The sequence below is a fragment of the Micromys minutus genome (genome assembly GCF_963924665.1).
Source record: "Micromys minutus genome assembly, chromosome: 8".
Classification (NCBI taxonomy): Eukaryota; Metazoa; Chordata; class Mammalia; order Rodentia; family Muridae; genus Micromys; species Micromys minutus.
Window position 1 is genome coordinate 23209633 of NC_137977.1, and position 71676 is coordinate 23281308.

At 43.1% G+C, this 71676-nt stretch overlaps 2 protein-coding genes across 5 annotated transcripts in view; one reads left to right on the forward strand and one right to left on the reverse strand.

The window, feature by feature from the left end:
* STING1 (stimulator of interferon response cGAMP interactor 1) overlaps positions 1 to 2216 on the reverse strand; it is a 6853-nt gene extending 4637 nt beyond the window's left edge. Inside the window, exons 1-5 of one of the 2 annotated variants that reach the window (XM_080920416.1) lie at positions 2122 to 2216; positions 1773 to 1798; positions 1196 to 1422; positions 883 to 1066; positions 522 to 630 (exon numbers count right to left, since the gene is read on the reverse strand). In XM_080920416.1, coding sequence (XP_080776542.1) covers positions 522 to 630; positions 883 to 1066; positions 1196 to 1422 — 520 coding nt within the window. In that variant the 5' untranslated portion in view covers positions 1773 to 1798; positions 2122 to 2216. Of the gene's footprint in view, positions 1 to 521; positions 631 to 882; positions 1067 to 1195; positions 1423 to 1772; positions 1850 to 2121 lie in introns of those variants that run through there. The other variant, XM_080920415.1, reaches the window with a different exon arrangement.
* A 28212-nt stretch (positions 2217 to 30428) lies between these two features.
* Positions 30429 to 59420, forward strand: UBE2D2 (ubiquitin conjugating enzyme E2 D2). 3 transcript variants are annotated; one of them, XM_080920135.1, is made up of 7 exons: positions 30429 to 30943; positions 47226 to 47289; positions 52462 to 52493; positions 52571 to 52648; positions 52728 to 52833; positions 54424 to 54475; positions 58501 to 59420. In XM_080920135.1, exons 1-7 carry the CDS (start codon positions 30920 to 30922, stop codon positions 58544 to 58546), a joined length of 402 nt encoding a protein of 133 aa, XP_080776261.1. In that variant the 5' UTR covers positions 30429 to 30919; the 3' UTR covers positions 58547 to 59420. The 3 variants fall into 3 exon arrangements, with proteins under 3 accessions (XP_080776261.1, XP_080776260.1, XP_080776262.1); XM_080920134.1 differs by having other exon boundaries at positions 30437 to 30943; positions 54382 to 54475; XM_080920136.1 differs by lacking the exon at positions 30429 to 30943 and adding an exon at positions 42799 to 42824 and having other exon boundaries at positions 54382 to 54475.
* Positions 59421 to 71676: the final 12256 nt, after the last annotated feature.

The following is a 71676-nucleotide window of genomic DNA, read 5'->3' on the forward strand; positions in this document are numbered from 1 at the left end:
ACAGTGTACTCATATACATAAAATAAATATAATTCTTTTTTTAAAACAAAACTGAAGGGAGAGGAGACAAAGGCAAGCATTCATAGATGAGTCTTGGGAAAAGATGACAAGCTCTTCACATGATGTTATATAATAGTGCTGTCTCTGAACTAATAAGGCAGCTCAGGTATCAGAGTGCTTATTGAGTCTGTGTAAGGTCCCAGAGTCAGTCCTCAAGACAGCAAATTAATTAACCACAAACCAACAATAATAAAAGACAAGCATAGTGGCTCACACCTGTAATCCTAGGACATAGGAGGTAGATGAAAGATGATCAGAAATTCAAGGTCATCCTCAAATAAATAGGGCCATTTAATGCACTCTGGGCTTAAGAGCTCCTGTCTCAAAGACAACACTAAAACCCCGTAACACCCTTCACACAGACAGGGATATTTTAGCAATTTAATTATATGGTGGACATGGAAATACTTTGCAGAGTATAGCAAGAAAAAAAAAAGTATAGCAAAAGCTGTGTGGCCTACCTGGCAAGATCAGCCGCAGGTACCCAATGTAGTATGACCAGGCCAGTCCGTGGGCAACATTGAAGTTCTTTTTTTCACAGACCGCAGAGATTTCTGCTGGGGCCAACCTCTGTAGAAAACAGAAGAAGGGTCAGGGACTTTCAAGGGGGGGACCTCCAAAGCCCTTCTCTTGCAGGAAACTTCCCCAACCTGCTGCCTGCTTGCTCACACCACTGCTATTAAATCCATCATTCCAAGTCTCCATAGCTCCATACCCAGATCTCCAACCTTTAAATTAGTCTCAGTCTTAGCACTGGGCTCAGACACATTAACACTAGCCATAGTCCCATCTACCATACCATCCACTTCTTCTGTGTCATACCTGAAGGCCCAGGAGTATGCTTAGAGACTTTGAGAGGCCCAGAAAGCCAAGTATCCGATTAAGGTGCAGGTCAGCAGTATCTTGGAGGCGGTAGTAAAAATAAGACGACAGTAGGAACAGGGTCATACAGTGGATGGGACAACCCAGGCAGGCGCGTGCAGCCTTCCAGTAGCTGCCCTGGTACCTGCAGGGGAAAGCCTAGCCTCAGATCCCAGGCCAGCTCATTGATCATGTTCAGGGAAGGCCAAGGTTAAGAGTCAAGTGTATGATACTTGCTGTGTATCCAATCTCCATAGAGACAGCAGAGGGTTACCTGGACTGCACATGGCCCAGCTCTTCAGCCAGACAACAGAGCTCTTTCAACAGTAGTCCAAGCTGCTGCGAGGCTAGGTGAAGTACTAGGTAATGCAGAGTGTGATCTGGCGAATCCCCTGTCATCCAAAGGATCATCAGGCTGACCACCAGCAAGACCAAGGCTGCCTGCTTGGAGCGGTGACCTCTGGGCCGTGGGATGGATGGATGCAGGTTGGAGTACGGCATCTGTGGGCATCGAGAAATCCAAGGCTAGGCTCCTGAGTCTCTCCTGTCCTTCAGGGACTGGGGTCCTGGGTTTCCCATCCCTTGTTGCACAGCTAGTCCCACGGGCTGCTCTTAGGTACACCTCTAGGAGATGTCCTGGGCACATAGCATCCTACAGCACCTGTCTAGGAGAGGTTTATAGTAAACAGAGAGCATACATGTGAGCCCCCACTGAGTTCACTGGTGTGATGAAGAGGGAAGAAACTGACAATCCAGGATCTAGATCTTAGAGTGTTCTATGCTGACCTCCCAGCCCAGGGTTTCTCCCACCATGGAGTACCAGGACAATACTGCCCCATTTCTAATCCTACCTTTTGCTTCCTAGACTGAGGTGTTGCTGGAACAGGAGAGACAATGAAAAGCCGTTCAGTAGCTACTGGCAAGTGTCCTCTCAACGGGCAGACTGAAAATAATGTTAAAAACAACTGCAGCTTCCTCAGTAAAACCACAGCACTGGCCCCCTTGCCAGACCACAGTTTTTTTTTTTCGGTGCTTTGGGAAGAAGCATGTTTCCTGCCAAAGCGCCCCCACTCCACCCTGCCAGCCTCGATACACTAGATCTGAGTATAGAAGTGGGAGCAAGCTTGAGATATCCGCCCCCCACCTCCCCATTGCCCTTTCCTGACCCCCCAAGCTCAGGGTGTTCAGAAAGTCACTCACCAGCAGCCACAGCCCAGCACTCCGAACTCCTCTAAAGGTCCCGAGATGTAACACACTTCAGTGGACACCCTTCAGGACTCCACCCAAGGCCCAAAAGCGACAGGTCCCCACAGGATTTCCGGATGCCTCCCTCTACTATCGATCTCCTGACATCAGGAGGGGAGGGTTGGACAGGAGAGACTAAGAATTAATAGCACACTCTACTTCCTGAAATCGCGGGCTCTGAGCAAAGAATTTCGTATAAGAGGAGGGGCGCTCTTTGGGGGAAATGACCACGCCTCTAATCTAGCAAGCTCAGAATGGCTGAGTGGGAGGATACTGGAACAGGTGCAGATGGCCAAAGGCGTCTAACACTGAATTCTGTTTCTCTCAGTTTAGTTCTCCCAGCGCTCCTAGGGAGGAGGCTCAAATTCTCTCCTGATTTTTTTGTGTTTGTTTTTACAAGTACAGTTGTTTATGTTTTGTTGGCGGAAGGCAGCGGACAACTGATTAGAGTCATTCTCCCCTTTCTCCCTGTGGGTACCAGGAATCCAATACGGATCCTTAGGCTTAGCCACAAGCATCTCTTCCCTGCTAGCCACCAGCCCAGCTTTTTCGTGCTTTTATGTGAGGGTGATCTGAGCCCAGAGAGATACAGTAACTTTACCCAGAATTGCTCAGAGGCCAGTTGGCTCCATGCCTTGTTTTAGCAGCAGATGGAACATGGGGGTGGGGGGACTGGGGGAGGGGGAGGGGCACGGTTCCTGTAGTTTCCCTGGCACTGGGAGGACAGAAGCAGTTCATCCCTTCCAGGCAAGAACCTGAACCCTCCCTATATCACAAGCAGAGACAGGAAAATATCAACATTCAGAGGCGCCCCTTAACTCCAAGGAATATTCTGGTTTCCTGGAAAATCTCTAGATTTTAAAAAACAATTTTCTTAAACTGCAGGGGAACTCCCTACACTTTCTCTTCCTCACAGTTGCCTCACATAAAGGACTAACTGGGTAGTTGACAGTATGAAAGAGGATGACTCCTTGCAGTAGGAATCTGGGTGACTTTTATAGTTTTCCCTTCCTTCACTACATGCAATGAAAATTATTTGTATGATGCATACAGTATACAGTCAAAGAGAAGGACAGGTGTGAGGGCACATACCCGTAATCCCAGCATTGGGGAGGCTGAGGTAGGAGGAGTGGGCTGAGTTTCAGGAAAGCCTGGTCTGTGTGGTGAGCAATAACCAGGTATTCAGAAAGGAGGGGATGGAAAGATGGATCAGAGGTTAAGAGCCTTTGCTACCCTTCCAGAACACTTAAGTTTGCTTCCCAGCACCTACGTAGCTGTTCACAACCATCTCTAACTCCATCTTCAGGGGCTCGGATGCTTCTGGTTCCTTCCAGTACCAGGCATGCAGGCGGTACAGGCACACACAGGGAACACATCATGGACTCTAAATAAGTAAGTTAACGAGTGACATATTTTAGTTGCTTTTTTTGTTTTTAATATCTAGTTAGAAGAAAACCTCTTGATACCTCTTTCATCTGGGCACTGCTTTTCGACTTGCTCGGTTCCATACACTCATCCACTGTTCTGGGCAATGCAGGGCAGGCATACTACAGAAGGGTCTAAGCCAGGTCCCTTAGGAGCAATAAGATGTACCTGGCAGTCGGATGTAGGGAACAGGGGAGACTGAGGAGAGAGAAGTCAGCAGGGCACAGTGAATGGATTGTGGTCTACAGGTTGACTTGCACTGATTGAAGCAGTGAATTGTGGTCTATAGGTTGACTTGTACTGATCCCAGCAGAAGTCCCTGTGCAATGAGCAAGAGAGATAAAGCTGCTGATGGGCAAGCTCCCACTGCCTGGTCCTTTAAACATCCTGCCAGGAGTTCCTGCACAGGTCTACTTTTGTTTTGTTTTGAGATAGGATCGAATATAGCCCAGGCTGTCTTCAAACTCAACATGTAGCCAAGGATGACCTTGAACACCTGTTCCTCCTGCCCCTAGCTCCCAGAGTCAGGATTACAGATGTGCGGCACTCTGCCAGGCTGCCCATCTTTTATCCATTCGTCGCATGCAGCGCATCATCCTAGAGACAATGCTATTCATGAGCAGGTCTGCTGGTGAATCTGTTATGCCAGGCCTCGAATAGGCATCACCAACCAAGCGGGACAAATAGGCATCACATAACTATCTAAGTAAGTATTCGACTACACACATGATGAGCGCTACCAAAGATGCATCTGATTTGTTGCTCTGGTAGGCAACCAGAAGGCCCAAGTCTAGACTTTACTGCAGATGTGTCATTAAAGCCAAATTTGGAAGACCTATGAGAGAGATGAAGACAGCAGGAATAAAACATTCTGAAAGGAGAGGTATAAACCCGGGGTTCGCTGGGTCTTGGCCAGTGGAGGGTGGAAAGGTTAAGAGAATATGCAGGCACCTATATACTCCCCAAGGCTATAACTAAATGTCATAAAACAACATAAATGTATTCTCTCAGCCAGGTGGCAGTGGCTCATTCCTTTGATCCCAGCACTCAGGAGGCAGAGGCAGGTAGATCTCTTAGTTTGAGGCCTGCCTGATCTACAAAAGGAGTTTCAGGACAGCCAGGGCTCCGCCAAGAAACCCTCTCTCAAACAAAACAAAAACAACCAAACAAACAATACAATTTTATTGTCTCTAAAGCTTGGTAGCCAGGGACCAAGGTGTCTAAGTGATCTAAAAGACCCTCCTTGCTTCCTTCACCTCTAGCAGGCCTTGGTTGGCAGGAACCAAATGTCTACCTCTGTCTTCACCTGGTGCGCAGCAGAACGTCTGTCTTTACCTAGCATTTCCTTTGCTATGGACCCAGTTAGATGGCATTAGCGCTCTACCCAATGAGCTTATCTCGCCTCAATTACAGTCAAAGATGTCCAAAAAGTGTCCCACAATAGGCTGATGATCTGAATGTGGTTAGTCCAAGCACTATTCACAAAGACAAGGCATTTGGGGGATTCTTGGAGGGTAGAGCGTCTGTTATTTAATTCTGGTGGATTTATATGAAGAACAGAGCAGTGGAGATCCACACTGATGTCTCTAGCCTCAGCCAGGCACAGTGGTCTGCTCCTGTAGTCGCAGCACTTGGAGAGTGGAAGCAGAAAGTTCAAAGTGACATTGGATAAATAGTGAGTTTTAGGACAGTCCAGACTGAATAAGGACCTGCCTCATGGGTGGGTGGGTGGGTGAACACCCTCATAGAAGCTGGGGGAGGGGTGATGGGATAGGGGATGTGGGGGAGAATCCAGGTAAGGAGATAACATTTGAAATGTAAATAAAATATATCCAATAAAATCAGTGAAAAAAGAAAAAGAAAGAACCTGACTCAAAAATCCTAAACAAACAATAAATGTCTCTTGTCTTTGGCCACATAATGCTCTCCTTTGCTATTTTGCCAGCAAGAAAGTTAATACTGAATGAGGTCATTTGGCCTCGAACCAGAACTACAAACTGAGATAGAGCTGTTTTCCGTGTAGCCTACCCAGTCTGCAATGTGCTTTTAGCAACGAAAGACAGACACAGACAATTCTGGAAGGCAGGGTTTCAGCACATTGGGGATGGAATCAAATCTCTGACCTGACCAGTGACACAAGAGGTTTGGGGAGCTGACTAGGACCCTGAGGCCAGGCCTGGGGAAAAATCATGTGACTGAGATTGCATGAGATTGTCCTCCACAGACAGGCAAGGAATCTGTATCTGTCTATGATCAACTCTCAGCAGCCGAAGAGAAGGCCAAAGGCCATGGATGCAAGTTAGCTTCAAGTTGCCGTCTGGCATACAGACTGTTACTGTCTTTCCCGTTTTTGTGGTTGCTTCTTCTGTCCAGGCACCCAGAAGTTTTAATCTGAACTTATTTTCTATTTTCAGGCCAGTTCTTCTGTCTTCTCCAACACTCATCACTGATGCTCTTGGACGATGGTTCTCATTGATCCGTTCAGAGGAAGCTTCACCCTGATAAAGCGTGATGTGTCTGGTAGCCTCTGGCCTCTCAGAGCCACTCTGGGTCACACAATCTCAGCATCACTTAACCGTGGTAGGAAATCAACACTGGGGAGGTTTTACTCTCATTGGCCTGAATGGACCCAAGACTCAGTCTGACTTCTGTCTCTCTAGCTGTGTGACCTTTGCCAGGTGTAATTATGTATTCCATGATTGTAACATTTAGAAGGACAAATCTGAAATACAGTGAGGCTACTTTACAAAGCATAATTAAGTAGCATAAATTATTCTTGATTTTAGCCTAAAGACCAAGACATGAGCCACAGAAATGACCTGTGGTTGACTGAGTTTTCAACACTCTTTATAAGTTGTTCCATCACCCCAGACAGAAACTCTGCACCCCCTGAGCAACCGTCTCTATTTCTTTCTCCTTACAGTTATCTTCTATCCTCTAACCTCTAACCTCTAACCTTTAACCTCTATCCTCTAACCTCTAACCTCTAACCTTTAACCTCTATCCTCTAACCTACATCCTTTATCCTCTAACCTCTATACTCTAACCTCTATCCTTTATCCTCTAACCTCTAACTTCTGCCTTTCCTAGATTTCCCTTTGAGACCATGTGAGGTTTTAATTTTTTTTTTTTTTTTTTTTTTTTTTGAGTTACCATTCAAGGTATTTCATCGTGTAACTAGGCCTCCAGACCTTAGTACAGCTGACTTCATGATGGAAGTACCATTTGGGTCATAAAACTGAAAGCGTAGACAGCACCACCTGCAAAATAAAAATGAAGAGCCAACCCATCAAAGTCCATATAGCTTTGGGAAAGTCTCTAAATGTACTAGCCTTGCTCTCAGGTTTCTGTAGCACCGATCCTGGCTAACTATTCTTGATAACTGAAGAACATCAGCTTAGGATATGGTTTTTGTGCTTAGAAGCTGTTGAGGGTTGGTCTGTTGCCATGTGTATAAATGCTAACCTATGTGTACAAATCCTCAACCCCAAGATCTGGTTGCCACCCAGACAAGTGCATCCCCTTGTATACCTAAGAGTTGTATAGCCTTCGCTGTATAACTCTTGCTCCCCAATCTGAAGCTACTGGATAATAAAAGGCTAGAGTCTGTGATTGGGCAGGTGAGAGAGGAAGGCAGGACCTCAAGAGAGAGAGACCACAGAGGAGAAGGAGCTAGAATAAATAATTCATTTACAAAACTCACCCTGGGGAAGGCTTGAGGCATCAACACTGGGATCCCAAACATCCAATGCAGTCGCCAGCCAGCTAATAGAGACTTTCTATTGACTTAAACTAGAGCTTGAGTGGATACCTCAGATCGGGTTTCACAAAGCAAACAAAGTGTGTTTAGTAGGTTTCCTGCCTCCCCACCTCCCACTCCCTCTCTCCTCCTACCCTTTCCTGTAACTGCCATACAGGCTGGGCTACTTTCACTTCATGCTTCACAAGACTCTTTTTGCCCTTCCCCCACTTCCTTAGCACGTTTACCCCCTCTTTGTCTCCTGTCTGATAGTTTATTTTTTATAACGGTTTCACTCACGTTTACATGAATTTATTTAATGCGTGTATACATTACGAGCCAGAACTAGAAGTTTAGGGCCATCCTTGAACCTCTTGGCTACACGGCAACTTTGAGAAAAGCCATGGACTACAAGAGGAGGCTCATGCAGGAGGAGAATGCAGAAAGAAGGATCAGTAGACACAGGTGCTCATAATAAGCCTGGTAATCTGAGTCCTGAGTTTGATCCCAGATCCTACAAGTTGGAAGGCAAGCACTGACCTACGAAAATTGTCCTTTGACCTCCACACCTGCGCGCCTGTGCGCACATGCACACACACACACACACACACACACACACACACGCACACACACACACACACCTTTAATCCCAGCACAAGGGAAGCAGAAGCAGGCAGATCTCTGAGTTCAAAGGAAGCCTGGCCCGTAGAGCAAGTTTCAAGAGGGCCAGGGTCACACAGAAGAAACCTTGTCTAAATAAATAAGTAAATAAATCTCCAAGAGGTAGAAAAAAGCTATGCTTATATTCTAGGCACAAACCTATAATTCCAGCTACTTGGAAGGCTAAACCAGAAGTTCAGGATCCAGGTCAGTCAGAACTACAGAGTGAGTTCAGCTTGGGCAACCTAGGGAGACTATCACAAAATCCAAACTAAAAGCGGGGCTGGGTATGCAGCTCAGTGGTAGGGTTGATTATGCCTAAGGTTATGAGAAACTGAGTCAGGGTATACAGGGCAATAGCTCCTAGCCATAAATCAGAGACTAGCCCCAGCCTGACAAACATATGCCCCAGTACCAAAAACAACCTACTCTGATGCCAGTCAAGCCACAGAAAATAGCTGTAACTTCCTGGTAGCTGCTCAAGTATGTGTGCATGTGTTTACACAGTTCCTCAGCCTTCATCTCTCGGAAATGTTGAGGCCCCTCGCTGTTCCAATAAAGCAGATTTAGCCTAGTGAGATGGAGTCTGTCTGCCTCATTTTCTCTACGACGACAACAAACTCTCCATGATCTATTTAGAGAGACCTTCCCAAGAAGCCACCTCAGACCTCCTCTTCTACATCCTAAGTGGTGGGATAACCAGCTTGCACCACCACAACCAGCATGAATGGTCTCTCTCTCTCTCTGTGTGTGTGTGTGTGTGTGTGTGTGTGTGTGTGTGTGAGAGAGAGAGAGAGAGAGAGAGAGAGAGAGAGAGAGAGAGAGAGAGAGACGCACATGTGAACAGGCCTGTGTGCAAAGTCCAAACAAGGGCATCTGGTGTCCTCTATTACTCTTTGACTTATTCCTCAAAAAACAGGTCTCTTCCTGGGGGGAGGGGGGCAAAAAAAGAAAAGAAAAGAAAAGAAAGGTCTCTTCCTGAACTCACAGCTTGCAGCTTCAGCTAATCTGGCAGACAGAGAACCCCACAGACCCTCCTGTCTCTATCCCCCAAGCGTTGGTATTACAGGCATGTAAGAGACTATGACTAACTTGTTACAGAAATGCTAATGTCTGATCCGGGTTCTTGTGGGTATACAGTAGCACTCTTAGCAACTGGGCACCTCTCCAACTTCCCTTTGGGGTTTTGTTCTGTTTTGTTTTGAGATCCTACTGTTTAGTTCCGGCTGTCATTGAACTCCCCCTGTGTCTGCTGCTTCGGTGCTGGAATTGTTGGGGTATACCAGAATTCTAGCCTATTTTGCTATTTTTAGACAATTTTCATTTAGCCCAGGCTGGACTCAAATTCTGTATATAACCCAGTCTGGTCTTGAATTCCCTATTCTGCTGCCCCGGCCTCCTGTGTTCTTGTATTACAGGTGCGACCCAGCAGACCAGGCTTTGTTTGTTTCTTGTATGTGTTTTTCAAACAGGGTTTCTCTGTGTAGGCTTGGCTGTCCTGGATCTTGCTCTGTAAACAAGGCTGGCTTGGAACTCAGAATTTCTTAACTCTCCCTCCTGAGTGCTGGGGTTAAAGATGTGCACCATCAGGGCCAGATAAATGGACTTTATCTTTTTAGATTTATTTTTATTTTTAATTATGTGTGGATGTGTGTGGGTATGTGCACTTAAGTGTGGGTGTCTGAGGAGGCCACAACACTGAACCATCTCTCTCTAGCCCCTGTTTGTTTGGTTTTAGGCAGGGTCTCACTATGTAGCCCAAGATGGCCTCAAATTTATGTTTCCAGCTTTAACCTCCCAAATGCTGTCATTGGCTTTTTGGATACACTATAAGCCATAGGACAGAACTCTCTGGTGTGGCCCCAATGCCAACACACAGTCACTCTTTAGTCTCTAGGAACAAGTAAACCCAAAGGACTCAGCACTCTCTCCTGATGTTGGAAGAGTAGACAAGCTTCTGCTTTTGACTATAGACAGCAAATAAAAGAGAAGCTAAAGTAAATGTCAAAATTTGGAAATTAGGAAGTGCTTTCTAATAACCTGTGCTGCTTTGGGGAGAGAAAAGGGCAGTTACCAGTGGGTTTTTGCAAGATGCCCAGTGAGCTCTGTGAGGCACAAGCTGTAGAAAAATTCCAAACTGACCTGAGGTTTGGCATCCCCAAGGCCCCACGATAGCTAGGCTGTTAAGAAAGTGGGAGGAGGGGGAGGGAGGTTGGGTTTTTTGTTGTTGTTGTTTGGTTTTGTTTTTGTTTTCACTGGAGGAACGTGCTTCTGATTCAGACTGGTGAAAGAGAAGGGAACAAATTCAGATCACACTTCCCACCCCATCAGCCTGCCTCTTCTCGGGTCTAGGAGATGCCATGTGGCTGCCTCTAGTGACACCTGGTGGCCAGTTAAACTAAAAGTCTATTGGGTTCAGGTTTGTACCTCAGGGCCTAGTATGTCTGAATTGGAAACGATCCTCTCTTTTGAGGGGTAAAAGAATGACTAAACAGACTGTGGAGATGAAAAGGGGGTGCTGTGTCCCTGGACAACCCTCCTGCTCAGGCATGTGCACATAAGTAAGCCTCTGGTGGTTCTTCAGTCCCTCTTCTGTGCCTGTCCTGTGATCCAGGCAAAGAGCTATTTGAAGAAAGGACAAGTTAATTAAAGCTGCGCCTGCACCTGGGCTCCATCGTGCTTGGGAGCTATGAATAGAGTCCAGCGGGTTTCTGGGAGTGCCTGAGCAACACTCCTTTCAGAAAGTGTGTGGAGTTCCGTAGTAGGGCATTACTCAGTATGCAGGAGCCCTCACCAGAGGAAGGGAGGGAGGCAAGATAAAGGAAGGGAGGGAGAGAGGAAGGGGAGATGAGGAGAGGGCACTGAAGGCAGAAACTCAACTTTCCATAGCCAGACTGCCTCAGACCTAGACTCCCAATCCTATCTCCTTGAGCCATAGCAGTTGACTCCCAAGGACAGAAACTCAGACAAAAGGAACCCAGAGGAAAAAGCAAGGTCCTCAGCCTATCAGGCAGGAGGAGTTACGTCTACTCTGGACTCTGAAGCCTAGCAATGTCCTCCAGCCAAAAACCTATTGTCTGCTCTAAACTGAGTGTGCATCCCAACTCGACCCACCTACATTCCTTCCCCCAGCCACGATGCTTCGTGCACATCTCACCAAGGGTGTGAAACAAGGATTACTGGAAATGTGAAAGAAAATTAAATGCTAAGTGCTTGGAAGGGCGTTTGGGACATAGTAAATATCTAATATGATCTATAAGTACCCAGGACTTAAAAAGCTGAAATTGTAAGCTCAAAGACAGCCCAGGCTATACACTGAGCTCCAGGACGGCCTGGGCTGGGCTACAGAGTGAGACCCTGTCTCAAAGTATTAAAATGGGGGTAGGGGAGACCAAGGAGTTGGCTCAGTAGGTAGAGTGCTCTCCAAGCATGCATGAAGCCCTGGGTGCCATCATCAGAGTGTTTCACTGTAATACCAGAGCTTGAGAAGTGGAGACAGGAGGATCAGAAGTTCAAGATCATCCTTGACTATATAGTGAAGTCAAGGCCAGCCTGGGCTACATGAGACCTTTCATCCAAAACATTAAAACTACCACCACCACTGGCATTGCCTTTCTATGGCCCAATTCAAACCTTGCCCACAGTCCTCAAGTGGCAACATCCTTAAAGGCAGAGAAGGAGGAAGGCTTAGGACATAGCAGTCATCTCTGTTATCTTCATACCGCATCTACCAGTTTGTTTCTTTTGGCATCAGCCTCATGGGCTGGGCAGAGTCTGGCCCTTACCTACACCTGGCTTTTGGCTTTCATTCCTCCAGGTTATACAGTGAAAATTTATCTGAACACGGCTTGGTTTTACTCTGATAGATCAAAAGCCAGAGACAAGGTGCTGCTGGTGTACAGACGGTCTCCAGTTGGATGATGCAGATGGGACTTAAGCCCCCTAGCACAAGGGGATAAAGCCTTGATAATGTAGAGTCGTGCACCCAGGCTGTCCTGGGCATCCTGGGAAGGAGGCGCCTCCCCAAACTGGACCTCTGTGAGTGACAGCTGAGGGAAACTGTTACAGAGTCCCTTACCCCAAATCTCTGTGTTTCTGTTCCCCTCACCCTTGATGCCAGGCCCTCATATGTATTGCCTTGAGCTTAAAATATGCCTGGATAGTCAATCATTCCATCCTCAGCAAGGATGTACTGAATCAGCTACAGTGTACTCACGTAAAATAAATAAATAAATCTTAAAAAACATTGTAGCTATCTTCAGACATACCAGAAGAGGACATCAGATCTCATTACAGATGGTTGTGCACCACCATGTGGTTGCTGGGATTTGAACTCAGGACTTCTGGAAGAGCAGTCAGTGCTCTTAACTGCTGAGACATCTCTCCAGCCCCAAATTTATTTTTTTTAAGATTTTATTTATTTATTTATTTATTTTATCTATATGAGTATTCAGTGTAAGCATCAGATTCTATTACAGATAGTTCTGAGCCACCATGTGGTTGCTGAGAATTGAACGTAGGTCCTCTGGAAGAGCAGTCAGTGCTCTTAACTGCTGAGCCACCTCTCCAGCCCTCAACATAATTTAAAGGAGCAGCCCTGTCCTTTGGAAAAGGAAGTCTGCATACCAGTGGGAGAGAACCTTGGATTTCCTGATCATCTACAAGGGACTCTGCACCACGGCAACCTGGTGCAAACATGTGTGATGGATCTTAAGTACCAACCCAGAACTTGCACATTTAACAAATCCCAATAGTGATTTTGGTACAGGCGAACACTGAGGATTCATAGCTGGGGGAAAGATAGGGTGTAGGTTCCCAGGGCCTGGTGGTGAAAGGGCAGTAGGTCTAATTCAGAAGTTTGATCTATCATCTATCACAGGAAAAGTCCCAGACTGTTGTTCCTAAGAACAAAAGAATTTTTACGAGGGTCTCTCCTTCATTTGCCAGACAAGAAATAGTGAAGAGGACCCGATACTGGCTGGTGTAGCTGTTGGAATGAATTAAGAGAGGCAGTCAGAACAGAATAGAATAACTGTGCATGGAGGAACAGGACACCTCCACCTCCTGTATGATAGCCTTGAGATGTAAGGAATGGGATGCAACACAAGAATAGCGTGGTGAATGGGCGGGTGTGAGGAGGGTAAGAAAGGATCCGTTGTGGAATCTGAGGGGTCTGACTGAGATCCGTCACAATGACCTGGACAGTTGCCAGAGGACACGGGACGATAAGGATAGAAGTGCAAGGCTCTTGGTAATAGCCTGTCTAGCGAACAAGACGGGATGCATTATACTTGATGTGGTCAGAGTTCCCCAAAAACGGAGTGGTCAGATAAACGGAGTCCGCAATGGTGTTTACCCCTACCTTTGCGTTTTGGTAAATCCTGATCATGGCTCGCCTTCCCGGCATGCCTCCTGGCAGTGACATCATCGACTTGGTGCTGAGTCCTAGGCTTCGCTAGATGGCGCTGTTCTCAGCCGACAGCCATGGCTGCTGTGGTTCATTCAGCTCCTGCAAGGGCGATTACAGCACACCGCCTGGGCTGCGACCACTGCTGGCTGCTTTAAGGCTCCCGGCTCTACCTTTCCAGGCTTCCCTCAGGGCTCCAAGTCAGGAGCCTGAGCTTCACGCTGCATCCTTGGGAGCACTCATTCTCAAATGGACAAGCAGGCAGACAAAGACGTGGACTCTATTGTCCTGTTTCAGAATAGTCTTGAAGGAGACTGTCTTTCAATGCCTTAGTTTATCTTTAAAAGAGATGGAAATAAAACTATCTTATGATATTCTTAACAGTGTTAGGTCGTGGGGCTGCCCCATGCAATGACCTGAGTTGTTTCTCCCTCTCCCTCGCCCCCCTCCGTGTGTGTGTGTGTGTGTGTGTGTGTGTGTGTGTGTGTATACATGTAGAAGCCAGAGGTCAACTTCTGTGTCTTCTATTACTCTTGTCTTATTTAGTATGTGCACATGGACATTCAGTGGTCTCCCTAAACTTACAGTTGCAACCAGGAGCCACCAACTTGAGTGCTAGGAAACAAACTCTGGCTCTTTCAAATAGCAATGTGTGTACTTAACCACTGAACAATTTCTCCAACTTCTCACCTTAAAGGGGTTGGAGATGTCTTATTTAACCCAAAACTTGCTATTACAGCTGGCCTAGGGGGGCATCCGGCCTTATCGGCATGTGCCTTTCTCTGCGCTGTTGCCCAGTGTTACTAGGTACTGGGGATCCAAACCCAGGTCCTCATGGTTGTTCAGCAAGCACTTTACTCTGGGACTGCTTTTCTGCTTGTTTGTTTGTTTTTAGAAACAGGGTCTCACTGTGTAACTCTGGTTAGTCTGGAATGCAGACACCTGCCTGTCTCTGCCTCCCAGGGCTTAGGATCAAAGGTGTGCTGGCAGCCCTGGCAGAAGATGGAATCTTTCCTCTCCCTCTGCTTCTTTCCCTCTCCTCTCCCCCACCCACCTCTCTCTCTCTCTCTCTCTCTCTCTCTCTCTCTCTCTCTCTCTCTCTCTCTCTCCTGTGTGTGTGTACAAATGTGCAAAGGTATTGCACACTCTGGAGCTGGAGCTATATAGGCTTCAGTGAACTGCATCATGTAAGAGCTGAGAGTAAAACTTTAGTCCTCTGGGAGAGAAATAAGTCCCGCTGTGACATCTCTCCAGCCCTGGAAGCCAGAATTTCTTTTTGTTTTCTTTAAGGTTTATTTATTTTTATTTTGTATGTCCATGGGTGTTTTGTGTATGTTCTAGTCTGTGTTCCACTTGAATCCCTGTTATTCTTGGAGGCCAGAAGACAGCACTGAATTTCCTGGAACTGGAGTTACAGATAGTTGTGAATCCACAGGTAGGTGCTGGAAATTCAGGAATGCTAGGTGTGGTGATTTGAATATGCTTGGCCCAGGGATTGACACTACTAGAAGATATAACCTTGTTGAAGTAGGTGTGGCCTTGTTGGAGAAAGTGTGTCACTATAGGGGTGACACACTTTGAGACCCTCCTCTTAGCTGCCTGGAAATCATTTTATTTTCCTTGTTTGCCTTCAGAACAAGACATAGAACTCTCAGCTTCTTCAGAGCCATGCCTGCCAGGATACTGCCATGCTTCCCACCACGATGATAATGAACTAAACCTCAGAATCTGTAGGCCAGCCCCAATTAAATGTTGTCCTTTATAAGAGTTGCCTTGGTCATGGTGTCTCTTCACAACAATGGAAGCCCTAAGATACTAGTCAAGCACTCTACCAACTGAGCTACATCCCCATCTCCCAAGTCAAAATCCTTAACATTCCTGTCAAAAAGAACTTCAGAATGAGCTGCTATGAATTAGTAGTGGAATTTATAAAGAAGAGAATGTTAATACAAATGTAGGCATGGCCTTAATAGAAAGAGGAATGCTTGGGGAAAGGAAAGGATAAGGATATGGCTTCTCAGGGAGAATCTTGCTTAAGTGGCTCACAATGGCCACATGTACACTTTAAGGGGTGCTAAAAATCTCTCTTTTCTATCTTCTGCTTTTTTCAATAAATGAGACTATAGGGTGGCTTTAGTGATGCCTTGGATAGAGCTATAGTTTGATAAGATAAAACCATGGGTCACAAGGGTTGCACAAGGGGGTTAAGAGGTGTCATTTCCTATAACAGAATTTCCTGTGAGAGTCCTAGAAAACTGTAGTGGTGCACACCTTTAATCCCAACACTTGGGAGACAGAGGCAAATGGATCTCTGTGGATTCCAGGAGACCCTGTCTCAACACCCCACTCCACTCCCATTCTCCATGCCAAAGAAAGCCTAAAGGTTTATAGCTGAGGAAGGAAAAAGGCCACGATTCATTGCTATTTTAACAATCTGTGTATGTGTAATTGGGATTAAACCCAGGACCATTCACATCCTAAGTGTGTACTCTGCCATTGAGCTAAGTGCAACTTTTAGGAATTAAACATAGTCCTACTTCTGTGTGGTGTGGGTCAGTGGAAGGTGGTTGGAAACCTGAGTTATCTGGGACATTGGGAAAGGATGAAGGAGAAAAGAAGCACACACTTCCCTAAGTTGTTCAGGCTTTGGTGAGGCTACCCCCTCCCAGGAGGTATCCTGGGAAAACTGACTTATAGGCTTTCTAAGGCAACTGCTGCAAACTCATTTGATAAACATATCCAGTTGTAGAATAGGTGCTAATGAGTCCTCTGTCTTCTGGTACCTGGTACCCTAGAAGCCAGAGGAAGACCAGCCAGATGTAAGTAGTGCAGGTTGATGGAGCATGTGACCCCACAAGGACTGAACCAGACCCAGCAGACACCTCCCTATAAGAAGAAATCTGTGTCCATGCCACACCTCGTGTCCTTACAGAGCAGCCGAGTCTCTACTCCACTGGGCTTGTTTCAGGTTCTCATAACTGAGAAATGGTACATCAAGCTTTTCTTCTTCCAGGATGTCTATGTTAGCTTAGCAAATCCACATCCAAAGGCTAATCCCCTAATGTAGGGTGCACTGGCTATTTCCCCTTTGCATTATAGCCCTTCCCTTTTCCTTCCATGTTAACATACATTCTAGTTGGGTGGTCTGTGTTCCATGGTTTGACAGTTACACACACAGACACCATGATACTTTCCCTTTGCACTACGAGGGCTCTAACCACAGGCTAAATTAGGAGAGGTCAGGGTCACAGAATATAGAAGTCCTTCTCAGTATCTCAGCCTTTCCCCAGTACTCAGCAACGTGTGAGCCACAGCCAGACTTGGACAGAGCAATGCCCCCAGATGGCCAGATAGAATAATATTATATTTTTCTTTCTCACAGTCTAGCAGAGGGGGATAAGTAAACCATGAGAACAAGATGTGACATTGTACCCATCCCGGCAGAACTAAAGATATTCTGAAGAGACACTTGTGTTTCTTTGACTATTAGATTACTGAAACAATAGTCCCCAAGATATTGGAATTTGCTCTAGGATTTAATGCTGGGAGAAGGAAATACAGAAAGTCTGTGTTAGGGAAGAGATAAAACCAGTGGGAGAGGAGCAGTGGTGGGAGGGGGTGCCTTTAATCCAAGCACTTGGGAGGCAAAGGGATCTCTGTGAATTAAGAAACCAGACTGGTCTACAGAGCAAGTTTCAGGACAGTCAAGACTATAACAGAGAGAAATCCTGTCTTGAAAAAGCAACCAACCAACCAGCCAAACAAACAAACAAATAAACAAACAAAAACCAATGGGAGGCAGCAAGGGGTGAGAGGAATTAGCCATCCTGAGTATTACTCCTGGGGAACCTGAGGATAGGGAACTAGAAATAGCTATGGGACCAGTCAGCCATGCAAGCAGGTTTCCCTGAATGCTGACTGGCGCTGGAACCAAAGGCCTCCCAAGGGATTCATCAGTGGAACAGAGAAGTGTTGACCACCAGGGTTGAGGAGTTCATGTTCGGATTCTGTAAACCCCACCCCTCAATTACCTGGCAGTAGCCAGGTATGCTCCACCCCAGTGACCTGACACTATAAAAGGAGGCTGCTTGCCCCTCCTCTCTCTCTTGGCCTCTCTTGCCTCCTGGCTCTCTTGCTCTCTCAACCCTACCCCTGCTCTTCCCCTTCCCTTTCCCCCCTCTCTCTCCACGTGCTCATGGCTGGCCTCTACTCCTCTATTCCTCTCTCTCTCTCTCTCTCTCTCTCTCTCTCTCTCAATCTCTCTCTCTCTGCCTCTACCACTCTCTTAACTCTCCCATGACCTGAATAAACTCTATTCTGTACTATACCGTTGTGTGGCTGGTCCCTGGGGGGGGAGGGATTCCCAAGATGGACCCCCAGAGGCATCTCCTTTGCCCCCAGGCTTCGCTGCATCTCCATGGGCCATATGCCCCCACTCTCTTCATTCTTCCCCTAACATTGGTGCCGAAACCCGAAACCCGGGATGTCATCTTTTCATAACATTGGTGCCCCATCATCTTTTCCTTACAGTTCAGACTGTCTCCATGGGTCTCTCCTGCCTCCCAGCACTGACTTTTAGGTATGTATGCCATTATCCACTTTCATCCTCGCCAAAGACTGCAGAGATGCAGGTGTTGTCTTTATTTCCAGCTATGGATGAGGAGACTAAGACAGAAGGCACTTGTGTGATTTTGTCATAGTCAATTGGCTTGCAAACGGTGGGACCAAGCTCTGTTTGGTCCTCACTCCTACTTGTGAAGTTGTCCTGTTTGTGCCCATCCCCAACTCTACTAGCCTGAGGTGTTTAGGTCAGATCCAGACCCAGACACTCTGGAAAGGAGAACTTATCAAAAGTGGACTCGAATCTTCAGAATAGGCCAGTTCTCTGGCCAGGGCATTGCTAGAGCTAGTGGACTCGAATCTTCAGAATAGGCCAGTTCTAGAGCTCTTTCACTGCGATAGTGACCTTTGACCTTCAAGGAGTTGGCTAACAACAGTACCAGAGAGGATGGAGAGCTGGCCGTGGTGAGAGGGAATAAGAAAAGGTAGTGTGTCCTGAACAATAGAGGGACAATGAACCGTGTTAGCAATAGATGAGATAAAAAAAGAACCCCAAAGGGCTAAGGGAACTGGGGTGCCTGGGGGAGGATGTAAGTAAGAAAGACAGTACACTGGGGCTGCTGGGCTGCTTGGTCACTTGGAGCAGTTAAAGACCTGCTGGCTGCTTTCCTTTGTAACAGTATCTTCAAGCTCAAACTGCAAGGGTAAGCCATTGTCAGCACAAAGTGCTTAAAATGTAATGGGGACCACAGTTAAGCCCAGCCTCAGTGGGAGTGAAGGGATCAAAGAAGCCTATAACAAACCTCCAGGAGGCCTTTGTGAGGATTGTTAAACCCCAAATAGGCCCCCTAAGGCACTCATGCATCCCTTTATAGACAAAGCCTGCCCCTGGCTCCCAAAGGGGAGGGGAGCAAGGTTAGGGGTAAAGGGCCACAGCAAAGCCAGGTAAAATGTAATCCTGTCCCTTTCTCCATACCTAAACTGGTAGCAGATAACACCATAGGTTTCTGGACCCAGGGGAGGAAAGAAACAACTACAAATACCCTCAAAAATGACCTCAGACTGAGTCATTTTTAATTCGCTCCGGAGGCAGAGGCAGGCAGATCCCTGTGTGTTCAAGGCCGGCCTGGTCTACATACTGAGGACAACCTACATAGACTGCTTCAAAGAAACAACAATCAAAAAACAAACAGCATAAGAAAAGAAGACTTCCCTACACTACAGAAACGTATGAATTGAAAGAAACAGAAATTGATTTGCAAAAGGGATTTATTTCCTAAACTGACAGTGATCCTGGTGTGATTTGTGCCTAGTTTCTGACTAGTCTTTTGTCAAAGTCCTATAAGAATAACATGAAGTGTTGTTCAAACAGAAACAAGAAACACATCATGTCTTTTTAAGGACAATGGGTGAAACCAGAGGTCCTTGTGTTAAAGGAAATAAGCCGGACTCTGGAAGAGAAAAGAAATCTCACCTTCTCTCAAAGTGGAGTCTCAAAAAATCTTGTTAAAGTTGAGAGGAGGCTGTCAGAGTCAGGGAAGGACTAGGCTGAGGAGAGGTTTACAGTCATGTGAATAAAATATGCTGTAAGTTTGCAAGAAAATTCAACAAAGCAATGTATTGTTTTTTTTTACAATAAATACTAATAAAACACAAGAAGAGGAAGAACAATAGCAACACAACCACCCCACCCCACCACTGCCACCACCATCACCACTGTCACCAAAGCCACCACTGTCACCAAAGCCACCACTGTCACCACTGTCATCACTACCACCACAACCACCACTGTCACCACAGCCACCACTGTCACCACAGTCACCACAGTCACCAATATCACAACCACCACTGTCATCACAGTCACCACAGCCACCACAGTCACCACAGCCACCACTGTCACCACAGCCACCACTGTCACCATTGTCACCACTGTCACCACAGCCACCACTGTCACCACAGCCACCACTGCCACCACCACCACCACAGCCACCACTGTCACCACAGCCACAACTGTTACCACAACCACCACTGTCACCACAGCCACCACTGCCACTACCATCACCACTGTCACCAAAGCCACCACTGTCACCACTGTCATCACTACCACCACAACCACCACTGTCACCACAGCCACCACTGTCACCACAGCCACCACAGTCACCACAGCCACCACTGTCACCACAGCCACCACTGTCACCACAGCCACCACTGTCACCATTGTCACCACAGCCATAACTGTTACCACAACCACCACTGTCACCACAGCCACCACTGCCACTACCACCAGCACAGCCACCACTGTCACCACCACCACCACAGCCACCACTGTCACCACAGCCATAACTGTTACCACAACCACCACTGTCACCACAGCCACCACTGCCACTACCACCAGCACAGCCACCACTGCCTCCGCCACCATCGCCACCAGTGCCCTGTGTGGTAGAACTCACCCATCCTCACAGCACTCTGGAAGCTGGCACAAGAAGACCACACGTTGGAAGACTCGTGAGGGAATCTGAGACCAGTGACTTCTGTTACACAGCAAGTTTTATCTTGGCTACTCAAGGGCCCCTGTCTCCAGGGAAGGTGGTGAGGGACCAACAGATAAGGCGGCAATCTCCCGTAATTTCAGCATGAGTGTCAGGAGTTTGAGGCAAGTCTGGGCCAAACGGTGATGTTCCAGTCGAGTTGGAGGCCCACTGAAGGAGAGCTTCTCTTTTCTCCTGGTCTAGAAATGGAATTCTTGGCTTCCTTGGAGACCCAACATTCCAGTTAGGCTAAATAATCACTTGCCTAAGGGACTGTCCCTTAGGAAGATAGGCTTTTTCTAAGCCAGGCTAAAGAGATAGGAAGAATAATTATACCTTAAGGGAGGTAATAATGTACTTTTCCTTCCCAGAAAGCACAGTCCTAATGAGAGCCACAGACATGCAGGTGTCTCCTCTCTAAGCAGTCCTTCCCTGTCCCCTTCACCCTGTGGCTGACTTCAGAGCTGCCCTAACCCCCCCCTCCACCACAGATTTCCCTTCTCCCTGCTGAAGTTTACACCCTGCCTGCCCTGCGGGTTGGGGGTGGGGTTGTTTGAAACTCTAATAAGATTGTTCTCAAACTTCCTTCTGAGTTCTTTATTAAATTATTTTATTAATAAGACCAGAGAGATGGCTCAGTAGCCTAGAGCACTTGGTGCTCTCACAGAGGACTGGGTTCAATTCTTAGAGCAGCTCACAACCACCCACAGCTCCAGGTCCAGGGGACCTGATGTCCTCTCCGGCTGCTGCGGGCACCAGGCAAGCACACGGTCCACATACATACATGCAGGCAAACCACCTACACACACATAAGATAGAATAAACAAATCTAAGAAAAGAAAAAAGAAAAAATTATAAAGCAAGACCAAAACCCTCATAAGGGAACCCCAATACTCCAATTTCCAAGATAACATGTGGGGTTCCAAAATTTTTCCACTAATAATGAAATAACTTCCTCAAACAAACAAACAAATAAAAACAAAACAAAACCAAGGGCTGGAGGGATGGCTCAGCCATTAAGAGCATGGCTGCTCTTCCAGAGGACCTACGTTCAATTCCCAGCACCCACATGATATCTCACAACTGTCTGTGATTCCAGTTCTAGAGACTCTGACACCCTCACACAGACATACAAGCAGACAAAACACCAATGCACATAAATAAAAATAAATAAATCATTTTAGAAAGAAGGAAGACAGGGCTGTGGATATCGTTCAGTGGGTAAGAGTACTTGCTTCAGGAGTATGGGGACTTGAGTTCAGAGCCTCAGAACCCATGAAAAGTCTGGGCATGAGGCAGGAGAGACGGCTCAATGATCGAGAGCATTTGTTGTTGGGGGGCGGGGGGGACTTAGGTTCAGTTCCCAGCATCCACATGGTGACTCAAAACATTTGTAACTCCAGTTCCAGGAATGTGACACCTTCTTCTGCCCTCTAGGCATCAGGCACAGGAGTACTGCACAGACATACATGCAAGGCAAAATACCAATACACGTAAATACACTTAACATCAAAAATAACAAAATGTTTTAAAAGGAGGCTTATAAAAGTTCGGTTATGGGCACTTTGGCCTGTAACCCCAGGACTGGGAGAATGGACAAGCTATTCCCTTGGGCTTTGTCTAGCCAGTCAAAATATGCAGAGCAGCAGGTTCATTGAGAGGCCTTGTCACAACAAAGAAAGGTACATAGTTGATACCTGACATTTTCCTTTGGCCTTTGTATACACACACACACACACACACACACACACACACACACATACCACACACACACACACACACACACCCCATATACAAACATACACATACACATACATATACATACTTTTTCAAAAGGAAAGCAAGGCTGGTGTACTCATTTAGTGGTCAAGAGTAAGTACTGCTCTTTCAGAGGACCCAAGTTAGGTTCCAGCACACATTGGGCAGCATACACTATCTGTAACTCAAGGAATCTGCCCCTCTGTGTTCCATGGGCACACTCCCATAACATACCCATACCCAGGCACACACACGTACACATAATTAAAGATAAAAACAAGCCAGACACCGTAGCACATGCTTTTGTTCCCAGTACTTGGGAGGCAGAGGCAGTCAGATCTTGAGTTCAAGGCCAGCCTGGTCTACAGAGCAAGTTCCAGGACAGTCAGGATTACACAGAGGAACCCAGTCTTGAAAACTAAAAACAAGCAAAAGCGAAACAAAATAAATCTTAAAAAAGAAGAGTAGTTGGTGTGGCAACCACATGGCAACCGACAACTATCTGGAACTCCAGTTCCAGGGAATTAGACATCCTTTTCTGAACTCCTTGAGCATAAGGCACACTCATGGTGCACAGATATATGTTTAGGCAAAACAACCATTCACATAAAATAAAATAATTAAAAAAAAATTAACTGGGTGTGGTGACTTATGCTTTAATCCCAGCACTGGGAGGCAGAAACAGGTGAATCTCTGGGAGTTCAAGGCCAGCCTGGTCTATGTAATGAATACCAGGACAGCAAGGGCTATGTAGAGAGAGCTTTTCTCAAGCAACAACAACAAAAATTTAACTATAATTAATTAATTAAATTAGATAAGATACATGTACAATAGATAGGTAATATATTAAAAATTAAAAAAAGAAAACAAAACCAAATAGGCTAGAAGTAGAGTGGCAAGATGGCTGAGCAGAAAGAACACTTGCTGCGGAAGCCTGCTGACCTGAGTTGAATCATGGGACCCATGTGAGGGTGGAAGGAGATAATTTCTCTTCTTATATCCACAGGTACAGCACACACAAGCCACAACCTCAAACACAATAGCGTAGTAAGGGTTGCCGGGGGGTTAGAAATGTCTCAGCCCTGGGTTTAATGCCCAGCACTATGAGAAACTGGGTATGGTGGGAGCTATGCATGCCTTTCTTCCCAGCGCTCTGGAGTTAGAGGCAGGAGGAGCAGAAGTTCAAGGTCTTCCTGCACAGAGAGTTTGAGGCCAGCATGGCCTTCATAAAACCTTGTCTGGAAAGAAAGAAACAAAACAGAGTTCAAGGTCACCATCTTCAGGCTACATACCAAAATCTAACTAAGGTCAGCCTGAACCACAGAAGAACCTGTTTCAAAATAACCAAATCAAAAGATAACATATGTTTCTTTAACCTTTCCCTTTGGATAATAACATCAAGTAGTAATGACTAACTTGTCATTAGCAACTAATATGATGAGAGACAGGTGCACAGCACTTGATGTCTGGCATCTTCCAACCCCTTTCAGGATACAAAGAAAGAGTGGAACATTGCCTCTTTCCAAGAACCCTGAAGATTGTGAGCTGGAGAGATGGCTCAGTGGTTAAGAGCACTCACTGCTCTTCCAAAGGTCCTGAGCTCAAATCCCAGCAACCACATGGTGGCTCACAGCCATCTGTAATGGGATCTGATGTCCTCCACTGGTGTGTCTGAAGACAGTGACACTGTACTTATATAGAATAAACAAATACATCTTTAAAACAAGACTCCTGAGGATTGCTGCTGAATGGAATGCAGGCTGAGACTGCAGGGAGAGATTCACCCATTTCTGATGTCCTCCCCCTGACACAGTGACATTCACAGGAAGAAGAGAATTGTCCCAGAGGGGAGACCAGGGCCCTGAGAACTTGGAGATCACCTCAGCTTCCCAGCACCTGGCCTTAAAGAGCTCCCTTGTGGGCAAAACATTGCTAGGAATCAACCGTTTACCACTTCTTTCCTTCCCATCTTCCTCTCTCCCTTGACCGAGACTCTTCTGTGTTGAGGACCAAACTCAGATCCTGGTGTATGTAAGACAGCACTGTAAGCTTCCTGCTGTATCCAGTTGTTGGTGTTGGGGCTGGAACTGAGGGCCTTGAGCATGCTAGGCAGGTATTGTACCGATGGAGCCACATTCTGGGCTATAGTTTTAGAGACATACTATGGGCTCAGGCTTGTCAGGAATTATGTAGCTCAGGATTGCTCCTAATATCTAATGCCAGTCCTGCCTCAGTGTCTAAATTACAATACTTGTGTTGCAGTTACAGGTGTAAGCCACCGCACACACCTGTCCTAGACCAGGCTGGCCTTGAATCCAGAGTACCAGCACTAGCTCTTTCTTCAGACCAGAATTGTTATTTAACTTCAAAATCCTATGAACGTTCTGACATTATCAGTGTTTTAGCGATAAATAAAATAACAACAATAGCTAGGGCCTGGAGAGGTGGCTCGTGGGTAAGAGCACCTGAGTTTAGTTCCAAGCACCCACCTGGTGGTTCACTCTTGTGTTTCTTGTTTTGTTTTTTTGTTTTATTATTTTAATTAATTAATTAATTAATTAATTAATTAATTTTTGAGGCAGGGTTTCTTTGTGTAGCCCTGGCTGGCTGAGCTTAGTCTCAGAAATCTGCCTGCCTCTCTCTGCCTTCCGAGTGCTGGGATTAAAGGTCTGCACTGCCATGCCCAGATTCATACAACATATATATGGTGTGTTGCCTGCATGTATGTCTACATACCACATGCGTGCCTATTGCCCATGGAAGTCAGAAGAGTGTGGAACTGGAGTTATAGATGGTTGTGAGCTGATGTGTGGGGGCTTGGACTTGAATTCAGGTCTTCTGCAGGAACAAGTGCTTTTAACCACTGAAGCATTTCTGCATCCCTCCTGGTCCCTTGCTGCCTCCCCCACTATTGTGTTAAAATTATAAGTAGGTACTATACCTGGCCTCCTTTTTCCTTTGCATTCATTACCAATGCCTGACACCTCTTAAAAAAAAGAAAGAAAGAAAAGAAAGAAAACTAGGTCTAAACCATCATGAAATGGTCCATTCCCTTTTGTTATCAAGCTACTGAAACAATGCAAACTACCTTTAATCCCAGCACAGGGGAGGCAGAGGCAGCTGGATCTCTGAGTATTTAAGGCCAGCCTTAGAAGATCCAGGTTAGCCAAAGATATATAGCAAGAACCTGTCTCAAAAAAAGAAAATAAAAGAAACAATGTGTTTTAAGGGATTGGAACTACTCCAGGAAATCTCATGCTAGAAGGAAAAGGGACCCTATTTGTTCCACCCAGAGGAGAAACCTAATTCCCGGGAAGAGGTTTCTCAGGTCTGACACACCTGTGAGACTGCTGTGAAGGAGAGACTGGCACTGAAGCAATGATGGGTCAGTCCTGGGTGGGAGGCGTCCCATGACTAGAACTGCTTAGTCATGCACACCTCTTGCCTTCTGTTCGAACCTAAACCTCAAGTCAAAACTCTGAAGATAATCTTAGGGGGAACAGTTACTGAACCTCTTATTAGTTCCTTGAATAAAACTGATATCCTGAATACATATTTCTCTTTCTGCTTTTCATTATTGTCTGTTTTAGCCTGTTGGGGACAGTCACTGAGTCTAGCTTGTTAGAATTCCCAGAGCCCAGACTCAGGTTCTTAAAAACCCCAGCAGTGGGGAGTCTCACCACATAGGTGTAATAGGGTTCTCTAATGCAAAAGAATTAATAGGGATATGTACTTACATATAAATATATGTAAATCATATATTTAACGATTAATTACAATGACCTAGAGGACTACAGTGTGTTTTCTGGGTAGTCTAACAATAGCTGTCTCAGGACAGAAAGGTCAAGTGTAAGGAAAAGATAACGATCCGAGTCACGGCACCAATGTTAGGGGAAGGATGAAGAGAGTGGGGGTCATATGGCCCATAGAGGTGCGGTGAGGCCTGAGGGCAAGGGAGATGCCTCTGGGGGGTCCATGTTGGGAATCCCTTCCCTGAGGGACCAGCCACACAACAGTATAGTACGGAATAGAGTTTATTCAGGTCATGGGAGAGTTAAGAGGGTGGTAGAGGCAGAGAGAGAAGTAGAGGAGTAGAGGCTGGCCATGAGCACGTGGGAGAGAGGGGGGAAGGGAAATGGGAGAGCAAGGGCACAAGGGCAGGAGAGGCCAAGAGAGAGAGGAGGAGTCAAGCGGCTCCTTTTATAGTGTCAGGTCACTGGGGCGGAGCATATCTGGCCACTGCTGGGTAATTGAGAGGTGGGGTATACCTGGCTGTTGCTAGGTAACTGAGGGGTGAGGTTTACAGAATCCCAACATCAAGAATCTAAGAACCTCAAGATTGGACGTCACAGCAGTTCCAGTGTGCTGCTGGAGTCTTGGGGGATTCTTAGAGAGCTTCAGTCTGCATTGCAATCCTGAGAAAGTAGGTTCTGATTACCCGCAACATAACGCCTCAGCAGCAGGAGAGACAAACTGGCTTGTGAGAGTGAGGGAAAGAAAGCAAGAGCTCCCTTTTCCATGTCCTTTCACGTGGGCTGCCGGCAGTTAGTGTGGCCCAGGTTTAGCATGAGTCTTCCCACTTCAAATGATCCATTCAGGAAAATCCCTTATAGGCATGCCCAGCTGCTTGGCTTTTAGTTGATTCCAGATGTATTCAAATTGACAACCAAAGTCACCCATCGAAACAACTCATTGAGATGCTCTTGCTTCATCTTCCTGCCAAAGATTATAGGTGTGTATCACACCTGCCTTTTTTGGTGTCCAGTTTGAGACAGTGGGTTGCCTCGAACTATTGATATTCCTGCATTTGCCTATGGGGTTCTAGGATTATAAACATATAGGCACCACCGTGCTTAGGTTTGCAAACCTTTCTGATACAGCAACACCATGTCTAGTGTAAGCTAAGGAAGCAGTGCTAGAGCTTTATAAGGACTAACTACTGACTACCTATTACACCATTACCAGTGCATTCCCCCAGACAGCTCATGTACTGCAGGCTAACTTTGACCTTAATATGTAGCTTAGGATGACCTGGAGCTTCTGAGTTACCTCCTGAGGACTCAGAAGTAAAAATACACACTCTCTTTCTTTTAAGAAGTGCAACAGATCATAACCGGGGCTTCATGCATGGTGGGAAGTACTCTACCAACTGAGTCCACTCCCGATACCAACCATTACCCTTTATTTATTTTAGGCTAGCAGAAGCTTTCTTGGGAAAATGAAGGCGGCATCCTATCTTTTATTTCCATTTTATCTATTTTTAAAGTCTTATTAAAACGTCCTTTGAAAATTGTATATAATGTTTTTGTTCTGTTTTGGGCAAGAGTTTCCTTTTGTAGCTCTGGCTGCACTGGAACTCTCTACATAGATCAGACCATCCTTGAACTCACAAAGATAAATCTACTAGCCTCTGCCTCCAGAGTGCTGGGACTAAAGAGGCACACCAGGCCAAGCAATGTGTTTAGAATATATTCCTGTCTGTTTCCCATTCTCTTCCCAGATTCACTCTCCATTCCCCTTTCATCCACTTTTCTGTCTCTCTCTTTTCCCCCCATCAAATGCCCAAATATCCTTGGATGTGTGATGTCATCTTCCACTGGAGAGTGGCTGCCTTGCCAGTGGCTACCATCTCCTACAGCTAACAATTGTCAATAGCTCCACAGATAAGGGTGCAATTTAGTGGCCAATTCCTCTCTATGCTGGGATTTGATCTGTCTGGGCTTGCCCAGGTATTGCAGATGCTGTCATAGACACTATGAGGTCATATGTGCAGCTCCTGCTGTGTCCAGAAGACACTGTGTTCTTTGTAGTCCTCCACTGCCTCTGGCTCTTATACTTTTTCTGCCTCCTCTTCTGTAGTGATCCCTAAGCCTTGGGAGGGGTGAATGCAGTATATATGTTTCATTCTGAGCTGAACACCCCTAAGTCTCTTATTTTCTGTACCTTGGCCAGTTGTGGGTCTCTGCATTAATTATCATCTTCTGCAAATAGAAGCTTCTCTGATAAGAGTTGAGAGATGCATTAATTTATGGTAATAACCTAAGCCATTAGGAGTTAGATTAATACTATGTCCTTAAGACAAAAATAATTGTAGCTTCTCTCCTAGGGCCTAGACTAGGTTGAAGCAGAGGTGATAACATATACCTGGAATTCAGCACACAGTGGGTAGAGCCAGGATAATGCAGTAGTCAAGGGCACTCCCAGGTACATAGTTGAAGCTAGAGTGAGACCCTGACTAAATGTCGTATAGCATTTTCCTCTGAAGTTCATTAAGATCCAGGGAATTCTAAGGAGGCACATTATGACTCAGGAAATTCTAAAGGAAAGTGCTTCAAAGCTCAGAAAGCAGCCAGCTGTGGTGGAGCACACCTGGAATTCAGCACTCAAGAGGTAGGTAGATCTTTGTGAGTTTGAGGTCAGCCTAGTCTACATACCCAGTTCTAGAACAGCCAGGGCTACATAGTGAGTCCTTGCCTTCAACCAAACCAACCAACCAACCAAAAACAACTTGGAGAGTAAACAACCCAGGGGTCTTGGGAAGTTCCTGAAACTGACCAGATACACATGGCTGCCCCCACTCTAAGGTTATGTAAGGACTTGTAGGAGACAGGCCAGCTGAGCTGCTTGGAAGAGGAACCCCAGCCTAGATACCTATAAGAAGCAAAGACCAGCGATCTTCCCAGGATATATTCTAACTTGTAAAGCGTACTGCAAGTCATACAGTGAGCTCCAGGGCTTCTGCTTTCCAGAGCTGCCTCGGTGGGCTGTGCTGGGGTGGGCTTTCAGAAATGCAGCTGCCTCAGTCACCCCTGCTTCTGTAAGTAACCCCTCAAGTGTACTCTTACAAGTAACCCTAAGTGCTCGTTTACCAAGTTGGACTTTGTTAGTATCCTACTTTGGTCTCTAGACAGTTCCTTATCTAAAATGGATTAAATGTCCACTAACGGTCTCCTGCCCATACTCACTTATTTTTAATAATAAAGCTAGAAACAGCTTAAAACCTTTTCTTTTGTAACCAGCTTTTGAAAACAACTATTTTATTTGTATGTATGTATCTCTCTGGGTAAAAGGTATGTGCACATGAATACAAAAAAAGTGCTGGATCCCCTAGAGCTGTAGCCACAGGTAATTGTGATTCTGAGATGGGTGCTGGGAACCGAACTCTTGTACCTTTAACCATTGAACAAGCTCTCCAGCACCTAGAAACAGCTTTTTAAAATGTCTTCCAAAATGGGATCAGTAAAATACATGGTACTTTCTTTTTGGAAGTTACTTTTGTATGGGTATGTGCCTGCGTGTATATTCCTGTGCTTGAGTGTGTAGATCACAGGATAACTTGGAATAGGTTCTCTCCTTTCCTCTAGTCGGTCTCAGGGATCCAACTCAGGCCACCAGACTTGGCAGCAAGCACCATCTCCCACAGAGTCATCGACAGCTCCTACAATGCTTTTTAAATACAAAAAAATGTTATCATTACGAAAAAAATTAAAAGTCTGACCTGAAGGCATTATTGTGCCTCTTTCATTACATTTCAAAAGGACCTGGGCCTAAGGAACTTTCCTCTAACTTAACAGATTCTGTGTGACTGGCTAAGATTTTTGTCTTTGGGGGGCTCCATCTCTCTAAGGAGGGGTGATCAACTTTGCCACTTGCCATGAAACCTTGACAAAAAACCTTTCTATATTTTCTCGTTCTGCGCGGCATATTTCTTAATGCTAACAAGCCAGTGGCTGCGGATAGAATATTCGAGTCATGTCCAGCTGGTCTTTGTTGGGACGGACAGTCCCTGGGCTCCCTGTGCTTGCAAGCTCTAGGACCCTCTTTTTTCGGTGGTGGTGAGGCTGAAGCGTTGTGTGACCTTGGACAAGTCCCTTTCTTTTTCAGAAAAGCGACAGTCGGATTAGTTATTTCCAAGTCTGATGGTGACTAAACAACGTGGAAAACCCGTGCCTTTAAGCGTTTATTCGTCTTGGAAGGTGCAGGCACACAAGGTACCAGAGGCCGACTTCAGGCCTTGGCGGGGGAGTATCTAGAACCCGCGCCTAAACTCTCGCGAGATCTCCTCTCACTGCCTCGCGACGTCATCCCCTCTGCGGCTGTGCCTGCGCCGGCGCGTAGGGTACTCTCAGGGGCGGCCCGTATCCTTCCGCCGCCGGCGCGGCCCGGCCCTCCCTCCCAGGCCCGCCAATCCCGGAGCCTCCCGACCTGCCCCTCGGCCTGGGCCCACCCCGCGCTCTGGCTGCCCCACCCCGGCGGCGCCGCCCGCCCGCGCGTCCCTTAGTCCACCTGCACCAGGCAGGAAGGCAGGCTTCCCTGGCTCCGCGGCTGTAAGGCGCTCGGCGAGCCCGGAGCTTGGGGCTCTTCCTCCCAGGCGGAGGGATCCACGGTGGCCGAGGAGGCGGCGCTGAGTCTACGAGGAAGAGGCAGCTACGGCGGCGGCGGCTGTGGCAGCAGCGCATAAAGGGGCCGCCGCCGGGTGATGCGGTGACCGCTGCGGCAGGCCCAGAAGCTGAGTGGGCCTCGGCCCTCAGCTCGTCGGATCCGCGCTCCGGAGCTCTCGGTCTTCTCCGGTCGACTCGCGACCGCTCGGGCGGTCTCAAGCCCCCTCGTCCCTTCCCCGTCCCTCCCCCGTCCCCGTCCCCGCCCCGGGGGCCGTCGCCACCGTTTCCCACCATGGCTCTGAAGAGAATCCACAAGGTAAGCGGCCAGGGGTTTGCTGTGGGAATGAGCCGCTGGGCGGGCCCGCTGAATAGGCTGCGGCCTGCACTTCCCGCGGTCGCCTCCACTGGGCTCGCGGCGCCTGGTTCCTTCTGCCGGCGCCGGCCCCAGGGGGCGGCCTTCACACCCCACTCCCAGAGATGGCGCCCAGGAAGGCCCGAGCGCGGGGCCCTATCTTAGGCCGAAGTTGCTCTTGTCCTCGCAGCCTTCATCCCCGACGCCCTTCCAGGCCCCCCTCCAAGCCTGAGACTTGATGCTCTCTAGGGCCATTGTCCGACCGAGAAAGGGACTTGGGGCGGCGCAGGGGGGTTGGGGGTGGGGTGGAGCGGCTGGTAGTTGGGCGGCCCTGTGATCTGAGGTCGATAGGGCTGCTCGCCCAGTCTGTCCCCCTACCCTGGCGCCCTTCACCGAGCTGCCTGAGATCGAGGACATAGGCCGACCAGAGGGCCCATTTGCTCGATCCACGACTGTTCTCTTGAGTTCACTTATCTCTGGGGCAGCTAGCTGCTCACGAAAGACCACCTTACTGGTCTAGAAAGTGGAGTAGGAAGTCAGGTAAGAAAATGCCACTCCAGAGGGAGGAGGGAATTACGTGGAGAAGCGTTTTATTCCTCGGGATTGCTGTATGTCGTCAGAAACTAACCTTTCAGTTTTGCAGGATTGAATCAAATGGAACAACTGGTAGAGAGTAGAAGCCATTCGGTTCAGAAAAATGAACGTTGAAAACCACCAGAAAAATTATTTTCAGACTTTTCCCAAAATGATTTTTAATGCTGAAATTAGATACAGGGGTAGCAAAGACTCAATATAGAATGGATTTTACTCTATTTGGGTTAGAAGTAATTTATTAATTCTTTTAAATGAAAGGTTATCTGTTTACTTAATATTAAAATTTAACACTATGAAGAGCATTGGCTTCGATTAAAATTTAGGGTACCCTCAATATTGTTGACTTCTTTAATATCACTTACTATTACTTTTTTTTTTCCTCTTAGACATAGGAAGTTGCCCACTGGTGAGTTTTGTTTTATTTGGCTCCTCAGATGGGCTATATTAAATCTTTATCGTATTAGTAAGTGGCTGGACCTAGGATTACCCACAAGGACCGGTGGGATAGGACTACAAAAGAATGGAGAATGGAGTCAAACACAGAATGATGGTTGGAGCACACAGTTCAGCACTTGGGCCTCATTTATTCTTTATTCAAGACTTTGTGGAATTTATTCCATTCCTTACTGTGATTTAGCATCTTACCAACTTTTGTTTTCTTTGATTTCTTAGACCTCAAAGGGTAATCTTGTACTAAAATGAAGCAGGGTCATTGCTCAAAGAAGTTTGAATTTTAATGAAATAAAAACAATGTAAGGGATACCAACAAAGTAAAAGATAAACATTCAAGTAACGTGTATATGTATTTCTAAGACTTTTAGTAGCCTTTATGGAGTCTAATGGAAAGTTACCAATTTAAAATAATGTTGAGTTAAACCTGTAAAGATTGCCTCCCCCCCTAAAAAAAAAAAAAAACTTGGAAAGTGGAGTTTGGTTTGTGATAATTTATAACGATAGTTGAAAAAAATTTTTTTAAGGTAGAGTGTCTCTAGCTCTGGCTTGGAACTTTTTATTATGGCGTAGACCAGGCTGGCCTGAACTCCAAGACCCACTTACCTCTGCCTTAGGAGTGCTGAGATTAAACCATCAAGTCAATAGTTTTTAGTGTTGCATTAATATCTGTGCTATGCAGACTTCTTCAGAGAGGGAGATGACTGACTCAAAACATACATTTAAATCTCAGAATAACATTTACCCTCAAAATACAGTTCTTGTGGCTCTGGGTTGTTTGCTTTGTTTTCTTTATGTGACAGCTCTGGGTGTATGCTGATCTCCAACTCTCAGTTCTGCCTGCCCATCTGCCTTCCCAGTGCCAGGAGTAAATGTGTGCACCACCACAGCCTCCTCCTTTTGCTGTTTTTGAGTTAGGTTGTCACTGCTGGGATTCAGGCATGTACCACCACACCTGCCTTCACTAAATCTTTTTGTATAGTACTAGGGATTGAATCCATATTCTTTTTGTTTTTTGTTTTTGTTTTTGTTTTAAGATTTATTTATTTAATGTGTATGAGTGCACTGTAGCTGGCTTCAGATATACCAGAAGGCATTAGATCCTGTCACAGATGGTTGTGAGCCACCATGTGGTTGCTGGAAATTGAACTCAGGACGTGTGGAAGAGCAGTCTTAATCATTGAGCCATCTCTCCAGCCCTGAATCCAAGATTTTATGTATGCTAAAGAAAACACTACTACTGAACTACATTCTCAGTTCTTATAAATCATTTTTAAAGATCAGGTTTAGAAATGATCATTTGGGGAGCTAAAGAGATGACTGGGCAGTTGGGAGCACTGACTGCTCTTCCAGAGGTCCTTCCAAAGGTTCTGAGTATAATTCCCAGCAACCACATGGTGGCTCAGAACCATCTGTAATGGAATCCAGTGCCCTCTTCTGGTATGTATGAAAATAGCTACAGTGTACTCATAAATAAATCTTTAAAAAGAAAGAGAAAGGATCATTTGACCTTAAAATTGTGTGTGTGTGTGTTTCAACCATAGCCATCATGGGAGTGAGGATAACTTTGTAAATAAAGTCTGTTCTTTCACCTTTCCATGGGTCCTAGGGATTGAACTTGGGTTATCAGGTTTGCCCTTACCAACTGAGCCATTTATCTATGTGATCCAAGCTTTTAACTAAATTTTTTTTTAGATTTATGCATTTCACTTTGTTTTGCCTTTATACATGTATGTACATGCCTGTTTGGTCGCCTGCAACTGGTGTTACAGATGGTTGTGAGCCACCATATGGGAAGCTGGGAATCCAACCTGGGTCATCAGCGAGAACAACAAATAAATGCACTTAACAGGTCAGCGGCCTCTGTAGTCCCCAAACTGCTTTCCTGATACAGGGTTAGCATATATGTTAGACTATATACCTGCCTTGCTGCTGGGATGCTGGAGTGCAGCTGCTCAGGGGAAATGGAGTTCCCTATCCAGCTGGACTGAAAGGTTCTGAGGGGATCTGGCCTGGCCACTTGACCCACATTTACTACTTTATTTATTGAGACAGGATTTCTGTGTAGCCTTGGCTCTTCTAGAACTAACTCTGTAGACTAGGTTAGTTTCAAACTCACAGAAATTTGTCTGCCTCTGTCTCTTCTGAGATTAAAGATGTGTACTACCAAGCACCTAACGAAAAATACATTTTTTTATAATTTGAATTTTATACATGCATATTCTATCTTGACCATATTTATAGCATTTTTTTTGATTGCTGAACATTGAACCAAGGGCCTTGTACATTCTCAACAGAAACTCTACTACTGAGCTATAAGACCCGAAACCATGGAAAAACCTTTTAATGGGCATTATTTAGATGATACTAAAGAGATTCCTGAGCTACACTTCAGGCAAAAGTTGCCAAGGATGCACATTATAAATAGTATAGTTCTGGCAGGGATTTTAATCCTTACTGTGTGTGTCTGTGTCTCTGTCTACTTATACCGAATGATCTTGGTCTGCTATGTTTGAGATTTTCTACTGACTTTATAGGTCTTTAGCTTTGGATTTGATGCTTTGAGTGTTTGCCTCTTCTAGCACCACCCTCAGCCCTTTTCCAGTTGGCTGCATCTCATCTGTTGTGGGCTAAGAAACCAGATCACAGAGCTTATTAAAATTGTGTCTAAAATAAGATCCAGTAGGCTCTGAGTGAAGAGGGCTTCATGTGTTCTGTGAACTGTATGGGGCTTTTTGACTGATCAAAGACCTTTTTTACTTCCTGTTTTTCCTTTTACCTTTAGTTCTAAAGATGTAATTGCCCTCTTTGAATTGTAGGCTTAATTTCTTTGTTTTTGAGGAGGGTAACAAGCTAAATATCTTGATTCCTTGAGTTCAAGATTGGCAGAAGATGATAGGGCTGGGCGTGAAGCTCAGTAGGTAGAGTGCTTACTAGCATGCAAATTCTGTTTTGATTCTTAGCCTCTTGTAGGGTTTTTCTATAATCCCAGGACTGAGAAGATGGTGACAAGATGAAAAAATTCAAGGCCAACTACATATTAAATTTGAGACTAGTATGGGATACTTAAGATTCTTAGTAAATAAATTAGCAAACTAGGATACATTTTAAAACCCCACAGTAATGCCTTGCATATTTTAGTTATGTCTTACTAATTGTAGTTTAAGATTTGTGTTCATATTTTTTTTTAATTCCGCCTCTTAAAATTTTTTTTCAAAGGTTTTTATTTATGTGAGTACACTGTAGCTGTCTTCAGACGCACCAGAAGAGGGCATCTGATCCCACTACAGGTTGTTTTGGGCACCATGTGGTTGCTGGGATTTGAACTCAGGACCTTTGAAAGGACTTCTGGAAGAGCAGTTGGTACTCTGAACTGCTGAGCCATCTCTCCAGCCTTTAAGTAATATTTTTAAATTTAGTAATACTAGAAATGGACATAGTGGCCTGGAGAGATGGCTCAGTGGTTAAGAGCACTGACCGTTCTTCTAGAGGTCCTGAGTTCAAATCCCAGCAACAACATGGTGTCTCACAACAATCTGTAATGAGATCTGGTGCTCTATTTCGGCATGTCTGAAGACAGCTACAGTGTACTTGTATATAATAAATCTGAAAAAAATTACTGAAAATAGTATTGGCTATAGAAAATTAATAGGAATAATTCAAGGTAAAATATTTGCTATTCTGCTTAATCTCTTGCCTCAGAAAATAAAAATAGTATTCTAGAAATGTGTGCTGTATGTTTCATGAATATTATTAGAGGTAAGTCATTTTTGTTAAAGTGATGAAAAAGATTAGCAATCATTCCTGTGGAATACTGGATGCTAGCATAAGTGGTTAATTTTCCTGCTTTGGAAAGCAGACGTAGCTTATTCCAAAAGATCAACTTCATGATAACAGTTTTCTGCAATGTCTCCTCCCCTCATAAAAATCAAAGATTTTTAGATGGGTGTAGGCATAGCTAAATTGAGAAACCGAGGCAGGAGGATTGTTTGAGTTCAGAAGTCCAGGGCCAGTGTGGGAAACATATTGAAAGCCTATTCTTTAACTGTATTAATGAGAAATAAGGAGTGTTGGAAGAATACTTCCTTTACTAAAAAGATTACTCTTTTTATTGTGTATCTTTGAGTAATAAGGGGTAGTTTGATAGTTTGCAGTTCTGGATATTATAACAGAGATGGCTGCTAAAATAGCCTAGGTAGTTTCCAGGGATTCCTAAGAGATGCCTGCTGCTGACGGCTGTTACGGTCCTCATTTTGGAAATGAAGGTATACACTTGTTTTTCTGTAAAAATAAAGTTTTGATGGTTTATAATGTAAGGATATAAAGCACCATTTGTTCTGTCTCACTGTCAAGTGATATACTATATAATAGGTTTGTAATACTAGCACTGTAACATATTTCAAGGCTATGTGGCTTTATTAGTAAGTCGAGGGGCTGGAGAAATGACTCAGTTAAAACACTTACTACTTTTCATAAAACCAGGGTTTGATTCCCAGTAGCTTATATTATCTGTAACTAAAGTCTCAGGCACATACATAGTACACAGACATACTTAAGACAAAATACATAAAATTAAAAAAAAAAAAAGACATGGGTTAAATGGAAAACTGAGTTTCTTTTCTTTTTCCTTTTTGATTTTTATTACTTTATATTAGTGTTTTGCCTGCACTTACAACTGTATAGTATACCACACACATAAAGTACTTGTGGGAGCCAGAACAATGATACCCTGTGACTATAGATACTTAGTGGGAGCTAGGACTCTAATCACAGAACAACAGCCAGTGAGTCCTTTTGACTGTTGAGTCACCTCTTCAGCCCCTTAAAGATACTTTAAATTTTTCCTTTGAAGTAATAGTAGTAGTACATGACTTGGGAGAACAGAGGTAAGCTAACCTGGTCTACAGAGCAAGTTCTAGGCATCCAGGGCTACACAGAAATTCCATCTCAAGGAAAAAATGATTCCTTTGAAATGAATCGATTTTTTTTTTTATAAGTTTTTGGAAGGGTAACAGGATCAGGAATTGAACCACCCAAGGCTTCAGACATAGGAAGTGTACCCTTTGCCACTGACCTATATCCCTAGCCCTTTTATTGAATTCTATATTTGCTTGTTTATTTTTAGACGGTATGTCATTCTGTAGCTCAGTCTGGCCTTTAATTCTCAAGCTTCTTAGGATATATTCATGAGCCATAATGCCTAATTTGAAAAAGTTTTAAAGTTTAATTTTTGGGCTGGGTGTTGTGTATGCCATAATCTCAGTATTCAGGAGGGAGGCAGAGGCAGTTGGATTTCTGAGATTGAAGTCAGCTTAGTCTACATACATACTAAGGTCCAGGACAGCTAGGAGGACTACATAGACTTTGTCTCAAAAGAAATCCATCTCTCGCCTTCTGTAACTGTCGGTCTTTTTAGATTTATTTATTTTATGTATGTGACTCCCTTCAGACACATCAGAAGAAGGCATCAGATCTCTTACAGATGGTTGTGAGCCACCATGTGGTTGCTGGAATTGAACTCAGGAACTCTGGAAGAGCAGTCAGTTCTCTTAACCACTGAGCCTCTCTCCAGCACTTTTTTAAGATTTATTTTATTTATATGAATAAGTACACTGTAGCTGTCTTCAGACACACCAGAAGAGGGCATTGAATTCCATTACAGATTCCAAACCATCTTGTAGTATTTTCATGCTTCTGTTTTGCTACAGAGCACCTCTGCATGTGGCCTTTTCTGCATTAATCCAAAAAATACTTTCAGAATCCACAAATAGTACTGTGTGGTTTTTAAACATTCATTAGAGGACGTGTGTCACTGGGGTGGACTTGGCTTCAAAAGCCTATGCCAGACTCAGTCTTGCCTTTTCTGCCTGTAGATAAGGATGTAGCTTTTAGCTTCATCTCTAGCACTATGCCTGACATGCCCCCTGCCATGATAATAATGGTCTCTGTAACTGTAAGCAAGCCATAAATTAAATGTTTTCTTTTTGTAAGAAAGAGTTGCTGTGATTATGGTGTTTTTTTTTTTTTTTTTTTTTTTAAAGATCTACTTATTATATATGAGTACACTGTAGGTGTCTTCAGACACACAAGAAGAGGGCATCTGATCCCATTACAGATGGTTGAGAGCCACCATGTGGTTGCTGAGAATTGAACTCAAGACCTCTGGAATAGCAGTCAGTGCTTTTAACTACTGGGCTCTGTGTGTGTGTGTGTGTGTGTGTGTGTGTGTGTGTGTGTGTGTGTATGTATGTGTGTGTGTGTGTGTGTGTGTTATGCATGGGTATACAGTACCTACAGAAGTCAAAAGAGTGGGGTCTCCTAGGGCTGCATTTATAGGGAATTGTGAGCTGCTAGATGTGGGTACTTGTAACTGATGTTCTTAACGACTGAGCCCTTTTTATCTTTCATTACTCAAAATTAAGAATTGATTTTATATTTAAAAAATGATTACTAAAGGTGTGCATTGTTCCTGATAATCCAATTGTCTAAAATATGTAATACTTGTTTATATCAAATTTGTCCTCAGTTTAACTATGGACTTTTTTTGTTGTTGTTTTTTGTTTTGTTTTTTTTTAATGATCACTGTTTTCTAACCTTTACTATAGATAACCTGGCAGTTCTTTTAGGTATGTATTCTATTGTAAGAAAACAGACTTAAAAATCGTTCTCTTCTATTTTTTAGAGAGGGGGGAGAGAAAGTGTGTATGTTCGTGTGTGCGTGTGTGTAGCTGCCCTGGTTGTCCTGGAATTCTGTTTGTAGACCAAGCTGGCATCGAACTTAACAGATTTGCCTGCTTCTGCCTCCCAGTGGTGGGATTAAAGATGTAAAGGTGTGTACCACCTCTCCCCACTCCCAACCCCCAACTTTATTTTTTTTATTGTCATGGTTCTATAATTGTTTTGCCAAAGACTTGCAGTAGTACATTTTTCTTTTATTGTTTGTTGTTGCTTTATTTTTTCAAGATAGGGGCTTCTCTGTGTAGCTATGGCTGTCCTGGAACTCTGTAGACCAGGCTGGCCTTGACCTCAGCCTCTAAAGGTGCCTGCCTCCACTTCTAAAGGTGTGCAACGCCATCATCTTTGGTAGAAGATACTTCATTAGATGATATTTCATGTGGTTTTTATTAAACAGAATACTAGCTCCAAAGTTTATATAAAATGAAATCTTAAACATTGTTTCAGATTTTTTTATACTGCTAATGTAGTCAAATTTTGTAGATTAGACTATTCTGGAGCAGCAAAAAAGAAACTGTCAGTTGGTGTTTAATAATTGTTCTAAAACATTTCAGGTTTGAAATTTATTTTGCCTTATTTCTCACCCTACTTGTGTCATTCCGGCTAACCTGGAACTCTGGAGGTTAGGGTAGCCTCAAAATCACCTGCTTCTGCCTCCTGAGTGCTGGGATGGAAGATCATACTCAGCTCTTTTTCTTAATTTTTTTAAACTGCAATTCTTGCTTTTCTGAGTCTTCATCAGATATATAGTCACTTGTATAGCAAAGCAGTTTAATAGCTTGGTCCATCACCATCTTCTGCACACACTTTGGGATTGAGCCTATTCTCCAAGTTAGATATTTTACCATTGAACTACACTCTTAACCACTCTCAATCACTGGTCTGTACGTGTCACATCATAGAACCTAGTTGTCTGCAAGAATTGTGATGTAACCAAGCATGACAGCACATGCCATTAATCTCAGCATTCATGAGGTAGACGCAGGCAGATCTCTGTGAGTTCCAGACCAACCAAGGTGGCGGGGAGGCAGATTTCTTCCTTTAAAAAAGAAAAAAAATTGCACAGGTTCTCTGCTGGGAGGAGGTCATAATATATAATGAAAAATGGAATGCTTGTTATGTGTCTTGTTTTTTTTTCCCTAGGACTGAGAAAATTTCTGTTCTTTAAAAATTATTCAGTGTTAGGTATAGAAACTGACGTATGATAATTTTTTATCCCCCCACCCAGCTCCCATATTGCCTCTTCTGAGGACTCTATTCAGCCATTTTTAATAGCAGAAATTCATGTAAATAATACTTTTATTTGGTGACATTGCTCTTCACTTCTTTTTAAGCTTGAGATTTGATTAGTATTGAAAGTAGCAGTAACCCTTTTACAATGAGTATTTTAGATTTCTAGTTTCCTGTGTAGTTGCTTTAAAATAGATTGAGCTACTGGAAGGGATGCTAGTAACTTGAATTGAGGAAGAGTGAACTGTCTCAGTCTAGGTTTTATTGTTAAGAACATCATGACCATGGCAACTCTTAAAAAAGAAGATACTTAACTGGGACTAGCTTACAGTTTAGAAGTTTGGTACATTATCATAATGGGAAGCATGGCTTCGTGCAGGCAGACATGGTGTGAAGAAGTACCTGAATTCTATGTCGTGATCAGCAGGCAGTAGAAGACGGAGACACTTCTCCATCAAGTTGACACCTCTTTCAGTGCCACTCCCTATAAGCCTATAGAGACCATTTTCTTTCAAACTACTACAGTGTCCAGCATATTCTTTGGAGCTTAGTTAGTGATACTTTGGGCATTCATATTTTGTCTGTTGGCATAGATTCTTCTCATCTGCCTGGCGCTGTGTTGTACTTATTGTGGAGGACAGAGGTAACCAGAGATTTCAGGTCTTAAAAGATTCTGTATTAAACTTGTCTTGATACAGCCACCATTGTTTGAACTTAAGGAATTGGTAGAAAGGAACAGTTCTTGGCAGCTTCTGCTCTTGCACGTGTTTGTATTTCTTTATTTCAAAGGTAGTCTTATTGAATACATTAGATTTTCTTATCTAGCTTTGTCATTTACTCAGTGATGTTCTACTTTGGCTATAGTTAAAGTTCTAATTTGTGCTTTATTAGGTATGTGATCTTATGGCTGCAGTATCAGAGAATGAGATGGTAGCTTTTTTATGTATCTGTTTTTGTTATATCTAAAATGCAGTCAAGAAAGAAAACAGGCTGGCCGTGGTGGTGCATGCCTTTAATTCTAGCAGAGGCAGTTGGGTATCTGGCTTACATGGTTGAGTTTCAGGCCATCCAGGAACTGTCTCACAAGAAGAGAGAAGGGAAGAAAATATTGTCGGTTGCATGTTATGTTAAAAAGTATCATTTTGGTTTTGCTAAAAAATGTGCATACTACCTGGCTAGCACTTGGAAGTTGGAGGCCCAGAGGATCTAGAGTCTAAGGGCAGCCTGAGCTACAGAAGGCCATTTCAAAATTTGGGGAAGTAGGGTATTGTTTTATGTAATCAGTGAAAAACAGTATTACTTCCTTTGGGTACTTATGTATAATTCAAATTTTTGTCTGCATGTATGTCTGTGTACCATGTGAGTGCCTGGTACATGGGGGCCAGAAGAGGGCATTGGATTCCTTGGAACTGGAGTTATAGATGGTTGTAAGCTGCCATGTGGGTACTTGGAATTAAACCAGGGTCATCCATAAGAGCAGTAAATACTCTTTAAGTGCGGAGCCATCTCTAGCCTCTCAACTATATGTTGAACAGATATCTCCTGAACAGTTGTCATCACTTTTAGTATGCAAAAAGCTAGAGGTCAGATTTCTTCCTAGTTTTTTCTGTATTAAGAGAAATACTGTATAACCACAGAGAAGTTTCAACTATACTTAGTTATAAAAGCAACTTGAGAATTTTCATAGTAAGTACTTTCAACAGTCAGGATTTAGCTAAAGCAGCAGTTAAGTGAAACCTAAAGGTACATGGAGGAACTAGAAAAGGAGAACGGGAATGGCAAGACCATTCTAGGTAGTGTTCCTAGAGATGTAGATTGGTTGAAATGTAAAGTCAGGGGATTTAAAAGTTCTGGAACTGTTGATGATGTCACATACCTAAAATCTTTAAAACCTGAAGCAGAAAGATCACAAATTTGAAGTCATCCTTGATATATATAAAAAAAATTCAACATGCTTTAGATTACTACTGTTCAACCTTAAAAAGAAAATCCTATTTTTTGTAATAATATATTTGTTTTCATATATTCTGGAAAAATATTCATGTATTCTGGAAAACTTAACTATCTAGGTGTAGATAGACCATAATATGAACTCACTTGTGTGTGGAACCTAAAATTCAAACTCATTTAAGTAGTGTAGAATGATAATTTCTAGGGGCCTGAGGGTGGAAAGAAGTTGGTCAAAGTTGTTTATTGTTGTTAAGATCTTATAAATTTTATTTTAACTTATGTGTTTAAGTGCATGTCTGTGTACTATGTATGTGTAAGCATCCATGGAGACCACAAGAGAGTGTTGGATCTCTAGGAGCTAGAGTTACAAATGGTTGTAAGCTGCTGTGTGGGTGCTGAGAATAAAAACTCAATTTCTGGAAAAGCAGCTAGTGCTCCTAACCTGAGCCATCTCTCTAGCTCCTAGCCAAAGCTTGTGTTAGATTGGAGGAATAAATATAACAAATCTGTTGAGACTGCAGCGATAACTCCAGGGGTGAAAGGTAATATTTCTGGAACCCATGAGAGAATGGAAGGGGAGAATGGATTTCATAGAGTTCTCCACTTCTGTGTTGTTGCAGGTGTGTCTGCCAGCCCACCTCATATTCCTACACATTCACAGTAATAATAAATACAGCTTTAGAAAAGTGCCATTGTAAGTGTTCATGTTACAAAATAGTAAATGTTACATGATAAATATATTGATTAGCTAACAGGCCATTTCACAGTCTATATGTATTTAAGGTCATTGTGCTGTGCACCATATACATCTATACATAACTTACATAAGCACATGTGCTTGTGTACTTTGCTCTATCTCCAAGGTACAATTTCAGTGCTGACAAAGGTATGAGGCTTTGCTTTTCTCTCTGCTCTCCCCACTCCCCTCCCCCCTTTCCTTTTTTCCTCTTTCCTTCCCTCCCTTGCTCACTGGCATGGAGCTTCCTATTCCCTGTGTAGTAGATGATTTTGTACTTTTGATCCTCTTGATTGCTAGCTAGGTTTGATCAAAGTCTTTTGCTACTATGTTTGGCTTATAAAATGCTAGGGATAGAACATGCCATGGCTTTGTACGTGCTAGGTTAGGTTAGCACCTTACCAACTGACATAAATCCCAGCTCTGTTTGAGACAAGGTGTTTTGGTTTTTGGTTTTTCTTTTGGTTGGTTTTAAGACAGGATTTCTATGTAGTTCTGGGTATTCTGGAACTCATTATGAACTCACAGAGATAATCCTGTCTCAGCTTCCTGGGTGTTTTTACAGTTGTAAGCTATTGCACCCACCTACGAAGGATTTTTGATCCTTAATAAAGAACAAAGGGAAGCCAGATAAGGATACCTAGATATTTAGGTAGCTAAGTTAAAGTATAAGTTGAAAACAGGAACTGCAGATGAGTCTAGCTGAGTGCATAGTGGGATCTTAAAACAACAGACACAAAGTAATGAATTTTTTTTTTTTTTACTTGTGGCAGGACACCCATGAATGTTTCCTGCTGAAATGCTTCTACAAATTCCTTGTCCTTAGTCAAGCATGATGCCTGGGCTGCAGTGTGAGATCCTGTCTAAAAAGCAAGCAAGAAATTCTTTATTCTCTAGTATTATATTGGCTTGGCCCAAAACACATTTCAGATAATAGTAATTACATCTTTTCTTATGTATTTTAGACAGAATCTTTACCCAGGAGGGTTCAAACTCTGTGTATAGCTCAGGCTGGCCTTAAATTGGGGACCTTCTGTCTTAGCTTCCTGAGTGCTGGGTTTGCAAGTATGTGCCACTATTACTCTGGGCTGTGTATATTTTGCTTACCATTGATAATTGTCAACAATGTTACACATATTTTTAAGGATTTCCTAGATTCTAAGAAAATACTTGGGAGAAAAAAGAGAAGGCCCTGCCTTTGAAAGATAGTTTATTAATTGCATCTGAAAAGCTACTAAAGCAGGATCTTTCTCTTGCTGTATAGTAGACATTCAGAGTTGGGCATGACTGTATCATACTATGTAAATTTCTACCTCAGTTTAACTTTTTTGATGTAGGTATGAAACTGATATCAAGAGGCCAAGTAACTGATTTGTTTTAAGTTTTTTTTTGTTTGTTTGTTTATTTTATGTATGTCACTGTCTTCAGACACACCAGAAGAGGTCATCAGATTCCATAACAGATGGTTGTGAACCACCATGTGGTTGCTGGAATTTGAACTCAGGACCTCTGGAAGAACAGTCGGTGTTCTTAACCGCTGAGCCATCTCTCCAGCCCTTGTTTTAAGTTTCTTAAGAGCATAATAGTGTATGTGTTTGTAAGAGTTTTTGTAATGTGTTTTAAGAGCATCAATGAGTATGTGTTTAGAAAGCCTTAATTTTGCCTATTGCCTTTATATAATAGATTTTAAAATATATATACATTAAAGGCAAAGAATTTTTAATTAATTTTAAGGGTTACTTTGGGGAAAATGTTATAATTATAATATATGTTTATTATATTCAGTGGCCACAGATTATTAGAGCACTTTGAGGGAGAACTTACTTAAGCCCATGGCCTAAATTGGAGACTTTGGCCTAAATTTAGCTATTTATTATTTATAAGTATATTATTTATATGTATATATATGAGCTTCTGTACACATAGAACACTATATCATATATATATTTTATGCATAAATAATACATACATGATTTTTACTAAATCATCACAATAACAGTAAATAATCTCAGTTCATTAGGTAAAGGGTTCTATAGCAGTTTTATGTACAGAGAGGAAAATAGGTGGTGATAGAATTAGTATTTTGAAGAGAAAGGGCAACATATAAGGATATAAGGTGGTATATGCTTGTAGCATTTGGAAAGTTATGGCAGAAAGATCAAGTAAAGTTCAGTGTCAGCCTTGGTTACATAAGTTTGAGGCCAGCCTAGGCTACATGTTATAACCCTGCTCCAGTCTAAATATCTTTTATTGTTTTGTAAAAATGTTAGATTTGGGGCTGGAGAGATGGCTCAGCAGATAAGAGCATGGACTACTCTTCCAAAGCAAGCTTCTATTCCTAACATCTATATGGTGGCTTGTAATTGTCTATAATGTCAGTTCCAGGGGCTCTCAACACTCTTTAGTCTCTGCAGGCACTTATGCACACATGGTGCAGACAACACTCACATAAAATAAAAATAACCATTTAATGTTAGAATTTATTATTTTTACTGTTGTACTTCTGATGTCCTAAAACTAGCCCTTCCTAACAGTCTTTTTTTTTTTCCTAAAGATTTATTTTATGTATGAGTACACTGTAGCTGTCTTCAGACACACTAGAAGAGGGCATCAGGTCCCATAACAAATGATTGTGAGCTGGGTTGTGAGATGTGGTTGCTAGGAATTAAACTCAGGACCTCTGGAAGAGCAGCCAGTGCTCTTAACCACTGAGCCATCTCTCTAGCCACCTAACAGTCTTTTGATCTCTAAAACCAGGCCAAAGGCTGTAGTTAGTTGTACCACAGTTGCCTGTCATGAGCAGGCTGTGAGTTATTCTGCATCACTGTAAAAGAAAACAGGAAACAGCTGAGGAGAAAGAAAATAGATTGATTTCCTTTGTCTAGTTTTTCAGGTCTCATTCATTACCAGGCTCCAGGTTTGTGTTAAAATAAATGAAGAGCTGACATCTGATTGTGGAGTGTGGAGCCGTACTATAGGTGACTCAGTCTCTGGGTGCTTCAGTCAGCCTTCATAATCTACCCTCTTTCTAGAAGTTCTGGGGACTGAACCAGGACTAACATGATTTTCAGTTACTTTATGATTGAGCTATATCCCTAGTTAGTTAGTTAGTTAGTTAGTTAGTTAGTTAGTTAGTTAGTTTTTTTAACTTTGATTAAATTACCTAGACTAGCCTTGAAGTTTCTCATAGTTCAGGTAGCCTGGATATTGCCCTTCTGTTCTGACTTCCAGCAGCTGAGATTGTATATTTGCACCATCTGGCTAGAGTGTACCATATTCTTTTAAAGGTTTTTCTGTTTAGTACACTAGTAGTAAGACACAGCTGAAAACTTGTTAGCATTTTATCAGATGGTCTAATGTAGTTTCAGAACCTTTTTTAAAAATGATTTTAAGAGTTTGTTCTAACTACTTAACAGTTTTATGATACAAAACTGGCCTTGGGATGGGCATGATGACACATAACTTTAATCCCAGCAGAGGGAGGAGGCAGAGTTAAGTACCTCTCTGTGATTTCAAGGCCAGCCTGGTTTATAGAGTAAATTCTAGGCTAGACAAGGACTACACAGAATAAAACAAAACAAAATTTGCATTGTGTCCTCCCCCATAATCCTCTCAAAGAATTGAGAGCCAGGCATAGTGGTGTGGACTAACCTGAGCTGTTTCAATAGGAGTGGGGATCTGGGCATACTGTTCACAGATGTAATTCCAGCACTCGTTCTTCTGAGTCAGATAGATCACAGATTTGAAGCCAGGCCTGGGCTACAGTGTGAGACTTTATTTCAGAAAGCTAAAGGGAGGGAGAGAAGATAAAAGACAAATAATAGCTTTTCCCCCCTTTTAAAAAGGTTAAGGTGGTGGGTAACATTCAGAGGCTTTAGCGCCATAAAGTTCATGGTGAAATTAAATGAGAAAAGCTTGGAATCATTTGTGTAAGAGAAGTATATAAGATTTATGACCAAAAGTCAGACTGAACAAGAGTCTATTAGACATGACTACTTGAGGAGGATAAAGCAGGAGTGGGTGGGCAGCACAATTAGCTTGTTTTTAAAATGAGCTCTGTGGGCTGAAGAGATGGCTCAGCCATTAAGAGCACTTGTTGCTCTTCCAGAGGACTAGAATTTTGTTCTAGCATTCACATGATGGCTCACAGCCATCCAATCTAGGGGATCTAATGTCTGATATCTTCTGATGTACATAATATACATACATGCAGGCAAAAACACTTATAAGATACAATAAATACCTTTTAAAGGAAGGAAGAACAATATAAACTACCTTTGCAGGGTGTGATGGTACATACTTTTAATCCCAGCACTGGTGAGACAGAGGCAGGTGTATCTCTAAAGGCCAGCCAAGTCTATTTAGTGAGACCTTGTCATTGTCCAGTTCCCTCTACCTCACCCCCAAAATATTCAATATACAATTTACCATGTGCTTCTCTGACTGGAGAATAAATAATTCTAAAAGCTTTCCAAGAAAGGCAGAGAACACTGTTAACAAGGTAAGATTAGTGACTCTGTAAAGTTACATTTCTTTTTGTTTTTTCTTAAGGAATTGAATGACCTGGCTCGAGATCCTCCAGCACAGTGTTCAGCAGGTCCTGTTGGAGATGATAGTAAGTATCTCTAAGTGGAGTTGAGAGTAAAGCAGCATAGCAATACTTTCTCTGGAGAACTGTATTTCTTGAGGTTATTTGTTTATTTTGTTTATTTATTAAGTGTGTATACACACCAGGTGGTCAAATTTGGCAAAGTTATGATCTGTTAAGAGGTGTTTGCTATAGGAAGAGGGGAGAGTTTCCTATGACAATCTGTTTTAAGTTTACCCAGTTATCTTAGACTTTGAGCTTCTTCTGCTAGCATTATTTTTGTGGTTGCTCTGGCTTCTTTCTACCCATCCTTTCTTTGGGATGTTTTCCTGAGTAAAAGAACTGTTACTACACCTGGCTATTTTGCTCTTAAAGGATGACATGGTATATGCATGCTTGTATTTAACTATTCTACTGGCTCATATTATGAAAGCAGGTATAATTATTTTATTACATTATTCACTGAGGGTTGAACCCAGGGCCTTGTGTATGCAAGGCTGTCACTCTATTTCTAAGAAGCATCCCTAGCTAGACTAACTAAAATACTTTATTTGTATATTTATTATGTCTCGTCTTCTAACATTTTTTGAGTCCTAGAGATTAATTTTGGTTGTCAGTCTTTGGCAAATGTTTTTATCTACTTATTGGCCCTACCAGCATTTTGATACTAGTTTAGTACTGTAATACTAAATTTAGTATTAAAAACAAACAAAAAAATTATACTTCATGTAGCTCTTCTGTCCCAACCTCTCCAATGCTAGGATTAAAGTGGGAGCCATTAAGCCCAGGTGATTTGGGATTTTTTTTTTTTTTTCTTTCTTAAATTTGGAACCCCCACACCCTCTCTCACACCCACACCTCCACTTTCTTCTCTCTTGTGTCTTTTTGGCTACTCTGGAACTCTGTGTGTAGACCAACTTGCCTTGAGTTAATAGAAATCTGTTTTAGCCTCTGAGTGCTGGGATTAAAAGGTGTGTGCAATTGGACCTGGTGTGTGTGTGTGTGTGTGTGTGTGTGTGTGAGGGAGAGAGAGAGAGAGAGACAGAGACAGAGACACAGAGACAGAGACAGACTATGCCTGGCCCTGTCAAATATTTTTTAAATGTAGGTAACTTGGATTTCATTTTTTAAAAAAACTTAATTTGCTACAAATGATAACATTGAGAGAGAAAAAAAAACATGCTGAATATAGTGGCATATGTCTGCAATTCCAGAATCTTAGTGGGTTTAGACAGGAGAATTATGAGTCCAAGGTTAGTCTGTGCTGTATAGTGAGAGAGACTCAAGAAACAAAACTATCACGAGATGCCACTTTTTAAAAAATGTCAAGAAAAGCTGGAGGAAAGCTCTGTAGCTTTATTCTTTTCCCCATTTCTGCAACAAGCTGATAAGGAAAGAATACTTCCCCTTAAAGTAAGCTGAAGATACTTAATCTGCTTGATTTTGGTTTGACTCTGGTGAAATGATTCTTTTGGGATCTTTATGTTCAGACATATATCTCTGGAGATTTAATTTTAAACCAACAAATATTATTATCCCTTTTAACTTTAAGGCATCATCTATAATTTGATTTGACAGCATCAAACCAGAGTTGTGATAGTAGTTATTTTTATTGTCCAAGTTGTTTTTAGGGCTGAGTGTGAAGTTCAGTGGTGGAGTGCTTACCTAGCATACCTAAAACCATGGTTCACCCAGCCAGCACCACACAGCAGGGTGAAACCCATTTTTTATTTTGATATTATAAGCTCCATTTCAAACAACTCCTCAAGAGATCCTTAACTTGTGTGACAAGAGTTAGCTGAGTTGGGTGGTCTAGATAAAATCACATTGGCAATGTCTCTCGGATTCTAGTGTAGATATCAATGGCTAAATTTTCCTTACAAACTCTTTTTTTCTGTATTGAGTAAGCCCACTTTAGAAATGGGACAAGTATTCTTTTTTTTTTTTTTTTTTGCTTTTATGTGGTTACCTTATTGACTACTTTGAAATTATCTCTATAGTTTATAATCAAACTTGTGTTTTGAATGTTTTTGTTTTAAAGTAGTGTTGAGGATCCAGCCCATAATCATATATGCTAGACAGATGCTTCATGTCCCACCAGCTCTGTATTGAAGGATGTGCTAGAAGCACTAAAAACCTACACATAAGATCATATTTATTTTTATTAATTACTTACTTGGAATCACAGTTCACTTTGGGGCCTGGACTGGTCTGGCATTTACTGTGTAGACCAGGCTGACCTCAAAATCAAAGAGATCCTCCCACCTTTGCCTCCTAAGTACTAAGATTAAATGTAAATGCCACAGTGTCTTGCCTGTGTGTTTGTTTGTTTTCCCTTTGTTGTTAAAACTAATCTTTGGGGCTGGAAATGTAGCTTAGTAAATGTAACTTAGTTGGTAAATTATTTATTTCATGTACCATGCACAAGACCTTAAGTCTGAGCCTCAACCAATACTATATAAACTAGCTGTGGTTCTTACTACCATTTTCAAGCCAGACTGGCATAAATGAGACCCTGTCTAAAAATTTTAAATATCTTAGAGCTGGAGTGCTAGTTGCTCTTTTCTGGAATTCAGTTCCTTCTGGTGGCTCACAACTTTGTGGAACTTGTCTCTTCTGTCCTGCATGTGTAGGATGCACACACATACATTAAGACAAAGCATCATTGCCACATCTTTGCAGGGCTCCAGGGATTGAACCTGTCTGGGGTGCTGAATGAAGGAAATACAAACATGGACACAGAAAGGAAAGTAGATATTGGATGGCTTGGGCTTTCCACAGCACCCTAGAAGTTCAGTGAGTTCATTGTATAGAGTTAAACAGGAAAATGGGGTTATTGCGTATAGCTGAAGGAGGTCAAACTGTTATCATTTAGACAAACAGAGGCAAGTTTAGCTAATTTCTGTAGCAGTTGCTCTAGGGGAATATAGTCTGTGAGCTGTAAACATCCAGGGAAGAAAGTTATAGTGGGTATTATGTTCACATTATAATCTCTTGCATACTGAGCAGAAGGCTTTGTCATTTTCCCATATGGCTGTGGCTGTGGACTCTGACATAGTTTTACCCACATCAACAAGACATTCACTCAGAAGTTCACTCATTCAGGGCTTCTTCTATTCTGCACTGTAAACAAAAGGAAAACAAAAAGACATCAACTTTTCTAAGCTGAAAAGATAGTCCAATTGGTAAAGTGTTTACTGTGGAAAATGTAAACAAACCAGTTAATATTCCAACATCAATAGAAAGGGGTAGGAAAGTGGCAGTGTACCTGAAATCAGTGCTGGAAATGTGGAAACAAGTTGATGATTGGTGGCCAGCCATTCATTGTTAAAGGGCCAGTTTCAAGCTCAGTGAGAAACCCTGTCTGTAGTAAAAGCAGGGTAGAGAAGAATAAAGAAAACATTTAATTAGTTCAGTTTCAGAAGTTTAGCCCATTATCATCATTGAGAGAAGTATGGAACCCTTTAGGCAGACATGAGATGAGAATTGGGGGCAGCATTTCTATTTAAACCACCATGATACCCAAAGTCAACTTACTGTCTCTAAAATAAACTGTTCTTGAGTATGTGGACCCTTTCTGCTATATACCAGCATTATTTCTTAAATTTATTTTATGCATTGTATTAAGAAATGATTTATTGAAGTAGAATGACAGTGGTGGTGCATGTCTTTATCCCAGCATTCTGGAGGCAGATCTCTGCAAGGACTCTGTCTGTATGAATGCCTACAGGTCAGAAGAGGGTATTAGATCCCATCGTACATGGTTGTGAAATGTAGTTGCTAAGAATTGGACTTGGAACCTCTGAAAGAACAGCCAGTGCTTTTAACTACTAAACCATCTCTCTATCCAGGATCTCTGTTGAGTTTAATGCCAGTCTGGTCTACAGAGTGATTTCCAGGACATAGAGAACCTCTGTCTCAGAAATAAAGAAACAAAGTCAGTCTTGGAGGCAAAGAAATAATTTTTAATAGTATTTAGGGCCTTTCTATGGGCTTTGTCAACAAATTTGATTTCCAGGCATGACTTTGATACAAGTTTTTGTTGGTTAGTAGTAGGTTGGTTTTGTGACAGAATCACTGTGTAGCCATGGCTCACCTATGAAACTTGCTATGTAGACCAGGTTGGCCTCACACCTTGTACCTTGGCTTTGTCAGCGTTGTTACAGGCATGTTATACCACCATGCTTAGTTCCAATACTTTATATTTACTTTGTGTGTGTACATGTATATGCTATGAAACATGTTTGGAAGCCAGAGAACAGCCTGGGAGTTGCTTTTCTCCTGCTGTGTGAATTCTGGAAATCAAACATTCCATGCTTGATAGCAAAGCTTTTCTTAATGAGCCACCTTTCTGGCCTCAAGAAAAATGTCTTGGATCTTTAGTTTTGGTGGTAGTGATGTGTATAACGTGTGAGCATATGAGTTTGAATGATTGGAGACCGGGAGAGAGTATCCTCTGGAGCTAGAATTACAGGTTGTTACAAGCTACCTTATTTGGATGTTTGGATGTGAACTCTGGTCTCCAAGAAGAGTGTCCATGCTTAACTGCTGAGCTATCTCTCTAGCCCCTCCAAATATTTTAAAACCAACTGTCTGGATTTTTTCTTTTGTTTTTGTTTTTGTTTTGGGTTTGTTGTTGGATTTTGTTTTGTTTTGTTATGGGTGGTTGTTTGGGGGCTTTAGAGACAGACTTTCTCTGTAACTAGAATTCTGACTGACTTCCAATTCAGAGATATACCTGCCTCTGCCTCAAAGTGCTGGGATTAAAGGCAGGCACTGCCAAACCTTGCTCACTTTGTCTGTCTGTCTGTGTCTCTCTTTCTTTTTCCTTTTTTAATAGTTTGGACTCAATTGGTTTATTTTTTATGCTGCCCATAGAAACTAGTCAATATCGGAGCTGGAGAGATGACTCAGTGGTTAAAAGCAGTGACTGTTCTTCCAGAGGTCTTGAGTTCAATTCCCAGCAACCACATGGTGGCTCACAACCATCTACAATGAGATCTAATGCTCTCTTCTGCTGTGTCTGAAGACAGCTACAGTGTACTCTAATTAATTAATTAATTAATTAAAGAAACTAGTCATTATCATACTATTTATAAATAAACTTTGATTAGGTACAGGGAATGATATAGGTTTCTACGTTGTAGGTGTAATGTGAATATTGTTAATTAACATGGTGACTTTTTCTCTTTTTTTCAGTGTTTCATTGGCAGGCTACAATAATGGGGCCAGTAAGTATTCACTTTAATTCCTTAATTATTTTATGTAATTTATTCATTTTTTAATCTCACTTTCTTATTATCAACAGAATGACAGCCCCTATCAGGGTGGAGTATTTTTCTTGACAATTCATTTCCCAACAGATTACCCCTTCAAACCGCCTAAGGTAATTGATATGATCATTGCTCTTTAAGATGATCTATATGGTACTGGTAAACCAATCACAAAGATTTCTTTTTCTTCAGGTTGCATTTACAACAAGAATTTATCATCCAAATATTAACAGTAATGGCAGCATTTGTCTTGATATTCTACGGTCACAGTGGTCTCCAGCACTAACTATTTCAAAAGGTAATGGAATAGTTGTTTGATATCAAGGTGATAGGGTGTGGAGGTGCACACCTTTAATACCAGCTTTGGGGAGGCAGAGGCAGGCAGGTAGGTGTCTGAGCGCTTGGGCTGTACAGGGAGACCCTGTCTCAAAAGGGGAACAAGTAACTGCTTTTTGTTACTGTTCTCTGTTGGTTTATCTTTTTAAGATGATCTGTTTTTTAAATTAATTATTTTGTGTGTATTTTGCCTGCATGTATATCTTTGCTGTTTGTGGGTGGGTGGGTGTGGGGGTGGGGGTGAGACCAGAGGAGAGTGATAGATCACCTATTAACTTGAATTATAGAGTTATAGTGACCTAGTATGTGGGTACTGGAAATTGAGCCAGGATCTTCTGAACAGTACTTAACTTCTTTTCCAGTCCTGGCTTTTTTAAAAAAAAAAACAAACAAAAAAAAAAAAACAAAAAAACAAAAAAAAAAGCCCTCCTGTTTCCTTTTAAAAGGACCAGTCTCCCTTAGTTTATAATAGTCTTTATTAATAAAATGGAAAAGAGTTGAATTTTGAATTGGTCCGTAGTAAGATGCCAGGTTGTTGATTGTGATGCTCAAGAGCAGGTTAGAAGGCTGCTATAGTGGTATATACACTGTTATCCTAATACTTGGGAAGTAGGAGGAGAATGGTGACTAGTAGTTATTCTTGATTGTATAGCAGGTTTGAAGCTAGTATGGTACAAGAGTGTGGTCCTTCCTAAAAGAGTTAGCAAACTAGCTTCCACCAAGAAAGTGAATGATGTGATTGATTTTGTTTGTTTATTATTGTGCCTGTTATGTTATCTCCTTCTACCTTACATAGATTCCAAGAATCAAACTCAGCTTGGCTGGTTGAGCAAGTGTTTGACTTGTTGAGCCATTTTACTTGAATTCTGTTTATTTTTGTTGATGGTTGGGGGTTTTTTTGTTTGCATTTGTTTTAAGGCAGGGTCTTTTAGTTTAGGCTGTCCTTCGTTCCTATAGTGCTGGGATTGAAAGTGCCTGGTTAAAATTTATTTCATTTTTGAGATAACCTCCTATATTCCAGACTATCCTTGAAGTTTCTGTGTGATTGATTGTGTCAGATACTCTTGTCTGTTGTTAGAAACGTGACAGCTGATTTTCTCTGAATGTGAGCTTCTGAAAATTGAGTGAGGTTCACTAGTACTGACAAGTATTCTCAATCTAGGATTTAGAAGAGCTGTTTTTGTTGTGCTAATAACTGAACTCAGAGCAGAACCTTGTGTACATTATGCAAGCTCTCCATCACTAAGCTACCTGCATTCACAATTCTATATTTTTAATATTGTTGGCATCTCAGGTTGGGTTTTTGGTTGTGGTTTGTTTTTCCCTTGGAAACAGGGTTTCACTGTGCTACTGTGGCTGGCCTTGAATTCGCAGAGGTCCACCTTTTCACCTGCCTCTGCCTCCTGAGTTCTTCAATTAAAGACCATGCCCAGCTTCTGATGTTTAAGCCTTTTGCTTTGGTTTTCTACTAACCTACACTTTTTTTTTTGTTTTGTTTTTAATATCCCAGTACTTTTGTCCATCTGTTCTCTGTTGTGTGATCCCAATCCAGATGATCCTTTAGTGCCTGAGATTGCTCGGATCTACAAAACAGATAGAGAAAAGTAAGTATCACCTTCAGATAGAAACCTGTCAGGCATCGGATAGAGCTGCCTCATAGTTTCTTACTTACAGAGTTGAATGTAAACCAAATATTTAGGATAAACTCTCTAATGGGTACATGAAACAGGTTTCTGTACAAAATATTATAAACAGATGATAGTAATCTCAAATGTAATTGTCTAATGTAACTTCTAAAAACCTTTCTTAGATACCTTCGGGTCTTTTTGGTTTTGGACTTGTGAATCATTGTATATCAAGTTCCCATTTATTTATCTTCTCTATGGTTTGGTAAATTAATGGGAAAGATAATTGACTTTATTACCATTTGGCATAGAGGTACAAAATCTTTTAAAAACAAATTTTGATGTAGAATTAGGTATTTTAGAACTGTATACTATATGACTTATTTAAGAATGATCAGGGTATTAAAAGTGATTTAAAGAGTTATTATCTTTTGCTTTTGTGAGACTATGCTATATGTGGGATATGAATATGGGGGGTGCCCTGCTTTTGTTGTTTTTTTTTTTTTTTTTTTAAGACTTATTTATTTATATGAGTACACTAGCTGATTTCAGACACACCAGGAGAGGGCACCAAATCCCATTACAGATGGTTGTGAACCACCATGTGATTGCTGGGAATTGAAGTAGGGACCTCTGGAAGAGCAGGGCTCTTAACCACTGAACCATCTCTCCCAGCCCTGCTATTTTGAGACAGCATTTCTTATGTGGCTCAGGCTGGCCTAGAACTCAAAGACCCTCCTGCCTCTGCCTCTCAGTGCTGGAATTAAAGGCACATACTGGTGGTGGCACAGATAGGCCTTTAATCCCAGCACTCAGGAGGGAGGGGACAGATTTCTGAGTTCAAAGACAGCCAGGGCTATGTGGAGGAACCCTATCTTGAACACCTCCCACTCCAAAAAAAGAGCACATGCCACTATACCTTTCCCACTACACACAGCTAGATTTTGAGTTTTAAAAATAAAGAAAAGACTAGCTGAATGTGGTAGCCCACACCTTTGATCCTAGCTCTTGTGAAGCAGGGACAGATTAAGACCCATCTCTTGTTAATTAATTAATAAAAAATAATTAGTTAATTAAAAATAAAATGTTACACACATAATTACTTAAATCTGTTGTATTAAAATGTCATAGATATAAGCAGGGCTGTTGTGGTACACATCTTTATCTTTAATTTCAGAGTTTGGGAGTCAGAGTTCAAGGCTAGCCTGGTATACAAAGTGTGGTCCAGGAAAGACAAGGCTATGTAGAAAAACCCTGACTCTGGGAAAGAAAAAGAAAATCATGGATAATATATAAGCAGAGTATTGAGGCAGGAGTATTGTGAATTTGTGGCCACCGTGAACAACAGAATGATAACCTGTCTCAAAAGGCCCAAAATCATAACAGAAAAGTCATAGATAGGTTTTGTTGTTGATGTTGGTGTTTAATGAAGCACCAGCAATAGGAAATTCTGGCACTGATTCTTTAATTTTGTTTTGTGTATGTCTTGAGTACTATTAATAACCACATGTTTCTGGCTCAATTTAAAATGCCTTTAATATTGTGTGTTTATGTGTTGCCTGCATGTGAGTGCTGGGATTTGAACCAGGGTCCTCTAGAAGTGCAGCTGGTTCTCTTAACTGCTAGTCATTTACTTGTCTGTTATCTCTGCGGACCTTGCAACTTTACTTGATTCATTTACTTATTTATTTACTTATTTTTAGTGAGGCAGGGTTTCACTAAAAAGTTTTAGCTGGCCTAGAACTTACATAAATCTACCTGCCTCTGCCTCCCAAGTATTGTGGTTAAAGGTGTGTGTCACAAACTTTAGCCGCATTATTTATTTGCTTAGTGCATTATATATAAGTAATTGTTTTGATTAGAAAACATTTTGTTTAATATATAGAACTGTGGCTATGAATGCTTCTCAGAAAGATATTCTAAGTCATCATAGTACCAGTGTTCAGCAGAATATTCATTTTTTAAAAAATAAAATTTAGGGCTGGAGAGATGGCTTAGCAGTTAAGAGCACTGACTGTTCTTCCAAAGGTCGTGAGTTCAGTTCCCAGTAACCACATGGTGGCTTCACAACCATCTGTAATGGAATAATCAGATGCCCTCTTCTGTGTGTCTGAAAAGCTACAGTATACTCACATTTAAAAAAAAAAAAGAGGCAGGCGGATCTGAATTTGATGCCAGCCTGGTCTACAAAGGGAGTTCCAGAACAGCCAGGACTTCACCAAGAAACCCTGCCTGATGGTGCATTCCTGCCCCTCCTTTTAATTAATATATATATACACACACACACACACACACACACACACACACACACACACACACACACACACACACACTGTAGCTGTCTTCAGATATACCAGAAGAGGGCATCAGTTGCAGATGGTTGTGAGCCACCATGTGGTTGCTGGGACTTGAACTCAGGACCTCTGGGAGAGCAGTTGACCTCCTAACTACTGAGCCATCTCTTTGGGCCTCCCACCTCTTTTTAAAAATTATTTTTATTTTATGTACATTAATTCTTTGCCTGTATGTATGTCTGTATGGGGGTGTCAGATTTCCTGGAAGAGGAGTTAACAGTTGTGAGCTGCTATGTGGGTGCTGGGAATTAAACTAGGGTTCTCTGGAAGAATGGTGAGTGCTCTTAACTGTGAGTTATCTCTCCAGCCTACATTTCTGTTCTTTGTTCTTTTTTGGTTTTGGGTTTTGTTTTGAGATGGTCTCATGTAGCCAAGGCTGTCTCCTAATTCACTGTGTAAATTTGGGTGATCTTGATCCTCCTTTCTCTACTCTTTGAATGCTATGATTACATGTGTATTCTAGACAAATACAAGTTTTATCTGTTTATTTGTTACTGGAATGTTTTACAGATTATTGAAGTAAACCCTATCAGAGTAAGTTGTTTTATTAATATAAAGGAAGGTATTATGTCATTTTATTTTTTTATAGGGTTTTGTTTGGAGACAGTATCTAATTATGTACCTTAGGCTTGCTGCAGCTTAATGTGTATACCAAGCGCTCCTTCGTTCACAGATCGCACCCACTTGCCTGTGCCTTCTTAGTGCTATGACCACTATATTCAATTCCTTGAAGTGTTTTATGAATAGGTAATAGTTCTGTTTTTGTGTATGTACCACATGGATGCCTGGTACCACAGAGTCCATGGGAGGAGCTGGTCTCATTCTTTTTTGGATTTTGAGACTTTATGGAATCTCATTCTTCAGTCTCCCCACTTAGCTCATTATGCTGTTTAAATTACTCATATGATTTTAAGTACCATATAATATTAAATTACATAGTCAAAAAATTCTTACATAATCAGGTGTGTTGGCCCATTCCTATAACGCTCTAAAGCTAGGAAGACTGGTTTTAAGGTTAGCTTTGGCTATATACTGAACCTATCTAAAATAAATTATGAAAAATAAAAGTCAGAACATAAGATGACCGGGTGGTAGTGGCAAGCCCCTTTAGTTCAGTTTAGTTCAGAAGACAGAGGCAGATAGATCTCTCCGAGTTCAAGGCCAGTCTAGTCTTCAACGAATTCCAGGACAGCCAAGGTTGTTTGTTACACAGAGAAATCCTGTCTCAAAACCATCAGATGATGTACATACAAGCAAACACTAAACGTGAATCTGAGTCCTTCAGACACTACGTTTATAGGGAATTGTTTTGGATTTTACAAGTGTCTCACTGTATCCTGAGCATAGGCTTATTTATAATTGGAGGTAAGGGTAAAGGGTGGTACATCCCTGCAATAGCAACAGCCCAGAAGGGTTGCCACAAGTTTTGAGGCCATCATGGTCAGCCATGGCTTTGAAGTGAGACCCTAGTACAAAGGGTGGGGGTGGGAGGGAGGGTGTTATCAAGCAAAATGTGTGAAAGAAATTGGAGGAAATTTTATTTGACCATTTTCAGTTACTGGCTTAAAATTACTAGTTGGGGTGATGAATGCAATATGTTGCTTATTGATTCCTTACCTATGTTAAGCTGAGTTCTCTTTGTGTGTACAGGTACAACAGAATAGCTCGGGAATGGACTCAGAAGTATGCGATGTAATTAAAGAAATTATTGGATAACCTCTACAAATAAAGCTAGGGGAACTCTGAAAGAGAGAAAATCCTTTTGATTTCCATTTGACTGCTTTCTATGAGCCCACGCCTCATCTTCCCCTGTGCACATGTTTACCTGACACAGCAGTGCTGCGTGTTGTACATACTTGGAACAACAAACTAGAAATACTGTACTTCTGTACCAACATTGCCTCCTAGCAGAGAAGTGTATGTGTGAGAAGCCAGTTCTCCGGGCATAACCTAGGTGTGAGACTAAAAGCTTTCCTTATTGACTTAACTTTGGATAATGGCAAGATGTGAGGGGTAGTGGGTACACAGTGTGTGCTTGAATGGGAGGAAAAAAGCTCCAGTGACCCATAGGAGATTGTCCTTAAGTGGAATCCATCTAATCTCAGTCATAAAAAGCAAGATGAAGAGTGTGAAGCTGTTTCTGTATTCATTTCATCCTGAAGGACCTACAACTTAGGTGAAAGTTATGACCAAACAGGTTAAACTACATGCTGTATTTTAAGGTCTAAGTTTAACTGATCAACATTTAAATGGACTGGAGCTGTTAGTACATAACGTGTGATGGGCTTTGTTCCCAACACTTTCACATCTCCCTGCCCTTTCAGCCTTTCTCCTTTTAGCCTCTTTCCATAATTTTTGGTTTGTATGTGGTTTCTCAGTTAATACATAGCTAATAGCTCTTATTTTTCTTATGTTTTTAACTGCTTTAGGCCTATTTCGATGTAAGGGTGAAAATTTATTTGATGGAAATACTTGTGTATATTTAAAGACCCAGTTGCTCCTCTGGAGCTTGTACGTTCAAGAATGATTAATCTGTGTAATAAACTGATTACTACAGTCATTACATATAATTTTGTGTGAATAGGCTTTTTGATTTAAAAACTTGGTCTAGCTAAGATTAGTGGTGGATTTTTCCTCACCCCTGAAATGTTTTCATTTGTATTTGTTGCATTTCAAAATCATGAAACAATTCCAGTTTACATACTAAAAAAGAGATGAGAGTAATTTTATTAAACAAGACAGAGGCATAAGCTTAAAGTCATTTTCATGAAACTTAATGTGCACCATTCCAGGAACATGACTGTTAAACTAAATAAATTTGCTTTGTTAATGAAACTGAGCAGCATTTCACCAAAACCTTGTGACAGTCTCTTGGTACATAGGACATAGAACACAAAGGTGTTGCTGTTTGATAAGTTAATTGATTGTAATTATAAAAAGTAACTGACCAAACCTGGGAAACGAGCACAATCTTGTATTGGAGAGTCTACGTTATTACTTTGCACTAACATTTGCAGGATGTCCATTGGTTTTAAATTGTACTGTATGTGGCTTTTTGAAGTCTTCCCTTGATTCTAGTAAAATGTAGTTTGAAATTTGTAAACAACTGTTAATCCAGAAACATTCGTGTGAACTAGGCAAGTTCCTTCCCTCATTCCTTTTCCTAACCTAAATGTAAGCCAGGCCAGCTTGAAGGCCGTGGCTGATGCTCTCTAGTCATCAGGTTCTTTGAAATGCATCTTTACACTCTTGCACAAAAATTGAGGAATAAATGACCACTGCTTTTGGTTTTAAACTTGTCCACCTGTCTCATCTCTCAGTGTAATTGTTCCTCCATCTCAACCTGTCAGCTAAAAAGTCTCTTAATTAGCAGCTGGCTGCTTACACGAATTTCAGGAACACTATATTAGCATTTCCTTGGCCTTACAGGTAATGGCTTTAGCCAGTTGTGAAAGAAAAATTCAGACTTTAACTCTAGCCAGAAATTACCATGTATTAAAAGGCAGATGGAAGTTCACGTTTGGATGCTGTGTGTATGCATGTATGTTCATCTTCAGTGGGCTTTAGTCCTTGCAGATGCTAATCAAGTATTCTGCTGTTGACTGCATCCCTCTGAACACAGCCTGTTTTTACTATTAACTCTACCACTTACTTTGGGTTCCATTGCACAGCTCTCATTTGCCCGTTTGTACTTTCCTCTCATCTCAGAACTGCTAGCTTATTACCATTTTTAAGTTATAGTGTGGGATTTTTGTTTTGTTTTAAACAAGAGTGCTCTTAGTATTTTTGTGCTAAATAAAAGCTGTCAGCTTGATGAGCAAGTTTGGATGGTCACAAACGTTAGGTTGGGAAATGCAGTTTGAGGATGAAGCACTTTTGGTCCAGTTTTATGATTCCCTTCCCACAGTACGAAAACAGATGTCACTCAGGCTGATTCTCACATAGGCTCACACAAAGTTTTTCTGATGTCTAAAGGCTAGTTTGAACCAACCTTGTTTTATTCTAGTGAGATAGTGGGTACAAAAGAATGGAAGTTACAGGGTTGAGTTGGGGGGGGTATTCAGAGCAATCTTTTGGTAAAACCAAACCATTTCAGATACTGGCATTACTGGCTAATAGTCAAAGGCATCATTGTCCTGCTAACTTTGTCTAGAACAAAGATATAGCAGGACTATAACGTGATTGAAGAGACAAGAACGTTTGGGGGGGCGTGACCAGTGACTGCTTTTTATGAAGATTCCTACTTCAATTCCACTTTTATATTGAGCCTTAGATTATCAGGAGAAATGAGTTATTTCTAAATTATAATCAGAATGTTTATATATTGTCCCTTGTCTGCAATTAAGGACAAACTCTGGCTTAGAATATAAGATCCTTAATACTTGTGCTGAGATTTCAAAAGAATTGTCTTTGATTGTGGAGCTACTTCCTCTTCTTACCCTCACACCTTTCAAAACCTTTGGTTTCTGTACGACAAACAGCTTAACAGTCTAGTTTTGTTCATTGTTTGATTTTAACCTATGTAAGTTGTTGTTTGTAGAATTTCCTATATTGAAAGCAAATTAATCACTTGTAGGAAAGAAAGCAATATGCCATTAAATACCCAAGCTAGGGTCTCAAGGTGAGGTACAGAGAGAAATAGGCAGGAGCCCTAATAAGTGTATTGAGTTCCCCTTCAATATTGTGAAGGTCTGAGGGATGCCTGCTACAGCTTCCTCAGGTACATAACCATCCCCCATATTTGCCTATTAAAATTCTCTGATTTGAACTTCTTACTGAAGTACTTAAACCTTGAACTTGAACTTTTTTTTTTTTTTTTACATTTAGTTATATGTGCTGCATTTGAACTTGTGAGCAGAATTCTGTTTTCATTTTCTGCTACAAGTATAGGACACTACACCCCGTTCAATTTGAGACAAGGTCTCATGTATCCCAGACTGCCTTCAAATTTATGGAGCTATAGATGTTCTTAAGATTCCAGTCATGGGTTGGAGAGGTGGCTCAGTGGTTAAGGGCTGACTGCTCTTCCAGAGGTCCTGAGTTCAAATCCCAGTGACCACATGGTGGCTCACAACCATCTGTAATGAATCTGATGCCCTCTTCTGGTGTATCTGAAGACAACTACAGTGAACTTATATATAATAAATAAATCTTTAAAAAAAAGATTCCAGTCATTCTCCTTCCCAAGTGCTGGAATAACAGGCATCATGCACCTCTAACACAGTTATGCAATGCAGGGAACTAAGCCAGGATGTCATGCATGCTCGCTAGACAAGCAGGCACTCCGACTATAAATATCCCTAGCCTCCATTTCATTTTTGTTGTTTGTTTTTTTTTTTTTTTTGAAACAAACTTTCTGTTTAGCTAGACTATCCTAAAACTTGCTCTGTGGGTCAGGCAGGCCTCAGAATTGCAGAGATCTACCTTCCTCTGCTTCCCAAGTGCTAAGATTAAAGGTATTCAATATCATTTTTGCCTTAAACATTTTTTTTCTTAATGTGTATGTGTTGTGAGCCTGCATGAGTATATGTGCACCATATGTACATGTCTAGGGTACCAGATATCCTAGAACTCACCAGAATCGCTAAAACTAGAATTACTGGTAGTTAGGGTACTATGTAAGTGCAGTAGCATTGCATGTGAATGTGTACATGCATGGTTAGAGAACAAGGTCCTAAAGATGGTTTTCCTTCCACCATGCTAGTTCTAAAGGGTGAATTAACAGCAAGGTAGTAAGTACCTTTACTTGGGAGCAATCTTGTTCCTCAGATAGTAAGTGAGGAGGGTTTTGTTGAAGGAGACCCATCTTCCCCCAAATTGCCAGATTTTTCAGGTTTGTTCTTCCTGAAAATTGAGACTAATGTTTCTGGAGGCATCCCAAAGGCTTTTAAGCCAGTAGCACTATCTCAGAAGTCAATGGTTCCATGTTTGAAGTAATTGGTTGGTTACTTTGTGACTGGGGTCCAGAGGTTTTCTCTACTAATAAGGTCTATCAGGACACTCCAGTCCTCCAAGCTAAAGTTACAGTCATCTAACTGGCAGAGTATTGTGCAAATTGTTAAATGACCTAGTCTTGTTTCAGAGAAAACTGAGCTTTCAGGCATGTGGAGTGGCAAAAGGCACTAGGGAAGTACCACTCTAGCTAGGTCTTTTCACTTAGACTTTGAAGCAGATAGGGCAAGGACATGAGACAAGGTAGGAGGAGGATCTGGTGGATTGTTGATTTTGCCAGCAAATGTGAGTGGGTGCGACTTCTGGGCTGCGTTGAATTTGTTTGTTTGTATTTGGGATCAGACAATTGCCCTAACATCTTTTTTCTAACTTGGTTTTTATGTATTCTGACCACTGGTTAACTCATGGTTCAATAGACAGCAAGCAGACTAGGTTATATTTTCAGTGTCTTCTGGTAAAGGAGGTTCTGTGTAGGTGTTAGTTTCTCTGTAGCCAGCAGAGGGCAATGATGACCTGTCGCTTTTAAAACTATAAGGTGTGTGAGGTCAGTGAATGTGCATGGACAGAACCAAGAGGAGCTTTTGTTTTGATTAAGGAGGCTACTTTGGGGTTGGCTTTTTGTTGGTGCGTTTAGAAGCAGATGGGCCAGTGCTTAGTTCAGTCGGGTACTCAGGGTTACTGTAAGAGAGCAGGCTCATGTTCTGTTCCTAGGCCTACCAAAATACCAAAGTCGTCTTTACCTGGTGCTCTTGTAGTCAGTCATCTCTGTATTACATAAACAACTTCAACAGCAACTTTTCTCACTTGGTTTTGTTCATTGTTTTATGTGAACAAAGGGATTCACATTTCTGGTGCCCACCGTTGCCTTTTCAAAAGCAAGTAGTTAGTCCCTGTGCCCTCATCAAGGAATCCTGTCTCACTTGTTTGCCTGTGTCAGCTGGGCAGCCATGACATAGTTTTTTTATGCCCAAAGATGGAGATTCAGAAAAACAGAGCACTGGTGGTAGGGCCCGGGAAACACTTTCTTTTTCAGTCTGTCTTGTGATTTGGGGCCCTTGGCTTTCTAATGGTCCAGTGCAACAGCTGTGGGCCTCCAGGGCCACCATCCGGAAGCCAGCTGCCTCTTTATTGGGAATTCTTTGAAATTGTAGGCTTGGCCATCTGGGTATGCAAATAACTTTATATTTGCTGAAGTCACCAAATAGCTGCAACCCAGCCGGAGCTATGAAAACCAATACTACCCCCAGATTAGGAAAGTATCTAGGGGCTGTTTGGTGCCTGGAGGTCAGGATTTTGGTTGTATACCTCTCAGAGGGGAGGGATGCTCTGAGTTCTGCTTTAGCTCCTGACCATGTGAAGGATTCTGCATCCAATGAAAACATTGGACCTAGGAAAGACCCTTTAGCAATGAAGGATGCCTTGGTTCTACCTGGACATGACTTTCCTGAAGGAAAGGCTGACTTGCAAGTAACACAGGCAATATAACAATCTTAGGCAACCCTGAAAAGGGCTAGCAGACTGGCCACCAGAATATCTTGTTGTCTAGGTCTCCCCCCCAGGGGCTGTGTGCGCATGCGCATGCATTCAATTATCTGGCAGTAGCAGGAGGAATTTGTGCTCTGGTGGGGAAGGGTAGGCGGGTCAGGATTAGGGAGTCTGTAGACTTCCTGTCTGCTCTGTCCCTGTTGGAAAGAATGGAGCCATGGAGAATGTGGCTGACAGACTCCAGACAAGGGAGAGCATAGGCCAACTTCTGTGTGTGCAGGAGGGGCTGTCCATGTTGTTAGGAACTTTTGAGAAGACTGTGATCATGGACATTCCTTAGTGTTTATGCATATGGGTGTGAACCTAAATCTGAGCCTTTACAAAAGAGAAATTAGACATAGGTTTGAAATCATACGCTTTTTGGTCGTGTAATTCGGGGCAAATAATTTATATGTTCTTTAAATTTTCTCATACAAAAGATTAACACTTGGTCTCTTAATAGTCTGTAGGTAAGACTTGATGGAAAATGACCTTACCGATTAAAGAATTGTTAGCCAGGGTCAAGGAGGTAGCTATGGACAGTTGTATGTATGCCCATTTTGTTTTGTTTTGATTTTTGTTTTTTAATGGCAAACCTTTGAGCAAGGCCAGCCAGCTTTTGGGGCACCAGCTACCTGGTATAAGTGCCTGGGCTTGCGTACCTCTTCAGCAAGAAGGCCCAGGAGTGTGGTAGGCACGTGGATTAGGTGCACATGTCTTGCCAATTACCTGTGACTGGCAGATATTAAAGCCTAGGGAAAGGCATCATGTTGCCGTTGGCTGGAGGTGAGATATGGTTGCAGCAGATAAGATCTCTTCCTCCATGTGTTTCCTGTTGTACTAGAAAGAAAAGGAAAAGGAACTGGTAAATGGATGGTTGTAACACCCACTATGGCCAGGTCCTTGCTGTCCTCATCCTAGATCACAAAAACCATCTACCTTCCCTAGTCAAGGAAGGTCTCTGTGTTAGGAGAGATCTTGGGTCAGTGTGCTCACACACGAGAGTCACAGTTAAGAGAAACAAACTGTCACGCAGTTTTACCTTCACAGGTAAAACTGGGAGTGTTGGGAGTCACTCTAGGCATAACCTTTAGGGGGAGCTCTCTTGCTAGCAGAGATTCCTGGAAGTCTCTGGGTGGACCCAGTCCTGTACATGAAGTTAGGGCTGCACCCCAGCTGACCTGCATTAGCTCACAACATAGGGTGTTCTGTAGGACTGAAGATCTTGGTCCTGCTCCCATGAACATGCTTCTTTGGGGTGGAAGTAGGGATATTGCTAAGATCTATGGCCAGCTTTGTTTTGCTACTTTACACTTGGAATGGAGAGAATCTTTCTGGGGATTTTTTGTTGTTGTTTTGGAGATAGTAGCTCTGGCTATCTATCCAGGAATTCACCCTAAATCATGCTGGCCTCTGCTTCACCTGCCTTTGCCTCCAGAAAGGTTTGACTCCACACCTGGTTTTCTAGGATTTCAACCGGTGCTTCTAGTTCTCATGGATAAAATAAAGGGATAGAGTAGGTTTAAGTAGGGTTAGTCCTTAGGAATTTGGGAGAGGTTTGTCTTCTAAAGCTTGTAGAGGTTAAGATCAGCCACTGTATTTGAGTCTGGTGAGAGGTTGGTGGTTTGCTCACTAAGGCCCCATAGCCAGAACTACTTGGGCTCACCCTGTGCTAGGACATGTCCAGCTAGAGGTGGGGGTTAAGGATGTGTCTTTGTGGATGAACACAACCATGCGAATTGAGTTTTCGACAGTTGAGTAGTGTTTCTCAAGTGTAATGACAGAAGTAGTTTTGCTGCTAAGGTAAGTCAGGTAGGTTCCCAGAGAGGAACTCGAAGCTTAAAGTTTGGAGTAATGCTAAGTGCATAGCTATACCTTATTAGCATAGTGGTTCTCAACCTTCCTAATGCTGTGACCTTTTAATACAGTTCTTCATGTTGTGACCTCCAAAAAATTATTTTTGTTGCTTTTCATAACTAACTTTGCTGTTATGAATCATAATGTGAATATCTACCTTTTCCACTGGTCTTAGGTGACCCCTGTAAAAGGATAGTTCAACCCCTAAAGGGGTTTTGACCCACAGGCTGAGAACTGTCTAGCACATAGCCATTAATAGTGACCCAAACAATACTCCTGTGTTAAGTTCACCTCCTGTTTGGGCTTACCTGCTACCTGAGCATTCACTTTGTAGTACTGTCAGAACCTGGAGAGAAAGCTGGTGTGCCTGTCTCTGCTGTTATTGGGGCATAGGGGACATGCTACATGATGAAAAGTTGAATTCATGGTGGCCCAATTGTATTCTACTTGGGCTCTTGGGTCCGTTGTGGTAGCCAATAGACCCAACTTAATATTCTTTGACGCTGTGTGACATATAATAGCCATCTGACTTTTTACCTTGTTTTTCAGCCAGACTTACTAACTCTCCCATTTTTGTATAGTTGAGACTAGTCAGTGTAATTTTATATCCTGGCAAGTGGTGGGTTAATGTAGGGTTAGGGCATCCGTTGTGGTGCTGCAGGCCCTGTGTGTGTGGTGGATCTGGTTGTGTGGTAGTGTGATGTGCTACGTCAAGGTGCAGTTTACATGTGACTGATTCCATCCTGTGTCCATGCAGACCAAACATTTAACCCTGTTGTGTTGTGACTTGTGTCAGAGACTGGTGTGGTGAGTCTGCCTTCTTTGTAATGCCTTTTTGTACAGTTTTGTATTCATGCGACCCAACTATGCCCTTTTGCAGTCTGTGTGTTTTTTTGACCTCAGCCACAGTTGCCCCTACCCCTGCTGGCCGGGCTGCCCCTCCCCCCCACCCCTGCGTGCGCGCTGGCCGCCTGCGCCGCGCAGCGATCGATCGCCATTGATTGTCCCTGACGAGCTGCTCCACTTTCCAGCCAATGTCAGGAGGGGGGGATCTCCGCCGCCCTGGCGGTGTCATTTCCACACACTCCCTGGGCTACTGCCAGCACGAGCATCTCCAAGAACCGGCCTGGATTACCGGAGTACGGAGTGAACCGCCTACTTTGCGAAGGGAGCCCCCACCCCTAACAACACAAACCCTGTCTCCTGCTTGCTGGCTGGGACACCCCCCTCCCAAGGTGAGTGGACAAATAGATGTCCTCACCTGCGTTAAATCCAGGTGGGCTTGTGCACCGACGGGGCTGGGCTGCATGCAGCCTCTGGTTCCTGTAGGCAGAGGCGCCAGCGGGCCAACTTTGCTGGCCCAAACAGATGCAAATGATCTTCCGGGAGGTGCTGGTTATCTCTGGCCCCAGCCAGCCAGTTGCATTGCTGGGCCCTCCATACACCTCTGTGTTTTGCTTTCCCACCTCTGGCATCTCCACCAGATGACCATACAGCCCCAAGTAGGTCATGAGGGTCTCAGGCTGTCCGGGTGTCACTGGAACCATGTCTGGGCAGCGTGGGAATATTTGCTGTATCCACTCTGGATGCTGCTAGTATCCTTGCCAAAGGGCTCCCACTACATATCCACCTAAGCAGGGGAAGCTAGGTCTTGTAAACGACCAAGGTCGTGTACCCCCATTCCTGCTCAGCTGAGTGGGGTCACCCCTCTGAAAAGCCATCCTTCGGAGCCGGGAACTGCAACCCTCCTCCTCCTTCCTTCTCAGGGGCCAGAGCCAGTTTCCAGACTCCCTGGTGGAAGTGCTGACGTGGCTCTGGGCAGCTGTCTGGGGCCGGGAAGCGGGGCAGATGTCACGCAGCCCAGGGGAGGAGGCGGCTCCCTGGGAGGGCGGGCAGGGCTTCTGGCCAGGCAAGACTACCTCCTCCCCCTTCGACCTGGCTCTGTCTGGATCTGGGCGCAACCACTGAGCCCAGCTGACTCGCGTCAGAGACTGCTCCAGTTCCTGTGTGTGTGACTGACAGAACCGCAGCCTCTCTGATTCCTTCTCTTGATGGAGAATAACACACACCTGCATTGCACGGGCGGTTCTTAAAGTGAAAACAGGGATGTGTAAAGCCCCATCCTGATGCCAGGCACATTATTCTTGCTCAATAAATGTTAGCTGCTGTTGTTGTCTTTACAAGTGGGAACTTGGTGTGTCCAAAGGCAAAACTGAGTCCTAAGGGTGCCAGCTGGCTTCAGAGATCATTTCAGCCAGCCTGCTGCCGCACTGCCCCGACTGTCTACATTTCTCATGCCTGTCCCTTCTCTCTGCAGTGTCAGCCCCTCTTGGCTCTTCCTGTTGCCAAGCCACCCCCCTCCCTGCCTCTTCATGTGGTTCCCTCCTATCTGGCGGCCACATTGGGTCCCTCGAGCAACACAGCCCCTTGGGAACAGCAATCGATGGGGCGGAACAGCCTCCCTGACAGATGGACCCACGGAGGCTGGGCTGTTTCTCCACAGCTCCCTAGGAAACCGGAGACAAGAGCTAAGCCACCATGGCCGCCTCCTAAATAGAAGGGGTAGGGTGTGTGTGTGTGTGTGTGTGTGTGTGTGTGTGTGTGTGTAGAGCTTCCTTTAAAAGAAATAGGCTTGGAAGGGCAGGGCAGTTGTATCTCTTCCTTTCACCATCACACAGCCTTTTCTTTAGGCCCAGAATCCCTTTGGGTCAAACAACATAGGGTTTGCCTGGCATTGGGATGGGTGAATCTCTTCCTGGGCACTGGAGGTTGGTGTCGGTAGGTGAGCAAGCAGCCAGTTCACATCTTTATGGCCACGAGGGGGCTTTGAAGCTTTTCACTACCTGTACTGGAGAACTGTAACCCCTTTGCATGTGGTGGGAGGGGCTGAAAATATCCCATGCCTCCTAGGTTTTGGGATCAATCAGGGAAAATCCTCCCAAGCTTTCTCACAACCTCAAGGCTCCTGACATTTTAGGACTTAAGTTCTAATCCTTTATCCATATCAGTGACCTCTATTTATTAGATGCCAGTAGCAATAGTGTAGACAAAAGTGTAGTCAGGGGGTGGTTGGCGCAGGGAGGCATTCACCTGTAGTCCCAACACCTGGAATGCAGAAGCAGAAGGATTGCACCATGAGTTTGAGAGCCAGCCTGGGCTACATAGTTTTGGGTCAGCCAGGGCTAGAATGAGGCTAGACCCTGCCTCAAAACAATAACAATGAAGTTTCCAAGGGCAAGGGATGCTGCTTGGTGCTAATGCACTTGCCCAACACTGGGGTGCGGAGGTCCTCCAGGAATTGCCAACTAGCCATATTTTAACCTCAACACCAGACGGGTGGAGGTGATAGACCACCATGGGATGCCACAGTTCTGCAGTAGTGAAAGTTTCATGTCCCCAGCTTCTCAGGTCCACAATTACTGGAAAGCCCCAGTTGCCTGTACCTTTCCACTATTGACTTGGAACAAACTGCTTGAGGTGGCAGGGTTTCTGGAATCCTTGTTTGTCCTCAGGCTTGGTGCAGATACCTCACTGCAATGCAGAAGTTACCATCATGGAGGCAGTGGAACAGATGGGATCCTGAGGCTGCTTGAGATGCCTTAGTGACCTGTCCAGCCCAGTTCAGCATGGGAGCACCAGCACTGATGATCAGCCCCCTTCCCACAGTGTCCTGACTGTCCCCCAAGGTCATCGTTGGCTAGGGATGGTACTGGCAGAACTCGGCTCTCTTGCTGGGGACGTAAGAGACTGAACACAGGTCCAGTGGGTCTGACAGCTGGGCCACCTGAACCCTGGGCTGTCCAGAAGGGAAGAAGACGGTGTAGATTAAACAGTTCCAACCTGCGGCTTCTAAAGCAGAGGACTGAGATGGGGATGCCCTCTGCACAGGTAGGCAGAAGAACGGCTTAGTGCTGTCTTACCCAAGTCCCACCTATTTCATTTCTTTCCTAATTCATTCCTGGCCTTCATTCCAAGAAGAGACAGCCCAGAATTGCAGTTCTCTGACTGAGTTGTGTCCTTATTCCTCCTAGGGAACAGAGCTCTTCTGAGGGGGAAATACCAGGACACAGGTCAACAGGTGCCTCTGGCTGGAGGGATTAGACTGCCTGAGTGGACAAGGCCAAAGGGATTAGTGATGACACAAGATTAAGACAATCTGGGGTGAAGAGATGGCTCAGTGGGTAAGAACCCTTGCTTGAGAACCTGGGTTTGATTTCCTGCAAGCACATGGTGGCTCACAGCCATCTGTAACTTCAGTGTAAAGGATCTGATGTCTTCTGACTTCTGTAGTCACTGCAATTCCTAACCCTCAGGTCAGTTAGCTCATATCCAACCACCTGGAACTCCAGTGGGATCCAAAACCAAACATACATGGACACATAAAAATAAAAAAATAGTTGTGCCTTCTGCTGTAGATGAAGTTGTGAGCTCTCAGGTACTGCTCCAGCACCATGCCTGCCTGCCTGCTGTCATGTTCCCTGCCGTGATGGTCATGAACTCCAGCCCTCTGAGACGGTTCTCAGGGAAGGTTTCCTGACTTTGTTTTAGCTAAGAGAAGAGAAACCATACTACCTTTGGTCAGGAACTGTGAAGCAACATACCTAGAGGGAATACCTAGAGGCAGAAAGAGCCAGTGGGCCTCCAGATCAGTTCAGAGTGCTGGGAAGAAGACAGACAAATGTAGGCGATCCAACAATGTCTACCATGAAAGCTACAAGAAGAGCATCCCTAAAAGTGGCACCACTGCTAGAGAGGAAACCATTGAGGCAGTCAAAGACCATCTACTGGACATGCTAAGAGATATGGGGACACAACAAAAACAGGACAGAATGTCTCAGGGCAAGTCATAAAGGAGTCATTTTCTCTGAAGAATTAATTAACAACAGTAAAACATTTAAAAATAAAATTTTTCTTGTCCAGATGGTGGTGGTATACGTCTTTAATCCCAGCACTCAGGAGGCAAGGACAAGATGTCTATAATTTCAAGGCCAGCATGGTCTACAGAATGAGTTCCAGGACTGCAGAGAAACCCTGTTGGGTGGGGGGGGGGGGCAATTTAAATCTTCCTTAAAAACAAAGATACAAAATTCATAACCACTCCAGCTCCAGAGTATCTGGCGCCCTATTCTGGCCTCTACAGATGCCTGCATATAGAGACACATACACATAAATAATAAAATAAGCCTTTAATAAAAAATCCAGGGCCTGGACTAGAGAGATACCCCAGTGGTTAGGAGCACTGGCTGCTCCTCCAGGTTTGATTCCCAAAACCTACATGACAGCTCACAACAGTCTACAACTCAAGTTCTAAGAGGTCTGATGTGCCTTCTAGCTTCTTCAGGGTACCAGGCATACACATGAAATAATTTTTTTTTTTTAATCCAGAGATCTCACTATGCAGGGTCCCAGGGTAAGGAAGAGTATGGCTGGGAGATGGGCAATAGCTTTATAATTAGAGATGGGCCTGGGAGGCTAAGGCAGCAGGCAGCTCGA

Bases quoted from the DNA above. Each gene is read 5' to 3' on its own strand.
- UBE2D2 (XM_080920134.1), top strand. From the start codon at position 30,920: ATGGCTCTGAAGAGAATCCACAAG. The intron at 47,290-52,461 runs GTAAGTATCTCT...TCTTTTTTTCAG, and splicing joins AGGTCCTGTTGGAGATGATA to TGTTTCATTGGCAGGCTACA. The intron at 52,834-54,381 runs GTAATGGAATAG...TTAATATCCCAG, and splicing joins AGCACTAACTATTTCAAAAG to TACTTTTGTCCATCTGTTCT.